Here is a 72,089-nt window from a genome sequence, read left to right on the forward strand (position 1 = left end):
GCAAAGTCTACAGCAATCCTGACAGTAATGTGGGCTGCCCATCTGGGACTCAGACTTAAACCAGTGCAAACCAAGAACAGGGCAATGGGAAGAGACCTCATTGGGTTACAGGAAGAAATGTGAAGGCCATGTGTCACCAAGATTAAAGACAATGACAAGGATTAATTTGCCATTTGCACGCGGTAATTATCACTGAAAGGTGCTTCCCAACTTGGAGGTCACATGACCAAAAAATGTCATTTATCACAGGACCAAAACTTGTTCAAAGTGCTACATAGCATCCATTCTATCACTGGGACAGGAAATATTATGATATCAATTGTCTGTCACCATTTCTAGACTGCAGCTTCAAAAAGAGCAGCAAAGCATACTTGTTAATCATTCAGTTTCTAAAAAGTGCTGGACTTCCCTGAATACTTGTGCATAGACAGAGCAATGAACAGTTCAATTGCATGAGGTGGTTGGCTTGTTGGGAGTGTAAATTAGTAAGGTGGTAGGGGAAAGCAAACAGGTATGAAATTAGCAAATGGAATGAGATGTTGTTAAGCTGACACAGCTGCTTGTCCCTACCAGATGTTGCTGGGTCTGGAGGTTGCTCTTCTTCTCCTGTTCATCCTTATCGTTCTTGTGCAAGTCAATCAAATATTTCTGTACCAGCGGTGTACACTCCAGATGTTCTGCTTTGCTCGCCTTCTTGAATGGGAATAACTTCTTCTGCACACATATCTTGTCCATATGGATCCGGCTGGGCAGGTAGCTGGAAACACACTCTGCATAGTTAGATCCTGCAGCTTCTTCCTCCCATTTCTACTCCCAAGTCCCACAAACTTGCCCTGGACCCAGATACCAGTGAAAACTTCATATAGTACCTCTCTATGCACACAAGGCTGCTGCACAAACATCAAGCAGCCAATTCAGGGAAGAATAAATTGTTTCTGTGACCCAAGTACCAATAAGTACCCAAGTACCATGTCTCTCCAAAACAACAGGGGAACTACTTCTATCCATGGAAAGAAAATGCATGGGGGCAACATTAATAAATAGTGGGCAAATACACTCAAAGGAGGTCAGTAGAATTAAGGGAAGGTCATGTTATCCAGTTGGTCCACACATTGAGTTTTGTTAAACCTGGTGTGACCGCAAAGGCCCAGTTCAGCCTATTAGCCATTTGGTGAGCTGAATCAGTACTGGTCTACCTAGAGCCTTCTGAAGATGTGTAGACACGCTGGGTATGAGTAACAGTCTCCTGTGGACCTAAAAACTGAGTCCAAAAGACCCAGGGCACAGTGATGTTTAAAGAGCACAAGACATGAAACAGAGCTGCAGAACTCAAATCAGAACAAAGGAAGGCAGGTGTGGGCAAAGCACAGTAATGGCCTTTCTGACCAGTGCTCACCGATAGAAGTTAATCTCCTTCTGGAGCTCCTGAAATTTCTCACAATGCTCGATGTTCCTCATCTCTAAGTTGTGCAGTAATGACATGACCTCCCTCTCCTTTATCTTCAATTTTTCATAAAATGGATTTGAACTGATGTAGTGGCTGGCCCTAGGAGAGTAAAACCCAATGAACATCTGCGTTTAAGAATATATGAAAGCAGGCTGGGTCTTCTACTACCCCAGCCCTGGGAGGACAATTTCTGAGTTCTACATATTGGGAGCTTCTTCAGCTTCAGAAACCTGTTATTCTGGGCCCAGGACCCCATAAGCTCGGCATCGAGATAAAGGGTTCCCAGGTTCCCTTTCTACACTCAGAAGGGCTGTATCTGCAGTCAAGCTAGTTATGCTAACAAGGGCCTAGGCCACAGCTCTCCCACATCCAAGACCTAGAAAACTGTGATTTCAATTTTCCTGTTTTGACAACAGGAATTCTACATCCTGAATAATTAATATTGTAGAGACACACAATTCACACAATTATGGCGTTGAGACCATAAATCGCCACAAAATTATAATCTGCCCAAATGGCACAAATATACAGACAAATGTGACCACATTGGCAAAGAAGTGTGCAGTTGAAAGAGGGACTCACAAAACAAAGCACTCACGTCACCATGAAATTGTTATACATGAATATACTCAGGAAAAAACATAGACCCCTAGATTCCAAGTGTGGGGGGAAATATAAACATATAAAAATTGCGCATGTGCATGTAGGTGTGTACACACAGAGACACAGAAACTGGGACACACACACAGGAAAAGAAAAGTAAACAGTAAGAGAATGAAAAAGGGAGCGAAATATGCAAACGGAGAACACAATCAGAATCAGAAAAAATGCATGCCACATTATTGGCTCAGAGGTAAACAAAAAAGAAGGAAAAGCCCTGTGTCTCTGGCCATCTAGTCAAACATTGAGATAAACAATTTGGGATCTGTCACCTTAGGTACTGCAACAAGAGTCCAGCACTAAGTCACCTTCCTAGCACACACCCAAACTCACAGCACCTAGAACCTTGCAAAGCTACCACCTGTCAAGGGCTTTCCAAATGCACACTGGGAACTCATGCTCCAGGAACGTTATCCCTGAATCCTCACTAAGGCCACAAGTTCAGATTTTCAGCTGGAGGCAGCAGATGAGACCATTTCCCATCTCACTCCTGACCAAGGGTCAGGTTCTGATCTCCTCTATATCAGAAATGAGGTTTAGGACGAGTATTTTGGGAGGCACAGCTTTCTAGACCCCAACACCTTAATAGAATACGATGGAGGTGACATTGCAGGTCCATGAGTGACACAAGGCAGTTTGGAGCAATGCATACCTGTTGTTCCTGTATCTCTCTGTCACGTAAGTCAGGAGATCTCTTAGCTCATTTCTCTCCTCAGTAGCTGACTGCAGCTGTCTAATCAGTCTCTGCTCTTCTGTGTTCTCCGTGTTGGTCTCCTTGTTGATTACCACAGGGCCAGGGGATGATGTCAGTCTCCCATCCTCTGTAGGTAGGAGAACACAAGTGAACATTTTTGGGGAAACTGATGAGTGTGCATAGACCATGGTGAGCCCCAAACAGGAGGAGAGCATGTGTACAACACAGTGTCACCACAAAGAGTTTGTTGTTGCCTAAGAGACCTCCTCAGTGGAAGTCAACTCTCCCAGCACTATATAGAGACCAAGAGATGTCAGATGCCGGGTGTTCCCTATGCCTGCTGACCCATGCTCCATGTACCACAGAGATGGCTTCTACGGGATTGTTATCAAGTTAACAGGGTACAACTGACTTTCAGGACCCTCACCGCTGTACTTTCAGAAGTCAGATGATAAATTCAACCTCCAAAAGATTTGAGTGATTGGAGATACTCAGATGTCCTGCACTGATACTCTAGGCCACACCATTTGGATTTAAAAAGCATTGCGGGGGATGTCATGGTCAACGGACTTATCAATTTCCCTAAGTTAAACACCAAATGCCACAGAAGTGCCAATTGGTTACAGGCTGAATCTTGGTCTACCTGCTACAAATAGTTTTAGTACTGTAAAAAAATGTTTGTAACACACAAACTCTAATTTATAATACTAAGGATGTCCCATCTCTGCCAATTAGAAAAAGTCAGAGGAGTTCTAAGAACATAAGGCCAGAAGCATAATTCTCTCCCTGATACTAAAGACAGAGATCTACTTTATTTAAAGAAGCAATGAGAGTGAAATAGATTGATGCCCTGTCTAAATTCAATAAAGTTGGACACTCAGTGTCTCCTGATCGTGTTATTATATCAATGTAATGTAACATATGCACGTTAAATGTGAAGGCCAGAAGTTCACAGAATAATAGCATTGACCTTTCCAAATCTTCCCTTTGGGGATGGGCAAACTAATGTTCTCAAATCCTTGACTTTCAGGAATTGTGATCTTCATGGAATCCTTTGCTGATACTCCAGTTGTTGTGGCCTATTGCTAGACAGGTCAGGCTAAGTCCATTCTCCCTCTGAAAGAAAGCTCAGCATACAATTCACAGTACTTACTCCGCATTCCCCAGGCCAGCTTCCTTTGTCTATCATTTGTTTTTGATGAAAGGCAAGATTCCCTCACTCCATTCTGTCCAAAATCGACGTTCACTCTCCCAAAATGCTTGCGAAGAGGGGAATACATGTCTTCCAATGTATCTGCAAGCAGGGACTGAGAAAAAGTAGGGCACTGGTGGTTACTACAACACTGGTGACATCACAGAGGATGCCAAGAACTCTCTAGGACACAATAGAATGTTCAAGAAGGGTCAGCTGATGTCATGGTGAACAGACTTTGCCTCTCTGCTAATAATCTCCCTGTATAGTGCATAAGCTGAGGTGCCCTTTCCAGGATACCTTCCCAGGGCATAGCCCCTGAGTATCTCCTGCTTCCAAGGCCAAATTTTCCTCAAGGCTTGATTATAAAAACCTTATTAATTCCTATGCATTTTAATGAATGTTTCCCTCCAAATCCTGCCCAAAAATGTCTCATCTTAAGTCAAATTATCCTTATTCATCAATATTAGCCATTAAAAATTCCTGAGAAATAATACCAGTTTGAATATGCAGTCAAAAGTTTCTCCTGTGTCCTTATGTACATGTGCTTGAAATCACATCAAGAAATAGACTGCAAGATAGGTTGCAACATGGGTGTGTGTTATGGGAACTCTCATGAAGCCTTGTACTTAGCATTCGACAGTTGCCCCAAAATCCCTTAGGAGAAAGAGTTGAAATCATTATGGTGCTAGGAACAGTGTGGAGTCCAATTGACAGAGGAAAATGAAATGCTGGAGCCACCAATGAAGGCACCCGCATGGTGCTTGTGGGGTTCTCCTCTTTGTACCAACGTCACCAAAGGAGCATTGCTCACAGGCCTATGTAAGCTCTATCATGAGATTCTGTCTGACAGTTTGTATCTTGGGCCTCTCACTGAGCACGTGCTATCTTCTCTATATTTAACCCCAGTCTTCTAGTTTGGAGACCCAACGGGTGATTATCTCTTTAGAAGTACGCACTGTTTTGGTCCATATCTCTTCCCTACCATGTCTATTCTGAATCTCCAGCTTCAGCTTGCCTCACCCTATGTTCCTCTGTATGTCTGGAGTTCTGCACACATACTTTCTGCTGCAGCTCTGGGCCATCAGATCTTTATTTCGTTCAATCGAAATCAGGTGAGACAACAGCTGATAGATCTCTTACCTTAGGTTGAGCTGGTAAGAAGGTCAAACATCTACAAAAAAGCAAACCTCATGCTGGGCCATAGAAATGACAAGAAAAAGTTCTGCCAGCTCTTAGCTCTCTGCCAGTAAAGAACTAAAAATTGAAAGCTGACACACCTTAGTACAGAGGGAGGTCACCTCATCATTACCCATGTTACACCAAAAAATACCTTTATCTTTAACACTGATCAGCTAGATAAAATCAGAAAATTTATGGGATGCATCAGATAAGAATGACTGTCACAATATTCAGTCCATTTGTATTTGGCAAAATTGGAGAAGGTACGTCACGAACTAAATTATATTAGTGTAAAATTTTGTACCGGAATCATTTTCTCTCACTTTTTAAGCTTTTCTATTCTCTATTTATCATAGTTTGCACTTATTAGCCATAATAACTCTCCTGAAATGAAAAGTAATTTTGTTTATTTTAAATAATTTAAGGGTCTATGTCCTTCATCTTTATAATTTTACACCTCTTTGTGGACATATTGCCATTTTTTTCTTTTTCTTTTTTCAACTTCCACAAGTAGATTATTTTTCTCTGATATGGAGAAGGATGCAAGGGTGGACTTCAGATATGAGGTGATGGTGGATATCAATGGAGTTGAACTGCATGATGTGAAATTCACAGAACAAAAAAGGAGTTTAAAAAATTAAAATGAGCACATTGGGGATGAAGAAGTGAATGCTTATTATGAAGAGGTTTGGCAGTGGACTCGGGATTTGTGGCGTGGGCTGGGTGTGGGTGGGGTTCTCGATTAGTCAGAATGTTATCTATTCTGGTCCTCCAAGGAAACTCCTCCCTCTTCTCTCGTCCCTCCTCTGCCTCCAGCTCCACCTCTAACTTCCATAACTGCCTCCTACTACAGCAGCAGCTTCTGGGCATCTGCCTTTCTCCTCACACTTGTATGTGCTCCGGGGTGATACAAGCTTTGAAAAGTCCCGGGCTGCAGTCAGGCCATGCACACTCTGTTGTCATCCCCGTCAGGGCTCAGGATTTATGGTGCCAGAGCGGTTGTGGCGGGCATTTTGATGCTGCAGTGGGTTGTCTGTGGAGCCACTCATTCTGGACCTCCCATGTCCCCCCTGGTCTTGTTCAGGTTCCTAGTTGTCACAGTCCTGTGTGATGGTGAACAAATTTTCTTTTCTGAGTCTCACAACAAGAAAATTTAAGAGTAAATTATCTAGTCTTCAACTCCATCTGAGATCAGAGAAGGAGAAATGTTGCCTGAAGAAACAGGAAATTCAGAGCAAATAGCTTCCAATTCTAAAGAAATGACAGAAATTGCTGGCTACCGTGTCAGACAGTCAGCAAATATTCTTGTGTCATTGTGGTATACCCTGTCAATAGAATAGGCCAGGGGCTCTGACAACCATCCTTTGAAGTAGGTCCTTTGATGGACTATCTTCTTTTTCCCTCCTAAGCCTGGGACAATAGACTTCCCATGATCCCCTTCTCCACAGTCTGGACAGCTTTCTGGCAGCAGTGGAGGTAAGTGTGTGGTATTTCACTCGATGGCCACTTTGCCACATTTGAAGGACACTCCAGTTAGGGTTCTTTAGTGCCCATCATTTTCTTCAGAATAGATTGGGGACACTGAAAGAGATGAGGTCTCTCCCACTGTGAAAAGCCTTTAACTATTAGGACATCTGAAATGGGAGATTCTTCAGATCTCTACAGGATTTGAGAATCACCTTTTGAAGTAAAGTCTATCTCAGTGGAAAAAAGTGGCTTTTTTCCAAGGGATTTACTTTCTGTTTAACTTTGAAATCATACAAGAAGATTCATAAAGCTGCACTAACTAAACTGTACCTGATTTCCCCAGAAGACTGAATATTTATAGTTGGACAGTACTAGCTTGCATTCCTTAATTATCCATGGCAGTGTACAGTGGTAATTTTATACAATAAGAATTTATACCAAAGTGTGAATAAGCTTCATATACTTATATCTTAAACAAGAGTTTAATTATTTATGCAAGTACAATTTTAAATTCTATCATCATTCAAAATCCATGCCATCCTAAAATATTTGAGACTTGAAGTTGCTTTCTAGTATAAAAAGAGATTGAATAATCTATGCTTTTTATTATTTTAGCCCCTTTCTCCTGCTTCCAAAACCATAGATAGCAGAGAAAAAGGTTTGAGGACAGAACGAGCAAGTAAGAAAGATATCCCTGATTCTAATCTCCTTTACTGTTTCCTCACTGACCATGACCAGTAAAAATTGCAACCAACCCCCTGAATGACAATGAACATCTATAACCCACTGCTGACAAATAAGCAGCCACCCATCCTTCCTTTGAGAGTTTGGGTGTCATGTCCATTAAAGTTGTATCCATATGTTTGTGGGGTGACAACAAGTTTGGGGACCTTACAATAATTGGGATATTTTCCAAATCCTGTGAGATCTTGCACTTTCAAATGCTTCCAGGTACTGAATGTGGAGGGATTAACTGAAGTCCTGGCTACATTAACAATTGAAAATATGAACACACATTCACACATTTTGAGGAAGGTCACACATTATCTACCTTTGAATTTGCACAACACTATTGGTCCGTTACTTTTTTATTTAGATTCAGGTATCTTGTTAGTATACAGGCCGAAAGGATATAGATTGTTTGCCAAAATATTGCTAATTGCCTCTAAGCCAGTCACCAATAGAATTCCTCCATCCTTTCAAGTCTCATCAGAGAGGCTCTATTTTGCACACTACTCACAATACTTATGTCACCCATGTGGCAAACTAATAGGGAGTGTTATGATCTGCTTAAATATTTCAAAATTCTCCCTATCCAAAGTCTTACACCGTCCTCCAAAAAAAAAAAAAAAGAGAGAGAGAGAGAGATTCCTCACAAGAACAAGTCTACTAGTGCTGGTACCAGTTTACATATCAGTCACATTTCTGTTACTGCAAAAAAATACCTTGACCAAAAGCATCTCAAGGAATACAGTTTTTCACCTTATGGTAACCAACCCCCAACTACAAAATTATATCGTTGCTAAGTCATAAAGTTAGGTTACTACTCTTTTGAATGGTGATGTAAATATCCTGTATAAAGTATGTCTCTATGTGATTGCCCCAGGAAGTAGTTGGAACCAACGGGTTGAAAACTGCACCTTGTGTGTGGAGGTGGTGGTGGTGGTGGTGGGTTTTTTGTTTTGTTTTGTTTTGTTTTGTTTCTTAGTTTGGCCTCTTTTTCAAAACCCAGAGGCTGATAAGTACATACACCAATATCTGGGTATTTTATATAATTCCTATAGACTTTGTGTCTGTTCTCATTGGTTTCTTTTGTACTATTCCCCAAAATGAACTTGAAATTATTAAAGGTGATGCGTTCTGCAGTGATGTACTGTATACTATGTAGTAGTATTTGACTGCCCTGCTCATTTGTGCTTTCATTGGTTGAGATCTTTTTTTCATTCTCTGAAGCCCTTAATCAGAATTAGGACGGGATGGATTTAAGCATGTAGATGATTCTGGTAGGATTTGATATAACAATATTAATCCTACTGATGCATGAAAATGAGAAGTGTTTTCATTTTCTGGTTTGTTCAATTTTTTGTTATTTTTTTTAATATTTTCATTGTAACATGTCTTCACTTTCTTAGATTTATTACAAGATTCTTAAAGCTATTCTGAATGTGTTTGTTTTCTTGGTATGTTTGTTGATATTTATTGTTGGTATACATGAATTTTATTGATTTTAATGTGATTTCAGTGAGTGGGTCCATGGTCTATAAGAATTTTCTAGTGGAACCGTAGTGTTCTTTACATATGGATCATATCACCTGCAAATGAGAATACTCTGACTGCTTCCCGTCATATGGATATGCCTTTACATATTTCTGTTTTCATATTGTTTGGAGAAGACTTCACATACTACTTGGATTAGATGAAAAGATTGAACATCTGTGACATATTCCTTATCTTAGGGAAATGCATTAAGATTTTCTCCAGTTAGGATGCTGTTGGCCTTGTATATTGTCTTTATAATGTTAAGGTATATCTTCTCCATATCCCAGATTCTCCAGGACTATTTCGTGTATCACTGTGAGAATTGGCCAAAGAAATTGTCTGCCTCTAGTGCAATGATCATGTGTTTCCTGTTCTTGATTTCATGTTGAGTATTGTTTATTCATTTGTATTTGTTGAAACATTCTTGCTCTCTGGAGGGAAGCCAACTTGATCATGCTACCATGTCTGAATTTTATTTGCCAGGATCTTATTGAGAAATTTTTCACTTAAGTGTTCCTTCCAATCTCTGTTTTCTAGGCTTCGAAGAGACACCATGAGCAAGGGAACTTTTCGAAGAAAGAGTTTATTGGGGCTTATTGTTTCAAGGATCATGAGTCTGTGATCAGTATGTGGGGGTACATGGCAGCAGGTAGGCCACCATGTTTCTAGAGAACTAGCTGAGATCTTACATCTTATCTGCAAGTTGGACACAGAGAAAGTGAGAGTTAAGTATAAATGGTATGGAATTTGGGAACCTCAAAGCCCAATCCCATAAAATCTTACAAAAAAAAAACCAAACTTATCTTCTACTTCTTCCCGCACATTTCCTCTAATCAGCAACAAACATTCATACATGTGAGTTTATGGGAGCCACTATCATTCAAAAGACCACATTTTACTCCCAATTGTCCATAGGATCTTAAACATATCGTAATGAAAAATGCACTTAGCTCGCTTTCCAAAAGCCCTAAAGTCTTTCACAGTCCACACAGTTTATCCAAAGAGCTTCATAAAACTGTAGGCAGTCCCTTAATTATTCCCTCTATGAAATCAAATGGCCAATTACACACATCCAATGTGTAATGCCAAATCATATATGTTATCATTGCAAAGGGAAGTTGGGAATGTGGCAAGCCAATTCAAGGCATAATCCCAATAGCGCACACTCCATATTCTCTACCTCTGACAGAAGACGAAGAGATTATATGGGTTCACTCCTTTGACTTTGGTGATTGTAACATAATTCATAAACTTTTATTGTATCATATAGATCTGTGGATGGTGGTTGTGTTTTCAATGTCACTCATTTCTAGGAAGTTTAATATTTCCTTATTTTTTTCTCACCTGATCCTTCAGTAGTGTATTGTATATGTTACTTACTTTCCATGAGTATTTGTATTTTCTGTACTTTTAATTGTGTGATACCAGTTTGATTCCTTTGGGCTCAGATAGAATGCACATCATTCCTTCAACTTTCTTATATTTTCTGAGGCTTATTTTTTTCCTAATCTGTGGTCAATTTTGGAGTAATGTCCACAGGCTGATAGAAAATATATGTATAGTTCACTGTAGTTTGTTAGTTCCATTTGCCTGATCATGTCACTTAATTCTGCTTCTCCTATTTTGTTTATTTGCATATGATCTCTTAAGTTGTCAGAATGGAGAAGTAAAACAAATCACAACCACTATTATAACTAATCTGTAGTTTCACTATTATAACTAACTGTAGCTATCTGATAACATATATTTTTAAATTTGGGAAGCCTTTGTTAATATGTATATATTTAGAATTGTAGTATGTTTTAGTAATTGCAAAGTATGAAGTGAAGATCCTTATGTCTTCTGGACAGGATGAGTTTGAAATCTATTCTGTCAACTAGATAGAGAAACTGCATAGGATTGCTAAAGGGACATGGTTCTTTGTTCTGTTTCCCTAGTATACCCTCTATATCTCTCATGATGGCAATCCTGTTTCAGGCGAAATATAAGATTGTTTACTAGGGAATTGAGGTTATTGATATGTAAATATTATTTAAACTTCTGTGTTAACTATTGTCATTTTGTTAATTTTTAAGATTTTGTAGGCTACTTTTGATTGAATGTCCTATGGTGTAAATTTTTTTACTGTGTCCTCTGGTATTTTATCCTTCCCTGCAAATAAAGTATTCCTATTAGGATCCTCTATAGAGCTGGCTACTGGTTATACATAGTTTTAATTTATTTATAATATCACATAATCAGCACAGTATCTGGGTAGCTGCATGTTTTGCATGGAATTATGTCTAATTTCCAAATAATGACTCTGAACTCTTTCTTACAATGCAGCATCTTGGCTGCTCTTTGTGCCACTTGGACAGCCCTCAGGACCAGGCTTTCCTCTGTCTTAACTCATGGCTGCTGTCCTCCTTCCTCCCTCCTCACCATCACATCCATACTTCCTTTCTTCTTTGGCAGCTTCTTCTTCCTTCTTCCCTCCAAGTGATCCTCTCTAGCAAAGCCCTCAAAAACTCACCTCCACCATCTCTCTGCTGTGTTTCTTTATAATCACAATTAACTGGGAGCAGAGTCACTTTTTTGGGAGGTTTAACCAGTCTTAACATTCTACCAATTAGCTTTAAAATACAAGGAGAATTAGGTCAGTCCCCTACAGGGTTTTCTTTTCTTTTCTTTTTTTTTTTTTTTTTGGTTGGTTTAATTTTTCCTTTACCTTTTTACTTTTTATTTGATTTTTGGCTATCCCTTATTAATTGTTTATTTTATTTATTTACATTTCCAATGTTGTTCCTCTCTCCAAAATCCCCTAATGAAGCCTATCATCACATTTCTGCTCAGCTTTCCCTATATAACAGTGCTCCCCAACTCACACATATCCATTCCCACCTCACACCTCTAGGATCTCCATTTGGTGGGGCAACAGGCCTAGCATAGTCAAGGTCCTACAACCACATTGATACAAAATAAATCAATCCTCTCATACACAGTACCTAGGACAATAGACCCATACTTGTATACATGTTGGCTGGCAGTTAAATCCCTAGGAGCTGTGGGTTTGGTCACAGAGGGTCTGGTTAGATATTAAAGACCAATGATTGCTGCTTTCTCTTCTTTTTCTGGTATAGAGGAAATTATGTTTGTGTGCGTCTCTTTCTTGAAATTATTGTGAGATGATTAATTTCTTGGATTTTCTTGGGTAAAATTTAGTTCGTTGTCTTGTAGTTTAACTCCTATTATCCTATGTTGTGCTTTCTTAGAGAAAAATATTGATTAAATTTGGTTTTGTCATGTAATATCTTGGTTTCTTCATTTATGGTGATTGTGAATTACACAGTGTATAGGAGCTTGGGTCTGCATTACATCTGCCCAAGATTTTCTGGCTATTAGAGTCTCTATTGAGAACTCTGGTGTAATTCAAATAGGTCTGAATTCATTTGGTACTGGATATTTGTACTACCCCCTTTAATGTTCTTTCTTGGATCTGTGAATTTAGTGTTTTAATTTTTATGTGAAGGGAGGAATTTTTCTGGTACAATTAATTTGGCGTTCTGTAGGCTTTTTGTATTTTTTTGGCCATTGTAATTCGCTCCTATATCTATTATCCTTAGGTTTGGCCTTAAATTGTGTCCTGAAATTCATGGATATTTTGGATTCAATACACCATACATTTTCATCTGAGATGGATTCTTTTGCTTTGTGTGGTGACCTCCTTGACCCCAATTCTTCCATTTATTATCCCGCTGGATAATGAGACATGGTCAGGAATGATGACCTCTTACCATAAACTATATGAAAATAGGGAGGTGAATTAGTGTGTCAAGTATCAGTAGTCTCCTGGATAGGTTTCCTTCCTGGTTGGCCATATACAACAGTTTCAAAAGCCCATGATTTGTGTTCCCTGGGATTCCTACGATGATGCAATCAGACATAACAGAGAAAGACCAGAATACACATGAGGGAACTTGATTTATATAATAGAGACAACATTTGAAAGTTAGGTTACAAAATATCTGATCACACTGTGATCTCAAAGAATGTATTATTTAATGAAAAACTATTTTGTGTTATAGCATCGCCAGGGCACAGACATTTATGCAAGAGCGATTAGTTTCCTGTAAACATGGACTTTATTACTGTATGGCTCACCTATCACACACCTTTCTTGCAAAGGTAAAAAGTGCACTTAGGTCCAGAGCAGATCAAGGCAGGACTTGAAAGGAAATGAAGGTAGCTAAGGCAATGGAAAGTCTTTGAGTTGAAGGATTTTTAGGAAAGTGTTCAGAGGGAACAAGAATACCCTTCTTCTGGGAGGTCAGTGAATTAGGAAGGACAGTTGGGAGCTTTACTTGACGTCAGCATCTGAGTCCAGGAACTTCATTGGTAAAATTAATGTCTGGAATTTTGTGTTCTAAAACACCACATTGGCTCTGCAGCGTTTGGCAAGGTCCATGGACAGAGAGATCACACCAGCTGGGAACAATCTGACAAGAAATCAGGTTTCCTTTAGTCACCTGAGAGGTCCTCAAGGAGAGAGGAATGGATGGGTAGCACTTTAATAGAAGGCTTTATGATCTCATTTAGTGCTACTCTAGATGTCTTCAGTATAGATGCAGAAAAAGAAAAGCTAAATGACATCACAGGAATTAGCTCAATTCTGAACATGATTATTTCACATTGGCAGTTTTTACTTGATTCGTCTTTTTAAATTTAAACAAGTGCATAGGGTGTAAATTCGAGGTAGCATTACAGTCACAGTACATTTATGCCATCTTTAAGGTGCCCAGCATTGAACCCCACGTGGCTGAAGATTCTACTTTTAAATGCATCACCAGAGAAAATTTCCAATTAACCATGCCAGGGAGGCCCTGATCAGTGTGTATGCTCTGTCCATCTCCACAACAACCCAATTCAGCAGAAACACCTCCATTTTTCAGGTGAAGAAACCACAGCTCAGAGCCAATGGTCATCAGATCCCTCAGTCTCACTGGCTGTCAGTTAGACCCACATCCTTCTCTGTGAAGGGAAGCATTGGGCCTGATGTGGGCAGTGCAAGCTGACTCTCCTGAGAAGATCAATGCTATTCTTGAACCTGGGAGAACTGAAGACAAGATGAGCACACAGACTCCTGGGATAGATTCTGCCTCTGGGTCCTAGGATGGGACACAGTATCCCTTGCCATGTGCCTCTCCTCATCTGAGGAGTCTGTTCCCATGTGTCAGCTTCTATGGCAGTGGGTCTCAACACTCCTAGTGCTGCAACTCTGTAATACAGCTCTTCATGCTGTGGTGACCCCAACCATAAAATTGTTTCATTGCTACTTCATAATAAATATTGCTGTTCTTATACGTCATAATATGCAATGTATCTATTATCAAGGTATCTGATATGCAATCTATGTGAGAGGTTGTGCCTCACAGGTTGATAAACATTGCTTTATACAATTTATTTTTAAAAGAAAGGCCTTCATATAAGGAGGACCTGAGGCAGTCCTAAGTGCAGAGACACCGTGAAGTAGTGACAAGTTTTAGCAGGCTCAAGGCTGCTTGCATTATCGACATCAGAGCTTTCTGGCTAAAGGCACAATGTGAAATCACGGTCCCCATTACTTTTCTTACCTCAATTTTCTCCGTTACGTCTGTCTGCTTGGACATGTTTGTCCAGGAAGCTAGTCCCTGTAGTCTCTGATAAAGGCAGAATGCTAAAGACAGGAATGGTTTCCCTCTTTCAGCCCACAGTCACTTGTATAGAAATAAGTTCAAATCCCCCGTGGGTAAATGTGTGTCTCTCACATAGTGGATGAAAATTGAAATATCACCTGTTTGAGTTGACAAAAACCAACTCCCACTTCAGATTTAGAGCTGACCAACAATTACTTCCAGGAGAATGAAGAAGCTGGCCAGGCCTGGATACTCAGATCCCCTCCCTGCTGGGATAATCCCACCTACAGTAGACTTCAGCTTCACCTAGCAGGTGTTACAGAAAAGTCTGTCCTTAAGATCCCGAAATCCACAATATGCACAAACCCTATATTTGTTAGGTGGCCGATTTGGGGGATTTCTCCAGGTTATAATAATTCTGCCCTCTTCCCTCCCCTTGGACGCACTCTGTTCTCTCTTGTCTGTTGGTCCTAGAAGGACCTGGGTCAACTCATGGGCTTCTAGGGGAGGAAGTTTTGTTGTAGGAGTGAACATGGATCAAGAATGCAACCCCATTCTGACTGGGCAACTAAGCTCCAGAAAATTTCCCCAGGCAAAGACTTGGGTCCTGTGATAGACTACACTGTTTAACAGGGAGATCTGGTTGCTTTCTCCAGGAAGAAGCACTTGGGGGTTGAGTATCACTTCTCAACCTTCTGTTTTAAGTCACTTCTCAGAAGAGACACTTTGTTCTAACTCCTCCATGGGACCTACCCTTCAGTGTGGCTGGAGGATCCTATGGTGTTAGAGCTCTGAGCTGGGAGTAGGAGCACTCAGACTGACTTGGAGAAGCCTATTTTCAAGTTTATCTAGATGTGAGGAACAGGTGCTTTTAAAGAAGCATGTGAAAGTTTTTCCTGCAGGAAAGCCCACTCTCCAGGCAAAGTCAGGGAGGACAGGGAAAAGCGAGTTCATTTGCTGCCATCACAACCTACCAGACTTTCTATGGGGTGAAGTATTCCCTCACCTTGGTAACAAGAGCATGTAATAAATGAAGTTTTGCCACTCTCTGTAGTGGAGCCGATGTCAAAATCTCACTGAGAATCATGCATAGCCTGGATTTAGGCTGTATTAATGTAGGCAACAATTTCAGTGTTATCTGCAAGGTACCATGGGAGAGTAGTAACCCAAGTCTGCATGTACCTTGACAGTTTTCACTGTAGCCTTCTAATTCATTTTATAAAATTTTATAGTGAGTTCATGGAAGAACAGGCTCAAACATAGACATGAACAATCACAGACACCCACATACACACACACACACACACACACACACACACACACGCCCATACTTTACTGACATGGTGCATAATTTTTGCACACCACAAATATGGTGAGCATTAATGAAAATACCACTTATTATTAAATCAATGGAGGAAGCTGTGGTGAAGCTGGGGCTTAGAGTTACTTAAAAGGTCGGTCCTATGAAGGCTCTTCTTTTGCTGGAGGCTAAACTTCAATGCAATTGGGGTTCCCTATTTTCTTTTTGCATAGCACATAGGACTAGGGTGGAAACCAGGGTTTTCAGCATGTTTGTCAAGTACTGTAACATTGAATTAAATCCTTAGGCTGGAACAGTATTGGTGTTACACAAAATTACAGGGCAAGCTGGATGAAGACACCGAGCTGACAGTGTGGACATCTTAAGATTTGTACTGGACAGTGACAGACTTTTCTGAAGACTGGAAATGTTTACAATGTCAGAGAGAATGGAAGGCCCCTCAGATTACAATTTACTCTAAGAACAGTTTATTCAAGTAAGGGATAACTTGAACTATTGTCTCCTGTCACAGATGTCAGTAGAAATTATGCAAGGTATTGTATGCCAGTGGTAGCATTTGCAAGACAAAGCACACCTTGTCTTGAAGGCTAATAAATTAGGAATATGTATAGCAAGATGCAAGCTCTTCCAGGTCCTTTCATAGTAACTGAGAACCTCAAATACAGTGGCAATGTGAAAGTGTGGTGGATATCTAGTTACCACTAGCTTCTGTTTTGATACAGACGACCCTTTCTGTGGCATGGTCAGCTTCTAATGAATGACTAGAGGACCTATGCTTGAGAATAAACAAACAATACATTGCTTCTCTAGATGCTGAGCTCTTAAAAGCCTTGGTGTCACAGCAACTGTTTGTGGACATTCTGGATCATTCCTTCTGAACTTTAACTTTCTGAGTAACTCAGACTCTGAGTAAGTCAGTTCAATTCCATAAATTGGAAATCAGTCACCTGGAAAAAAATGCTTTTACAACAGGAACCCAGATTTGCCATGGAAAAAGGGCAGCTTGAACTGGCCCACCTAGGTTCTGGGTTTGCACAGGCTTGCTATCCAAAGGAAATATGTGTTCCCAGCTGTAGGCTGCATTCACTATGGTTTCTCTTCAGGTTCCGTCCTAAACTGCTTAGATTAAGATAGTTTTCGTAATATCTATCAAAATAATTCATTATGTGCAGCAGGCCTACAGGAAGATAGTTTCCATTCTGTATTTTATAAATGTGCATAGTAGATATGGTCATCATTGATACTAGGTGAAGGATCTGCTCTAATATGGAAACTAAGTGATGCTGGAGGAACATCCTGAATCCTCAATGAGCAGTGGGGCCACCTGAGCCCTCTATGGATGCCTGGTAGCCTAACACATTGAGCCTGCACAGCTCAGTAAGAATACACATTTCCTGAGATCTCTCTGTTTAATTTGAGGTACCCTGTCTACCTAAGGGAGCACATGCCCTGGAAAGACAAAAGCCACCTGCAGGATCTGTGGTGATGCCTCACAGGTTAGAACCTGCAGGATATGTGGTGATGACTCACAGGTTAGAACCTCTGCTGCTCTCTCAGAAGAAGCACATGGTTCCCAACAATCATCTACAACAGGGAATGTGATTCCTTCTGTTGGACTATGAGGGAAATTCACCCAGGACAGGCCACAGACATACAGTAGAGAAAAAGACCCATTGACATAAATGATCATTCTACACCTAATCTGCAACAATAACAACACAGCATATGTATGGTCTAGTACAACAGCATTTATCAAAACCTTTTTCTCAACATGACTTTGGAGGTCATTATCTGTGGGGGTATATTGACAGTGTATTGCAAGAAAGACTGAAGTATATGGTTCTCCATTAGGATTACTTCCATATACCTTTGGAAATGTCAATTTTTCTACACCTCTACAAATAAGAGTGTATATTAGTCAAAGGTGCTACACAGGATCAATAATGAACGTGTGTTGTAGACTGTTTTATTAAGATTAGCAGAAAACATGACCGCATGGATAAAGTATGGCAGTGATCACATCATAAAATGTGCATCCAAGAAAAGAACACATTATCCACACAAAACACACTATCACTCTAGGTAACCATTGGTGGCTTTGAATTTACTATTAACCCAGGAACTCTGGACCATGCAGAATCCATCGTTAGCTGTCAGTTCTAAGAGCACAAGAGGGGACAGGACACTTGAATAAGCAAGATGGTCTCAAGAGTCAAGAGTTACAAATCAAGTTTTATTCATAAGGAATACAATTTAAAACAAAAATGATTAAAATGAATATTAATATAAATATCTAAAAGTATTTTCAGATGTGAAAAATATTAACAAGAACATATAACTATGAAATAACAAAACAAAAACTTCATTTAAGATCATAACAAAAATATTTCTAAACAGCATATTCTTAGTGAACATTTAGAAGCACAGTTATATTGCTGTTTCTCCTCTAGCAGGCAAAATGGCAATGCAGTTCCCAAGTAGTCTCTCAAGTGGTGTTATCCTAAACAGAAAGAGAATAAGATATCAATCAGTCAGACTGGCTTAGTGAAAGATAAATTTAGTGTTTCTTAGCAAAAAATGAATTAAACTATGAGGGAGAGTATTCATCCAAAAAAGGTTGGTATTATTCAGGATGGCGGTCAGCAGGGGAATCCTGAGAAAGCAACCTATTCTTCAGGAGGCTCTCTTCCTGCTGTGTGTCCCATTCCAGCTCTTTTGCAATTTCTGAGACCAGGGAGAGGAAGGCAGTTATTCAGAAACTGATGTGTTGGGGACTTGCATGCCAGCTGTCAGGTTGCTGCCTTCTACCCACTCAGCTCTATTTTAGGTCACCATTGATGTGTTAACTGATAACATTGCTGGTGTGTCTGTGGGCAGGGCAAAGTCTACAGCAACCATGACAGTAATGTGGGCTGCCCATCTGGGCCTCAGACTTTAACCAGTGCAAACCAAAAACAGGGCAATGGGAAGAGACCTCATTGGGTTGCAGGATGAAAGGAGAAATCAACCTGTCACCAAGATTAAAGCCAATGACAAAGAATAATTTGCCATTTGCACTCGGTTCTTATCCCTGACAGGTGCTTCCCAACTTGGAGGTCACATGACCACAGAATATCATTTATCACAGGAACAAAACTTGTTCAAAGCGCTATATCGCATCCATTCTATCACAGGGACATGCAGTAATATGATAGGTTATTCATTTGTCACCATTTCCAGACTTCAGCTTCAAAAATAGCACCAAAGCATAGTTGTTCATAAGTCAGTTCCTGAAAAGTGGTTGTCTTCCCAGAATACTCGTGCACAGACAGAGGAATGAACATTCCATTGCATGAGGTGGTTGTATTGTTGGAGTGTATATTATTAAGGTGGTAGGGAAAGCAAACATGTATCAAATTGGCAAATGGAATCAGATAATTTTAGGCTGACACAGCTGCTTGTCCCTACCAGATGTTGCTTGGTCTGGAGGTTGCTGGTTTTCTCCTGTTCGTCTTTATCTTTCTTGTTCAAATCAAACAAAAATTTCTGTAGCAGCGGTGCAGAATCAAGCTGTTCTGCTTTGCTCTCCTTTCTGAATGGGAACAAGTTCTTCTGCATACATATCTTGTCCATATGGATCCGGCTGGGCAGGTTGCTGGAAACACACACTGCATAGTTAGATCCTGCACACTCTTCCTCCCATTCCTACTCCCAAGTCCCACAAACTCGCTCTGGACCCAGATACCAGTGAAAACTTCATAGAATACATCTTGATAAACACAAGGCTGCTGCACAAATATCAAACAGCCAATACAGGGAAGACTAAATTGTTTCTGTGACCCAAGTACCACAAAGCGTTCATTTCTCTCCAAAACAACAGGGGATGTACATCTATCCATGGAAGCAAAAGGCATGGGGGCAACATTAATAAATAGTGGGCAAATACCCTCAAAGGAGGTCAGTAGAATTAAGGGAAGTTCATGTTATCATGTGGTCCACACACTGAGTTTTGTTAAACCTGGTGTGACCGCAGAGGCCCAGTTCAGCCTATTAGCCATTTGGTGAGCTGAATAAGTACTGGTCTACCTAGAGCCTTCTGAAGATGCCTAGACACTCTGGGTATGAGTAACAGTCTCCTGTGAACCTAAAAACTGAGTCCAGAAGGCCCAGGACACAGTGATGTTTAAAGAGCACAAAACATGGAGCCAGAGCTGCTAGACCTCCAATCAGAACAAAGGATGGCACCTGTGGGCAAAGCAGAGTTAATGGCCTCTCTGACCAGTGCTCACCGATAGAAGTTAATTTCCTTCTGGAGCTCCTGAAATTTCTCACAATGCTCGATGTTCCTCATCTCTAAGTTGTGCAGTAATGACATGACCTCCCTCTCCTTTATCTTCAATTTTTCATAAAATGGATTTGACCTGACATAGCGGCAGGCCCTAGGAGAGTAAAACCCAATGAATATCTGTGTTTAGGAATATATGAACTCAGGCTGGGTCTTCTAGTACCCCAGCCCTGGGAGGACAATTTCTGAGTTCTACATATTGGGAGCTTCTTCAGCTTCAGAAACTTGTTATTCTGGTCCCAGGACCCCATAAGCTCGGCATCGATATAAAGGGTTCCCAGGTTCCCTTTCTTCACTCAGAAGGGCTGGATCTGCAGTCAAGCTAGTTATGCTAACAAGGGCCTAGGCCACAGCTCTCCCACATCCAAGACCTAGAAAACTGTGATTTCAATTTTCCTGTTTTGACAACAGGAATTCTACATCCTGAATAATTAATATTGTAGAGACACACAATTCACACAATTATGGAGTTGAGACCATAAATCGCCACAAAATTATAATCTGAACAAATGGCACAAATATACAGACAAATGTGACCACATTGGCAAAGAAGTGTGTAGTTGAAAGAGAGGCTCCCAAAAAAATGCACTCACATCACCATGAAATTGTTAAACATGAATATACTCAGGAAAAAACATAGACCCCCAGATTCCAAGAGGGGGAAATATAAACATATAAAAATTGTGCATATGCATGTAGGTGTGTACACACAGAGACACAGAAACTGGGACACACACACAGGAAAAGAAAAGTAAACAGTAAGAGAATGAAAAAGGGAGCGAAATATGCAAACGGAGAACACAATCAGAATCAGAAAAAATGCATGCCACATTATTGGCTCAGAGGTAAACAAAAAAGAAGGAAAAGCCCTGTGTCTCTGGCCATCTAGTCAAACATTGAGATGAACAATTTGGGATCTGTCACCTCAGGCTACTGCAACAAGAGTCCTCACTCAGTCACCTTCCTAGCACACACCCAAACTCACAGCACCTAGAACCTTGCAAAGCTACCACCTGTCAAGGGCTTTCCAAATGCACACTGGGAACTCATGCTCCAGGAACGTTATCCCTGAATCCTCACTAAGGCCACAAGTTCAGATTTTCAGCTGGAGGCAGCAGATGAGACCATTTCCCATCTCACTCCTGACCAAGGGTCAGGTTCTGATCTCCTCTATATCAGAAATGAGGTTTAGGACGAGTATTTTGGGAGGCACAGCTTTCTAGACCCAACACCTTAATAGAATACGATGGAGGTGACATTGCAGGTCCATGAGTGACACAAGGCAGTTTGGAGCAATGCATACCTGTTGTTCCTGTATCTCTCTGTCACGTAAGTCAGGAGATCTCTTAGCTCATTTCTCTCCTCAGTAGCTGACTGCAGCTGTCTAATCAGTCTCTGCTCTTCTGTGTTCTCCGTGTTGGCCTCCTTGTTGATTACCACAGGGCTAGGGGATGCTGTCAGTCTCCCATCCTCTGTAGGTAGAAGAACACAAGTGAACATTTTTGGGGAAACTGATGAGTGTGCATAGACCATGGCAAGCCCCAAACAGGAGGAGAGCATGTGTAGAACACAGTGTCACCACAAAGAGTTTGTTGTTGCCTAAGAGACCTCCTCAGTGGAAGTCAACTCTCCCAGCCCTCTATAGAGACCAAGAGATGTCAGATGCCGGGTGTTCCCTATGCCTGCTGACCCATGCTCCATGTACCGCAGAGATGGCTTCTCCGGGATTGTTATTGAGTTAACAGGGTACAACTTTCTTTCAGGACCCTCACCACTGTACTTTCAGAAGTCAGATGATAAATTCAACCTCCAAAAGATTTGAGTGATTTGAGATACTCAGATGTCCTGCACTGATACTCTAGGCCACACCATTTGGAATTTAAAAGCATTGTGGGGGATCTCATGGTCAACCGACTTATCAATTCCCCTAACTGAAACACCAAATGCCACAGAAGTGCCAATTGGTTACAGGCTGAATCTTGGTCTACCTGCTACAAATAGTTTAATACTGTAAAAAAAATGTTTGTAACACACAAACTCTAATTGATAATGCTAAGGATGTCCCATCTCTGCCAATTAGAAAAAGTCAGAGGAGTTCTAAGAACATAAGGCCAGAAGCATAATTCTCTCCCTGATACTAAAGACAGAGATCTACTTTACTTAAAGAAGCAATGAGAGTGAAGTAGATTGATACCCTGTCTAAATTCAGTAAAGTTGGACACTCAGTGTCTCCTGATGGTGTTATTATATCAATGTAACGTATCATATGCACGTTAAAAGGGAAGGCCAGAAGTTCACAGAATAATAGCATTGGCCTTACCATATCCTCCCTTTGGGGATGGGCAAACTAATGTTCTGAAATCCTTGACTTTTAGGAATTGTGATCTTCATGGAAATTCAATTCCTTTGCAGATACTCCAGTTGTTCTGGCCTATTGCTAGACAGGTCAGCATAAGCCTATTCTCCCTCTGACAGAAAGCTCAGCATACAATTCACAGAACTTACTCAGCATTCCCCAGGCCAGCTTTCGTTGTCCACCATTTATTTTTGATGAAAGGCGAGATTCCCTCACTCCAGTCTGTCCAAAATCGGCGTTCACTCTCCCAAAATTCTTGCCAAGCCGGGAAAACATGTCTTCCTGTGTATCTGCCAGGCAGGGACTGAGAAAAAGTAGGACACTGGTGGTTACTACAACACTGATGACATCACAGAGGATGCCAAGAACTCTCTAGGACACAATAGAATGTCCAAGAAGGGACCGCTGATGTCATGGTGAACAGACTTTGCCTCCCTGCTAATAATCTCCCTGTACAGTGCATAAGCTGAGGTGCCCTTTCCTGGAGACCTTCCCAGGGCATAGCCACTGAGCAACTCCTGCTTGCAAGACCAAATTTTCGTCAAGGCTTGATTATAAAAACCTGAGTAATTCCTATGCATTTTAATGAATTTTTCCCTCTAAATCCTGCTCAAAAATATCTCATTAAGTCAAATTATCCTTACTCATCAATATCAGCCATTAAAAATTCCTGAGAAATAATACCAGTTTGAATAAGCAGTCAGAAGGTTCTCCTGTCTCCTTATGTACACGTCCTTGAAATCACATCAAGAAATAGCCTGTAGGTTAGGTTGCGACATGGGTGTGTGTTATGGGAACACTCATGAAGCCTTGTCCTTAGCTTAGCATTTGACAGTTGCCACAAAATCCCTTAGGAGATAGAGTTGAAATCATTATGTTGTTCGGAACAGTGTGGAGTCCAAGTGCCAAAGGAAAGTGAAATGTAGGAGCCACCAATGGAGGCACCCACATGCTGCTTGGGGGTTCTCCTCTTTTTACTAATGTCACCAAAGGAGCATTGCTCACAGGCCTCTGTAAGCTCTACCATGAGATTCTGACTGACAGTTTGTGTCTTAGGCCTTTCACAGGGCATGCACTATCTTCTCTAAATTTAACCCCATTCTTCTAGTTTTGAGACCCAACTGGTGATTATCTCTTAACCCCTATGCCCTGTTTTGGTCCATATCACTTCCCTACCATGTCTATTCTGAAGCTCCAGCTTCAGCTTTCCTCACGCTATGTTCCTCTGTAAGCCTGGAGTTCTGCCCACATACTTTCTGCAGCATATCTTGGCCTTCAGATCTTTATTATGTCCAATCGGCAGTTAGACAACACCTAAGAGATCTCTCAGTTTGTGTTGAGCTGGTGAGAAGGACAAACATCTACAAAATAGCAAACTTGATGATGGACCGTAGAAATGACAAGACAGTAATCCTGCCAGCACTTAGCTCTCTGCCAGTAAAGAACTAACAATTGAAAGTTGACATACCTTAGTACAAAGGGAGCTCACCTCATCATTTCCCCTTTTACACCACAAAAAATAACTGTCTTTAACACTGATCAGCTACATAAAATGAGAAAATTTATAGGATGCATCAGATAAGAATGACGGTCACAACATTTAGTCCATTTGTATTTCGTAAAATTGGAGAAGGTACTTCATGAACTAAATTATATTAGTGTAAAATTTTGTACCTGAATCATTTTCTCTCACTTTTTAAGCTTTTTTCTTCTCTATTTATCATAGTTTGCACTTATTAACCATAACAACTCTCCTGAAATGAAAAACAATTTTGTTAATTTTAAATAATTTAAGGGTTTATGTGCTTCATCTTTATAATTTTCCACCTCTTTTGTGGACATATTGCCATTTTTTTTCTTTTTTCAACTTCGACATGTAGATTATTTTTTCTCTGATATGGAGAAGGATGCAAGGGTGGACTTCAAATATGAGGTGATGGTGGATATCAACGGAGTTGAGCTGCATGATATGAAATTCACAGAGAACAAAAAAGGAGTTTAAAAAAACTAAAATGAGCACAGTGGGGAATGAAGAAATGAATGCTTAGCATGGAAATGTTCGTCAGTAGACTCTGCATTTGTGGCGTGAGCTGGGTTTGGGTGGGGTTCTGGAGTAGTCAGAATGTTGTCTGTTCTGGTCCTTCCAGGGAAACTCCTCCCTCATCTCTCATCCCTCCTCTGCCTCCACCTCCACCTCCAACTGCCATAACTGCCTCCTACTACAGCAGCAGCTTCTGGGCATCTGCCTTTCTGCTCAAGCAGAAGTGCTCAGGGGTGATACAAGATTTGAAAAGTCCAGGGGAGCAGTCAGGCCATGCACACTCTGTTGTCAAACCCGTAGGGGCTCAGGATTTATGGTGCCAGAGCGGTTGTGGCGGGCATTTTGATGCTCTAGTGGGTTGTCTGTCGAGCCCCTCATTCTGGACCTCCCATGTCCCCCCTGGTCCTGTCAGGTTCCTAGTTGTCACATTCCTGTGTAATTGTGAACTCGTTTCCTTTTCTGAGTCTCATAACAAGAAAATTTAAGAGTAAACTATCTAATCATCTCCATCTGAGACCTGAGAAGGAGAAATGTTGCCTGAGTAAACAGGAAATTCAGAGCAAATAGCTTCCAATTCTAAAGAAATGACAGAAATTGTTGGCTACCAGACAGACAAATTTTTCCATGTCATTGTGTCATCCACTCTCAGTTGAACGGGTCATGGGCTCTGACAACAATCCTTTGAAGTAGGTCACTTGAAGGACTATCCTCTTTTTGTTCTCCAAAGCCTGGGACAATAGACTTCCCCATCATCCACTTCTCCACAGTCTGGACAACTTTCTGGCAGCAGTGGAGGTAAGTGGGTGGTATTTCACCCCATGGCAACCTTGCCACATTTGAAGGGAACTCCAGTTAGTGTTCTTTAGTTCCCATCATCTTCTTCAGTCAGACTGGGGACATGGCCAGGAGTTGAGGTCTCTCCCACTGTGAAAAGCCTTTAACTATTTGGACATCTGAAACAGCAGATTCTTCAGGTCTCTAAAGGATTTGAGAACCACCTTTTTATGTAAAGTATATCTCACTGGACAAACGTGGCTTTTTTCCAAGGGATTCACTTTCTCTGTACCTTTGAATACATATAAAAGAAGCTAAATAAAGCTCATTTCTGTACCAACTGAACTAGTACCTAACATCACTAGAACACTGATTATTTATAGTTGGATAGTACTATTTGCATTCCTTAATTATCCATGGCAGTGTACAGTAGTAATTTTATACAATTAGAATTATACACCACATTGTGAATAAAATGCATATACTTATATCTGAAACAAGATTTCAATCATTTATGTAAATACAATTTTAAATTCGAAATCCATGACATCCTGAAATATTTGAGACTTGGTGTTGCTTTCTAGTACAAAAAGAGATTGAATAATCTATGTTTTTTTTTATCATTTTAGCCCCTTACTCCTCCTTCCCAAAACTTCTAGATAGGAGAGGAAAGGGTTGAGGAGGGAAAGAGAAAATAAGTAAGACATCCCTGATTCCAATCTCCTTTACACTTTCCTCACTGACGATGACCAGTAAAAACTTGCAACCAACCCACTAAAGGACAATAAAAATCTATGACCCACTGCAGACGAATAATCAGCTACCCATCCTTCTTTTGAGAATGAGGGTGTCATGTTCTCTAAAGATGTATCCCTATGAGTGTGGGGTGACAACAAGTTTTGGGGACCTTACAATACTTGGGATATTTTCCAAATCCTGTGAGATCCTGCAGTTTCATATGCTTCCAAGTCCTGAATGTGGAGGGATTAACTGATTTCCTGGCTACATTAACAATTGAAAATACAAACACACATTCATACAATTTGAGGAAGGTCACACAATATCTACCTCTTGACGTTTGCTCAAAACAATTGTTCAGTGACTTTTTTATTTAGCTTCAGGTATCTTCTTAGTATACAGGCAGAAATGAGACAGATTGCTGAAATAATGTTAATAGCTTCTAAGCCAGTCACGAATAGAGTTCCTGCAATCCTTTGAAGTCTCATTAGAGAGGCTCTATTTTGCACACTACTCACAATTCTTATGTCTCCTGTGTAGCAAACTAAAATGGACTGTTAAGATCTGCTTACATATTTCAAAAGTTTTCCCAACACAAAGTATTCCACCCTCCTCCAAAAAACAAGAGATTCCTCACAAAAACAAGTCCACTCCCTCTGGTACCAGTTTATATATCAGTCACATTTCTGTTACTTCAAAAAAATACCGTGACCAAAAGCATGTCAAGGAATACAGTGTTTCACGTTGTGGTAGCCAACCCCCAACTACAAAATTATTTCATTGTTAAGTCATAAATGTAAGGTTACTACTCTTTTGAATGGTAATGTAAATATCCTGTATAAAGTATGTCTCCTATGTGATTGCCCCAGGAAGTAGTTGCAACCAACTGGTTGAAAACTGTACCTTATGTGCGGAGGTGGTGGTTGTGGGATTTTGTTTTCTTTTGTTTGTTACTTTGGCCTCTTTGTCAAAACCGAGATGCTGATGAGAACATACACCAATATCTGCATCCTTTATTATCTTCCTTTAGACATTGTGTTTGTTCTCATTGTATCAACAGGCTGGGTTTTTTTTTTTTACTATTCCCCAAAATGAACTTGAAATTATTAAAGATGATGCGTCCTGCAGTGTTTTACTGTCTTACTATTTGGCAGTGTCTGACTGCCCTTCATTTTTGCTTTCATTGGTTGAGATCTTTTTTTCATTCCCATGAAGCCCTGCATAACAATTAGGACTGGATGGATTGTAGACGTTTCTGGTAGGAATTCGATAAAAAATATGTCATATTGATACATGAAAACGAGAGGTGTCTTCATTTTCTGCTTTCTTCAGTTTTTTCTTATTTTTCTTAATGTGTTATTCGTAGCAAGTCTTCAGTTCCTTAGATTTATTACAAAATTTTTAAGGCTAGTCTGAATGGGTTTCTTTTCTTGGTATGTTTGTTGATATTTATTGTTGGTATACAGGAATTTTATTGACTTTAATGTGATTTTAGTGAGTGGGTCTATGAGCTGTAGGAGTTTTCTGGTGGAAACATCGTGCTGTTTATATATGGATCATATCACCTGCAAATCAGAAAATTCTGACTGCTTTCCTTCATATGGACATGGCCTTTCCATCTTTCTATTTTCTGTTTTGGATAAGACTTCACATACTACTTGGATTAGATGAAAAGATTGAACACCTGTGACTTATTACTGATCTTAGGGAAATGCATTAAGATATTCTCCAGTTAGGATGCTGTTGGCCTTGTATATTTTCTTCATAATGTTAATGTATATCTTCTCCATATCCCAGATTCTCCAGGACTATTTCATGTATCACTGTGAGATTTTGCCAAAGAAATTGTCTGCCTCTAGTCAATGATCATGTGTTTCTTGTTCTTGCTTTCATGTGGTGTATTGTTTATTCATTTGTATTTGTTGAAATATTCTTTCCCCTCTGTAGTCAAGCCATCTTGATCATGGTACCTGATATGTTTGGTATATGTCTGAATTTTATTTGCCTGTATTTTATTGAGAAATTTTTCACTTAAGTATTCCTTCCAATCTTTGTTTTATAGGCTGTGAAGAGACACCATGACCAAGGGAACTTATAGAAGAAAGAGTATATTGTTGCTTACAGTTTCAAGGATTCTGAGTTATGACTACAATGCTGAGGTACATGGCAGCAGGTAGGTCACCATGTTTCTAGAGAACTAGCTGAGAGCTTACATCTTATCTGCAAGTTGGAGACAGAGAAAGTGAGCGTTAAGTATAAATGGTATTTAATTTGGAAACCTCAAAGCCCAATCCCATAATACTCCTCCAACCAATACATATCTTATAATTCTTCCTGCACATTTCCTCTCACAAGAAACAAACATTCATACATGTGAGTTTATGTGGGCCATTATCATTCAATTCACCATATCCTACTCACAATTATCCATAGGATTTTAAACATATCAAAATAAAAATGCATTTCCCACATCCTTCAAAAATCCTTGTAGCGTTTCACAGTCTACACAGTTCAGCCAAAGAACTTCATAAAACTCCAGGCAGTCCCATAATTATTTCCCTCCTATGAAATCAAAAGGCAAATTACACACTTCCAATGTGTAATGCCGAATCATATATCTTATCATTGCCAAGGGAAATTGGGAATGTGGTGAGCCAATTCAAGGCATAATCCCAAGAGCACACACTCCAAATTCTCTCCTTCTCATAGTAGACAAAGAGATTAGACCTATTTTAAATTTTCCTTATTTATTTCTCCCCTGACCCTTTCAGTTGTTGTATTGTTTATGTTACTTACTTTCCATGAGTGTGTGTATTTTCTGTACTTTTAATTGTGTGATACCACTTTGATTCCTTTGTGCTCAGATAGAATGCATGACATTACTTCAACTTTATTATATTTCCTGAGGGTTGTTTTGCATCCCAATATGTGGTCAATTTTGGAGAAAGATCCACAGGCTGATAGAAAGTATATGTATAGTTCAATGTAGTTTGTTAGGTTCATTTGCCTGACGATGTACCTTAATTCTGCTCCTCCTGTTTTGTTTATTTGCATGTGATCTGTTAGGTGGTCTGAATAGACAATTTAAACGAATCACAACCACTATTATAACTAATCTGTTGTTTCATATCTATCTGATAATGTATATTTTAAATTTGAGAAGCTTGTGTTTAATATGTGTATATTTAGAATTGTAGTATCTTTTTGTCATTGCAAAGTATGAAATGAATTTCCTTACATCTTGTGGACAGGATGAGTTTGAAACTATTTTGTCAGCTACATAGACAAACTGAATAGGGACATGGTTCTTAGTTAGGTTTCACTAGTATACCTTCTATATCTCTCAGGATGGTAATCCTGTTTCTGGCTTAATATATGTCTGTTTACTGGGGAATTGAGTTTAGTGCTATGTAAATATTTTTCAAACCTCTGTGTTAATTTTGTCATTTTTTTTAAATTTTTGACTTTTTCATCGATTTCATTTGATTGACTGTCCTAGTGGTGTTAATTTATTTCCTGTGACCTCTGGTATTTTATCCTTCCCTGCAAACTATAGTATTCCTATTAGGATCCTCTATAGAGCTGGCTTACTGGTTATACATAGTTTTTAATTTATTTATAATATCCCTTAATCAGCACAGTAGCTGGGCAGCTGCCTGTCGTGCATGGAATTAGGTCTCATTTCCAAACAATGACTCTGAACTCCTACTTACTATGCAGCATCTTGGCTGCTCTTTGTTCCACCTGGACAGCCCTCAGGATCAGGCTTTCCTCTGTCTTAACCCATGGCTGCTGTCCTCCTTCCTCTCTCCTCTCCATCACATCCATTCTTCCTTTCTTCTTGGCAGCTTCTTCCTTCTTCCCCCCTCATGATCCTCTCTAGCAAAGCCCTCAAAAACTCACCTCCACCATCTTTCTGCTGTGCTTCTTTATAATCACAATTAATGGGAGCAGGGTCACTTTTCTGCGGGTTAAACAGTCTTACATTCTACAAATTAGCATTAAAATACAAGCTGAATTTTATCAATACACCACAGGGTTTTCTTTCATTTTGTTTTGGTTTAATTTTTCTTTTAACTTTTTACTTTTTATTTCATTTTTGGCTATCTTTTATTAATTGGTTATTTTATTAATTTACATTTCAAATGTTATCCCGCTTTCCAGACTCCCCTCATCAAGCCTCATCATCATATTTCTTCTCAGCATTTTCTATATAACAGCCTTCCCCGAACTACACATATCCATTCCCACCTCACACATCTAGGATCTCCATTTGGTGGGGCCACATTCCTAGAGAGTCAAGGTGCTACCACCACATTGATACCAGATAAGTCAATCCTCTTCTACCCAGTACCTAGGACAATAGACACATACTTGTATACACATTGCCTAGTTATTTACACCCTAGGACCAAGGAAGATTGGTGAGAGAGGGTCTGGTTAGATATTTAAAACCAATGATTGCTGCTTTCTCTTCTTTTTTTGGTTATAGGTAAAATTATGTTTGTATGCTTCCCTTTTTTGTCATTATTGTGAGATGATTAATTTCTTGGATTTTCTTGGATAATATTTAGTTCATTGTCTTGGAGTTTTCTTCCTATTATCCTCTGGTGTGCTTTATAGAGAAAAATATAGTTTAAATTTGATTTTGTCATGTAATATCCTGGTTTCTCCATTTATGGCGATTGGGAATTACTCAGTGTATAGGAGCTTGGGTCTGCATTACATCGGCCCAAGATTTTCTGGCTTTTAGAGTCTCTCTTGAGAAGTCTGGTGTAATTCAAATTGGTCTGAATTAATTTGGTACTGGATATTTGTACCTTACCCCTTTTAATGTACTTTCTTGTATCTGTGCATTTAGTGTTTAATTTTTATGTGAAGGGAGGAATTTTTCTGGTATAATTAATTTGGCGTTCTGTAGGCTTGTTGAATGTTTTGGCCTTTTCTTTCTTCAGCTTACGAAAGTATTCTGTGATGATGAAGATATTTACTGAACCTATGAGCTGGAACTCTTAATTCTCTTCAATATCTATTTTCCTTAGCTTTGGACTTACATTGAGTCCTGAAACTCATGGATATTTTGGATTCAACAAACCGTACATGTTTATCTGAGATGAATTTTTTGTGCTTTGTGGGGTGACCTGCTTGACCCCTACGCTTCCATTTATTATCTTGTTGGATAATGAGACATGGTCAGGAATGGTGACCTCTTGCCATAAACTATATGAAAATAGTGAGGTCAATTTATGTGTGTCAAGTATCAGTAGTCTCCTGGGTGGTTTTGGATCCTGGTTGGACATATGCAACTGTTTCAAAAGCCCAGGATTGATGTTCCTTGGGATTCCCATGATGATGCAATCAGACATGACAGAAAAAGACCAGAATACACATGAGAGAATGTGATTTGTATAATAGAGAGAACATTATTAATGTTCTAACTTATTAAGTTAGGATACAGAATATCTGATCACACTGTGATCTCCAAGAATGTATTATTTAACGAAAAACTATGGTTTGGTATAGCATTGCAAGGGCAAGGACATTTACGCAAGATCTGTTTGTTTCCTGTAAACATGGACTTTATTACTGTATGGTTCACCTACCACACACCTTTATTGCAAAGGTAAAAAGTGCACTTAGGTCCAGAGCAGATCGAGGCACGACTTGACAGAAAATGAAGATAACTAAGGCAATGGAAAGTCTTAGAGTTGAAGGATTATTAAGAAAGTGTTCAGAGGGAACAAGAATCCCCTTCTCTGGGAGGTCAGTGAATTAGGAAGGACAGTTGGGAGCTTTACTTGACGTCAGCATCTGAGTCTGGAAACGTCATTGGTAAAATTAATGTCTGGAATTTTGTGTTGTGAAACAGCACATTGGCTCTGCAGCGTTTGGCAAGGTCCATGGACAGAGAAATCACACCAGCTGGGAACAATCTGAAAAGAAATCAGGTTTCCTTTAGTCACCTGAGAGGTCCTCAAGGAGAGAGGAATGGATGGGTAGCACTTTAATAGAAGGCTTTATGATCTCAATAGTGCTACTCTAGATGTCTTCAGTATAGATGCAGAAAAAGAAAAACTAAATGACTTCACAGGAATTAGAACAATTCTGACCATGATTATTTCACATTGGCAGTTTATACTTGATTCGTCTTTTTAAATTTAAAACAAGAGCCTAGGGTGTAAATTCGAGGTAGCATTAGAATCACAGTATGTTTACACCACCTTTAAGGTGCCCAGCATCTAACACTCCGTGGCTAGAGATTCTACTTTTAACTGGATCACCAGAGAAAATCTACAATCAACCATGCTAGGGAGGCCCTGATCAGTGTGTATGCTCTGTCCATCTCCACAACAACCCACTTCAGCAGAAACACCTCCAGTTTACAGGTGAAGAAATCACAGCTCAGAGCCAATTATCATCAGATCCCTCAGTCTCACTGGCTGTCAGTTACACCCACATCCTTCTCTGTGAAGGGAAGCTTTGGGCCTGATGTGGGCTGTGCAAGCTGACTCTCCTGAGATGATCAGTGCTCTTCTTGAACCTGGGAGAACTGAAGACAAGATGAGCACACAGACTCCTGGGATAGATCCTGTCTCTGGGTTCTAGGGTGGGACACAGTATCCCTTGCCATGTGCCTCTCCTCATCTGAGGAGTCTGTTCCCATGTGTCAGCTTCTATGGCAGTGGGTCTCAACACTCCTAGTGCTGCAACTCTGCAATACAGCTCTTCATGCTGTGGTGACCCCAAGTATAAAATTGTTTCATTGCTACTTCCTAATGAAGTTTGCAGTACTTATAAGTCATAATATGCAAGGTATCTGATATGCAATCTGTGTGTGAAGTTGTTTCTCACAGTCTGAGAAACATTGCTTTATATAATTTTTTTAAAAGAAAGGCCTTCATATAAGGAGGACCCGGAGCAGACATAAAGGCAGAGACACCGTGAAGTAGTGACAAGTTTTAACAGGCCCAAGGCTGCTTGCCTTAGTGCCACCAGAGATTTTCTGGCTAAAGGTACAATCTGAAATCACTGGCCCCATGACATTTCTTACCTCAATTTTCCCCCTTACAATGTCTGTCTGCTTGGACATGTCTATCCAGGAAGCTAGTCCCTGTAGTCTCTGATAAAGACAGAATGCTAAAGGCAGGTATGGTTTCCCTCTTTTAGCCCACAGTCACTTGTATAGAAGTAAGTGCAAATCCCCCGTGGGTAACTGTGTGTCTCTCACATAGTGTATGAGAATTGAAATATCTGTTTGACTTGAGAAAACCCAACTACAACTTCAGATTTACAGCTGACCAACAATTACTTTCAGGAGAATGAAGAAGCTGGCCAGGCCTGAAGACCCAAATCCCCTCCCTGCCTGGGATAATCCCACCTACAGTAGAGTTCAGCTTCACCTAGCAGGTGTTATCAGAAAAATCTGACCTTAAGTTTCTGAAATCCACCATATGCACAAACCCTAGAGTTGTTAGGTGGCCGATTTGGGGGATTTCTCCAGGTTATAATCATCTGGCCTCTTCTCTTCCCTTGGATGCACTCTGTTCTCTCTTGTCTGTTGGTCCTAAAAGGACTTGGGTCAACTCAAGGACTTCTAGGGGAGGAGCTTTTGTTGTGGGAGTGAGCATGGATCAAGAATGTAACCCCATTCTGACTGGGCAACTAATCTCCAGAAAAATCTTCTGCAGGCAAAGAACTGGGTCCTGTGATAGACTACACTGTTTAACAGGGAGATCTGGTTGCTTTCTCCAGGAAGAAGCACTTGGGTGTTGACTCTCACTTCTCAACCTTCTGTTCTAAGTCACTTCTGAGAAGGGGCACTTTCGTCTAACTCCTCAATGGGACCTACCCTTCAGTGTGGCTGGAGGATCCTATGGTGTTGCAACTCTGAGGTGGGAGTGGGAGCACTCAGACTGACTTGGAGAAGCCTCTTTTCACAGCTGATCTAGATGTGAGGAACAGGTGCTTTTAAAGAAGCATGTGAAAGTATTTCCTGCAGGAGAGACCTCTGCAGGCAAAGACACACAGGACAGGGAAAAGCGAGTTTATGTACTGCCATCACATCCTACCAGTCGCTATATGGGGCAAGGCTTTGCCTCACCTTAGTAACAACAGCATGTAATAAATGAAACTTTTGCTGATTTCTGTCGTGGTTCCGACATCAAAATGTCAATGAGCACCATGCAGAGCCCGGATTTAGGCTGTATTAAAGTAGGCCACAGTATCAGTGTTATCTGCAAGGTACCATGGGACAGTAGTAAAGCATGTTTGCATGAACCTGGACAGTTTTCACTACAGTCTTCTAAGTCATTTTATAAAATTTTATAGTGAGTTCACGGAAGAACATGCTCAAACATAGACAGGAACATACACACACACACACACACACACACACACACACACACACACACCCATACTTTACTGACATGGTGCATATTCTTTGTACACCAAAAATAAGGTGAGCATTAATGAAAATATACTAATAATTGAATAAGTGGAGGAAGCTGTGTAGAGACTGTGGCTTATAGTTACTTAAAAGGTCCTTTGCAGGCTCTCCTTTTGTTGGTGGGTAAACTTCAAGTGCAACTGGGGTTCGTTATTTTCTTTCTCCATAGCACGCCGGACTAGGGTGGAAGCTAGGGTTTTCAGCATGTTTGGTAAGTACTGTAACATTGAATGAAATCCTAAGGCTGGAACACTATTAATGTTCTACAAAATTACAGGGCAAGCTAAAGTCAGATATCTACTGTATTTAAAGAAGCAATGAGAGCGGGGTAGATTGATGCCCTGTCTAAATTCAGAAATGTTGGAGCCTGAATGTCTCCTGATGGTGTTATTTTTCAATGTAACATAACATATGTAATATATGCTCTTTAAAAGTAAAGGCCAGAAGTTCACAGAATAATAGCATTAGCCTTACCATATCCTCCCTTTGGGGATGGGAAAACTAATTTTCTGAAATCATTGACTCTCAGGAATTGTGATGTTCATGGAAATTCAATTCCGTTGTAGATGCTCCAGTTGTTGTGGCCCATTGTTAGAAATATCAGCCTGAACCTATACTCCCACTGACAGAAAGCTCAGAATACAATTCACAGAACTTACTCCACATTCCCCAGACTTGTTTCTTTTGTCCATTTTTTTTTTTTTGATGAAAGGCCAGATTGCCTCACACTACTCTGTCGAAAATCGCCATTCACTCTCCCAAAATTCTTGGGAAGATGGGAAAACATGTCTTCTTATGTATCTGCCAGGCAGGGACTGAGAAAAAGTAGGGCACTGGTTGTTACTACAACCCTGGTGACATCACAGAGGATGCCAAGAACTCTCTAGGAAACCATAGAATTTCCAAGAAGGGACATCTGATATCATAGTGAACAGAATTTGCCTCCCTGCTAATAACCTCCCTGTATAGTGCATAAGCTGAGGTGCCCTTTCCAGGAGACTTTCCTAGGGCATAGACACTGAGCAACTCCTGATTCCAAGGCCAAATATTCCTCAAGGCTTGATTATGAAAAACTTAGTAATTCCTATGCATTTTAATGAACATTTCCCTGCTATGCCGGCCCCAAAATGTCTCATCTTAACTCAAATTATCCTCATTCAGCAATATTAGACATTAAAAATTCCTGAAAAAAAACACCAGTTTGAATATGTAGTCAAAAGATTCTCTTGTCTCGTTATGTACATGTGCTTGAGATCACATCAAGAAATAGCCTGCAGGGTAGGTTGCGACATGGGTGTGTGTTATGGGAACTCTCATGAAGCCTTTTACTTAGCATTCCACAGTCGCCACAAAATCCCTTAGGAGAAAGAGTTGAAATCATTATTGTGCTAGGAACAGTTTGGATTCCAATTGACAGAGGAAAAGTGAAATGTTGGAGCCACCAATGAAGGCACCCTCATGCTGCTTGTGAGGTTCTCCTCCTTGCACCAATTTCACCAAAGCACCATTGCTCACAGGCCTCTGTAAGCTATACCATGAGATTCTATCTGACAGTTTTTACCTTAGGCCTTTCACTTGGCATGCCCTCACCTTCTGTAAATTTAACCCCATTCTTCCAGTTTTAAGACCAAACTGGTGAATATCTCTTTACAAGTACATACTGTTTTGCTCCATATCGCTTCCCTGTCATGTCTATTCTGAATCTCCAGCTTCAGCTTGCCTCACCCTATGTTCCTCTGTATGTCTGGTGTTCTGCCCACATACTTTCTGAGGTAGCTCTTGGCCATAAGGTCTTCATTACGTACAATCGGCAGTGAGACAAGACCTGATAGATCTCTCAGCTTGTGGTGAGCTGGTGAGAAGGACAAACATCTACAAAATAGCAAACCTGATGTTGGGCCATAGAAATGACAAGACAGAAATCCTGCCAGCATTTAGCTCTCTGCCAGTAAAGAACTAAGAATTGAAGTTGACACACCTTAGTACAAAGAGATGTCACCTCAGCATTTCCTCTTTTACAAGAAGAAATACCCTTATCTTTACATTGATAAGCTAGATAAAGTAAGATAAATTTTGAGATGCATCACATAAGAATGACTGTCACAATATTCAGTCCATTTCTATTTGGCAAAATTGGAGAAGGAACTTCATTAACTAAATTATATTAGTGTAAAATTTTTTACCTGAATCACTTTCTCTCAGTTCTTAAACTTTTTTATCCTCCGTCTATCATAACTTTCATTTATTAACCATAATAACTTCCCTGAATCGAAAAGTACTTTTTTTCATTGTAAACAATTAAAGGGTCTATGGCCTTCATCTTTTTAATTTTACACCTCTTTTGTGGAAATATTGCCATTTTTTATCTTTTTCTATTTTCATCTTCCACAAGTAGATTATTTTTCTTTGATATGGAGAAGGATTCAAGGGTGGACTTCAGATATGAGGGGGTGGTGGATATCAATGGAGTTGAACTGCATGATGTGAAATTCACAGAGAACAAATGAGAAGTTTAAAAAAATTAAAATGTGCACATTGGGGATAAAGAAGTGAAAGCTTAGCATGGAGAGGTTTGGCAGTGGACTGGGTTTTTGTGGGGGTGGGGTGTATTTGGGTGGGGTTCTCACATGGTAAGAACAGTGTCTGTTCTGGTCCTTCCAGGGAAACTCCTTCTCCCATCCCACCTCTGCCTCTATCTCCACCTCCAACAGCTGAAACTGCCTCCTACTACAGCAGCAGCTTCTGGGCATCTCCCTCACTGCTCAAGCTCTTCTAAGTGCTCGGGGGTGATACAAGCTTTGAAAAGTCCCGGGCTGCAGTCAGGCCATGCACACTCTGTTGTCATCCCCGTCGGGGTTCAGGATTTATGGTGCCAGAGCGGTTGTGGCGGCATTTTGATGCTGCAGTGGGTTGTCTGTCAAGCCCCTCATTCTGGACCTCCCATGTCCACCCTGGTCCTGTCAGGTACCTAGTTGTCACATTCCTGTGTGACGGTGAACTCGTTTTCTTTTCTGAGTCTCATGACAAGAAAATTTAACAGTAAACTATCTAGTCTTCAACTCCATTTGAGACCTGAGAAGGAGAAATGTTGCATGAAGAAACAGGAAATTCAGAGCAAATAGCTTCCAATTCTAAAGAAATGACAGAAATTGTTGGCTACCGTGACAGACAGTCAGCAAATATTCTTGTGTCATTGTGGCATCCAGTGTCAACTGAATGGGCCAGGGGCTCTGACAACCATCCTTTGAAGTAGGTCATTTGAAGGACTATCCTCATTTTCACTCCAAAGCCTGGGACAATAGACTTCCCCATGATCCCCTTCTCCACAGTCTGGACAGCTTTCTGGCAGCAGTGGAGGTAAGTGGGTCGTATTTCACCCCATGGCCACTTTGCCACATTTGAAGGACACTCCAGTTAGGGTTCTTTAGTTCCCATCATCTTCTTCAGAATAGCATGAGGACACTGCCTGGACTTGAGGTCTCTCCCATTGTGAATAGCCTTTGACTACTAGGACATCTGAAATGGCAGATTCTTCAGATCTCTAAAGAATTAGAGAACCATCTTTTTATGTAAAGTCTATCTAGTGCACAAATGTGGAATTTTTTCAAAGGTTTTACTGTTTAATTTGAATACATATACAAGAAGCTAAATAAAGCTTATTTCTGTACCTAACTAAACAAGTACCTAACATCACTAGAACACTGATTATTTATAGTTGGATAGTACTATTTGCATTCCTTAATTATCCATGGCAGTGTACAGTAGTAATTTTATACAATTAGAATTTTACACCGTATTGTGAATAAGATGCATATACTTATATCTTAAACAAGAGTTTAATCATTTATTCAAGTATAATATGAAATTCTATCATCATTCAAATTCCATGTCATCCTAAAATATTTGACACTTGGTGTTGCTTCCTAGTATAAAAAAAGATTGAATAATCTATGCTTTTTGTCATGTTAGCCCCTTTCTCCTGCTTCACAAAACCCTAGATAGGAGAGATAAATGTTTGAGGAGAGAAAGAGAAAGTAAGTAAGATGTCCCTGATTCTATTCTCCTTTACTGTTTCCTCACTGACCATGACCAGTAAAAATTGCAACCAACCCCCTGAATGACAATGAACATCTATAACCCACTGCTGACAAATAAGCAGCCACCCATCCTTCCTTTGAGAGTTTGGGTGTCATGTTCATTAAACTTGTATCCATATCTTTGGGGGTGACAACAATTTTGGGGACCTTACAATAATTGGGGTATTTTCCAAATCCTGTGAGATCTTGCACTTTCAAATGCTTCCAGGTACTGAATGTGGAGGGATTAACTAAAGTCCTGGCTACATTAACAATTGAAAATATGAACACACATTCACACCTTTTGAGGAAGGTCACACATTATCTACCTTTGAATTTGCTCAAAACTATTGGTCTGTTACTTTTTTATTTAGATTCAGGTATCTTGTTAGTATACAGGCCGAAAGGATATAGATTATTTGCCAAAATATTGCTAATTGCCTCTAAGCCAGTCACCAATAGAATTCCTCCATCCTTTCAAGTCTCATCAGAGAGGCTCTATTTTGCACACTACTCACAATACTTATGTCACCCATGTGGCAAACTAATAGGGAGTGTTATGATCTGCTTAAATATTTCAAAATTCTCCCTATCCAAAGTCTTACACCGTCCACCAAAAAAAAAAAAAAAAAAAAAGAGATTCCTCACAAAACAAGTCCACTAATGCTGTTACCAGTTTACATAGTTTACATATCAGTCACATTTCTGTTACTGCAAAAAAATACCATGACCAAAAGCATCTCAAGGAATACAGTTTTTCACCTTATGGTAACCAACCCCCAACTACAAAATTATATCGTTGCTAAGTCAGAAAGTTAGGTTACTACTCTTTTGAATGGTGATGTAAATATCCTGTATAAAGTATGTCTCTATGTGATTGCCCCAGGAAGTAGTTGGACCCAACGGGTTGAAAATTGCACTTTGTGTGTGGAGGTGGTGGTGGTGGTGGTGGGTTTTTTGTTTTGTTTTGTTTCTTAGTTTGGCCTCTTTTTCAAAACCCGGAGGCTGATAAGTACATACACCAATATCTGGGTATTTTATATAATTCCTATAGACTTTGTGTCTGTTCTCATGATATTAACAGGCTTGGTTCTTTTTTACTATTCCCCAAAATGAACTTGAAATTATTAAAGGTGATGCGTTCTGCAGTGATGTACTGTATACTATGTAGTAGTATCTGACTGCCCTGCTCATTTGTGCTTTCATTGGTTGAGATCTTTATTTCATTCCCTGAAGCCCTACATCAGAATTAGGACGGGATGGATTTAAGCATGTAGATGATTCTGGTAGGATTTGATATAACAATATTAATCCTACTGATGCATGAAAATGAGAAGTGTTTTCATTTTCTGGTTTGTTCAGTTTTTTGTTATTTTTTCTTAATGTTTTCATTGTAACATGTCTTCACTTTCTTAGATTTATTACAAGATTTTTAAGGCTATTCTGAATGTGTTTGTTTTCTTGGTATGTTTGTTGATATTTATTGTTGGTATACAGGAATTTTATTGATTTTAATGTGATTTCAGTGAGTGGGTCCATGAGCTGTAAGAATTTTCTAGTGGAACCGTAGTGTTCTTTACATATGGATCATATCACCTGCAAAGGAGAATACTCTGACTGTTTTCCTTCATATGGACATGCCTTTACATATTTCTGTTTTCATATTGTTTGGAGAAGACTTCACATACTAGTTGGATTAGATGAAAAGATTGAACATCTGTGACATATTCCTTATTTTAGTGGAAATGCATTAAGATTTTCTCCAGTTAGGATGCTGTTGGCCTTCTAAATTGTCTTTATAATGTTAAGGTATATCTTCTCCATATCCCAGATTCTCCAGGTCTATTTCCTGTATCACTGTGAGAATTGGCCAAAGAAATTGTCTGCCTCTAGTGCAATGATCATGTGTTTCCTGTTCTTGATTTCATGTGGTGTATTGTTTATTCATTTGTATTTGTTGAAACATTCTTGCTCTCTGGAGGCAAGCCAACTTGATCATGCTACCTGATGTGTCTGAATTTTATTTGCCAGGATTTTATTGAGAAATTTTTCACTTAAGTGTTCCTTCCAATCTTTGTTTTCTAGGCTTCGAAGAGACACCATGAGCAAGGGAACTTTTTGAAGAAAGAGTTTATTGGGGCTTACTGTTTCAAGGATCATGAGTCTGTGATCAGTATGTGGGGGTACATGGCAGCAGGTAGGCCACCATGTTTCTAGAGAACTCGCTGAGATCTTACATCTTATCTGCAAGTTGGACACAGAGAAAGTGAGAGTTAAGTATAAATGGAATGGAATTTGGGAACCTCAAAACCCAATCCCATAACAATCCTACAAAAAAAAAAAAAACATATCTTCTACTTCTTCCCGCACATTTCCTCTAATCAGCAACAAACATTCATACATGTGAGTTTATGGGAGCCACTATCCTTCAAAATACCACATTCTACTCCCAATTGTCCATAGGATCTTAAACATATCGTAATGGAAACTGCACTTAGCTCGCTTTCCAAAAGCCCTATAGTCTTTCACAGTCTACACAGTTTGTCCAAAGAGCTTCATAAAACTGCAGGCAGTCCCTTAATTATTCCCTCTATGAAATCAAATGGCCAATTACACACATCCAATGTGTAATGCCAAATCACATATGTTATCATTGCAAAGGGAAATTGGGAAGGTGGCAAGCCCATTCAAGGCATAATCCCAATAGCACACACTCCACATTCTCTACCTCTGACAGAAGACGAAGAGATTATATGGGTTCACTCCTTTGACTTTGGTGATTGTAACATAATTCATAAACTTTTATTGTATCATATAGATCTGTGGATGGTGGTTGTGTTTTCAATGTCACTCATTTCTAGGAATCTTAATATTTCCTTATTTTTTTCTCACCTGATCCTTCAGTAGTGTATTGTATATGTTACTTACTTTCCATGAGTGTGTGTATTTTCTGTACTTTTAATTGTGTGATACCAGTTTGATTCCTTTGGGCTCAGATAGAATGCACAACATTCCTTCAACTTTCTTATATTTTCTGAGGCTTATTTTTTTCCTACTCTCTGGTCAATTTTGGAGTAATGTCCACAGGCTGATAGAAAATATATGTATAGTTCACTGTAGTTTTTTAGTTCCATTTGCCTGATCATGTCACTTAATTCTGCTTCTCCTATTTTGTTTATTTGCATATGATCTCTTAAGTTGTCAGAATGGAGAAGTAATAAACAAATCACAACCACTATTATAACTAATCTGTAGTTTCACTATTATAACTATCTGTAGCTATCTGATAACATATATTTTTAAATTTGGGTAGCCTTTGTTAATATGTATATATTTAGAATTGTAGTATGCTTTAGTAATTGCAAAGTATGAAGTGAATATCCTTATGTCTTCTGGACAGGATGAGTTTGAAATCTATTCTGTCAACTAGATAGAGAAACTGCATAGGATTGCTAAAGGGACATGGTTCTTTGTTCTGTTTCCCTAGTATACCCTCTATATCTCTCATGATGGCAGTCCTGTTTCAGACGAAATATATGATTGTTTACTAGGGAATTGAGGTTATTGATATGTAAATATTATTTAAACTTCTGTGTTAACTATTGTCAGTTTGTTAATTTTTAAGACTTTTGTAGGCTACTTTTGATTGACTGTCCTAGTGGTGTAAATTTTTTTGCTGTGTCCTCTGGTATTTTATCCTTCCCTGCAAATAAAGTATTCCTATTAGGATCCTCTACAGAGCTGGCTTACTGGTTATACATAGTTTTTAATTTATTTATAATATCCCTTAATCTGCACAGTAGCTGGGCAGCTGCCTGTCCTGCATGGAATTAGGTCTAATTTCCAAACAATGTCTCTGAACTCCTACTTACTATGCAGCATCTTGGCTGCTCTTTGTTCCACTTGGACAGTCCTCAGGACCAGGCTTTCCTCTGTCTTAACTAATGGCTGCTGTCCTGCTTCCTCCCTCCTCTCCATCACATCCATTCTTCTTTTCTTCTTTGGCAGCTTCTTCTTCCTTCTTCCCTCCTAGTGATCCTCTCTAGCAAAGCCCTCAAAAACTCACCTCCACCATCTCTCTGCTGTGCTTCTTTATAATCACAATTAACTGGGAGCAGAGTCACTTTTTTGGGAGTTTTAACCAGTCTTACATTCTACCAATTAGCTTTAAAATACAAGCAGAATTAGGACAGTCCCCTACAGGGTTTTCTTTTCTTTTTTTTTTTTTTTTTTTTTTGGTTGGTTTAATTTTTCCTTTACCTCTTTACTTTTTATTTGATTTTTGGCTATTTCTTATTAATTGTTTATTTTATTTATTTACATTTCCAATGTTGTTCCTCTCTCCAAAATCCCCTAATGAAGCCTATCATCACATTTCTGCTCAGCTTTCCCTATAGAACAGTGCTCCCCAACTCACACATATTCATTCCCGCCTCACACCTCTAGGATCTCCATTTGGTGGGGCAACAGGCCTAGCAGAGTAAGGTCCTACAACCACATTGATACAAAGTAAATCAATCGTCTCATACACAGTACCTAGGACCATAGACCCATACTTGTATACAAGTTGGCTGGCAGTTAAATCCCTAGGAGCTGTGGGTTTGGTCACAGAGGGTCTGGTTAGATATTAAAGACCAATGATTGCTGCTTTCTCTTCTTTTTCTGGTTATAGAGGAAATTATGTTTGTGTGCTTCTCTTTCTTGAAATTATTGTGAGATGATTAATTTCTTGGATTTTCTTGGGTAAAATTTAGTTTGTTGTCTTGTAGTTTACCTCCTATTATCTTATGTTGTGCTTTCTTAGAGAAAAATATTGTTTAAATTTGGTTTTGTCATGTAATACCTTGGTTTCTTCATTTATGGTGATTGTGAATTACACAGTGTATAGGAGCTTGGGTCTGCATTACATCTGCCCAAGATTTTCTGGCTATTAGAGTCTCTGTTGAGATATGTGGTGTAATTCAAATAGGTCTGAATTCATTTGGTAATGGATATTTGTACTACTCCCTTTAATGTTCTTTCTTGGATCTGTGAATTTAGTGTTTTAATTTTTATGTGAAGGGAGGAATTTTTCTGGTAAAATTAATTTGGCGTTCTGTAGGCTTTTTGTATTTTTTTGGCCATTGCAATTCGCTTCTATATCTATTGTCCTTAGGTTTGGCCTTAAATTGTGTCCTGAAATTCATGGATATTTTGGATTCAATACACCATACATTTTCATCTGAGATGGATTCTTTTGCTTTGTGTGGTGACCTCCTTGATCACTATTCTTCCATTTATTATCCCGCTGGATAATGAGACATAATCAGGAATGATGACCTCTTACCATAAACTATATGAAAATAGGGAGGTGAATTTATGTGTCAAGTATCAGTAGTCTCCTGGATAGGTTTCCTTCCTGGTTGGCCATATACAACAGTTTCAAAAGCCCATGATTTGTGTTCCCTGGGATTCCTACGATGATGCAATCAGACATAACAGAGAAAGACCGGAATACACATGAGGGAACTTGATTTATATAATTGAGAGAACATTTGAAAGTTAGGTTACAAAATATCTGATCACACTGTGATCACCTAGAATGTATTATTTAATGAAAAACTATTTTGTTTTATGGCATCGCCAGGGCACAGACATTTATGCAAGAGCCATTAGTTTCCTGTAAACATGGACTTTATTACTGTATGGCTCACCTACCACACACCTTTCTTGCAAAGGTAAAAGGTGCACTTAGGTCCAGAGCAGATCAAGGCAGGACTTGAAAGCAAATGAAGGTAGCTAAGGCAATGATAAGTCTTTGAGTTGAAGGATATTTAGGAAAGTGTTCAGAGGGACCAAGAATGCCCTTCTTCTTGGACGTCAGTGAATTAGGAAGGACACTTGGGAGCTTTACTTGACATCAGCATCTGAGTCCGGGAACTTCATTGGTAAAATTAATGTCTGGATTTTGTGTTGTGAAACAGCACATTGGCTCTGCAGCGTTTGGCAAGGTCCATGGACAGAGAGATCACACCAGCTGGGAACAATCTGACAAGAAATCAGGTTTCCTTTAGTCACCTGAGAGGTCCTCAGGGAGAGAGGAATGGATGGGTAGCACTTTAATAGAAGGCTTTATGATCTCAATAGTGCTACTCTAGATGTCTTCAGTATAGATGCAGAAAAAGAAAAACTAAATGACTTCAAAGGAATTAGCTCAATTCTGCACATGATTATTTCACATTGGCAGTTTATACTTGATTCGTCTTTTTAAATTTAAACAAGAGCATAGGGTGTAAATTCGAGGTAGCATCACAGTCACAGTACGTTTATACCATCTTTAAGGTGCCCAGCATCTAACCCCACGTGGCTGGAGATTCTACTTTTAAATGCATCACCAGAGAAAATTTCCAATTAACCATGCCAGGGAAGCCCTGATCAGTGTGTATGCTCTGTCCATCTCCACAACAACCCAATTCAGCAGAAATGCCTCCTTTTTACAGGTGAAGAAATCACAGTTCAGAGCAAATGATCATCAGGTCCCTCAGTCTCACTGGCTGTCACTTACACCCACATCCTTCTCTGTGAAGGGAAGCATTGGGCCTGATGTGGGCTGTGCAAGCTGACTCTCCTGAGATGATCAATGCTCTTCTTGAACCTGGGAGAACTGAAGACAAGATGAGCACACAGACTCCTGGGATAGATTGTGCCTCTGGGTGCTAGGGTGGGACACAGTATCCCTTGCCATGTGCCTCTCCTCATCTGAGGAGTCTGCTCCCATGTGTCAGCTTCTATGGCAGTGGGTCTCAACACTCCTAGTGCTGCAACTCTTTAATACAGCTCTTCATGCTGTGGTGACCCCAACCATAAAATTGTTTCATTGCTACTTCATAATAAATATTGCTGTTCTTATAAGTCATAATATGCAAGGTATCTGTTATCAAGGTATCTGATATCAAGGTATCTGATATGCAATCTGTGTGAGAGGTTGTGCCTCACAGGTTGATAAACATTGCTTTATACAATTTATTTTTAAAAGAAAGGCCTTCATATAAGGAGGACCTGAGGCAGTCCTAAGTGCAGAGACACCGTGAAGTAGTGACAAGTTTTAGCAGGCTCAAGGCTGCTTGCATTATCGACATCAGAGATTTCTGGCTAAAGGCACAATGTGGAATCACGGTCCCCATTACTTTTCTTACCTCAATTTCCTCCGTTACGTCTGTCTGCTTGGACATATTTTCCAGGAAGCTAGTCTCTGTAGTCTCCGATAAAGGCAGAATGCTAAAGGCAGGAATGGTTTCCCTCTTTCAGCCCACAGTCACTTTTATAGAAGTAAGTTCAAATCCCCCGTGGGTAACTGTGTGTCTCTCACATAGTGGATGAGAATTGAAATATCACCTGTTTGAGTTGAGAAAAACCAACTCCCACTTCAGATTTAGAGCTGACCAACAATTACTTCCAGGAGAATGAAGAAGCTGGCCAGGCCTGGATACTCAGATCCCCTCCCTGCCGGGATAATCCCACCCACAGTAGACTTCAGCTTCACCTAGCAGGTGTTACAGAAAAGTCTGTCCTTAAGATTCCGAAATCCACAATATGCACAAACCCTATAGTTGTTAGGTGGCCGATTTGGGGGATTTCTCCAGGTTATAATAATTCTGCCCTCTTCTCTCCCCTTGGATGCACTCTGTTCTCTCTTGTCTGTTGGTCCTAGAAGGACCTGGGTCAACTCATGGGCTTCTAGGGGAGGAACTTTTGTTGTAGGAGTGAACATGGATCAAGAATGCAACCCCATTCTGACTGGGCAACTAAGCTCCAGAAAATTTCCCCAGGCAAAGACTTGGGTCATGTGGGAGCTACACTGTTTAACAGGGAGATCTGGTTGCTTTCTCCAGGAAGAAGCACTTGGGGGTTGAGTATCACTTCTCAACCTTCTGTTTTAAGTCACTTCTCAGAAGAGACACTTTGTTCTACTCCTCCATGGGACCTACCCTTCAGTGTGGCTGGAGGATCCTATGGTGTTACAGCTCTGAGCTGGGAGTAGGAGCACTCAGACTGACTTGGAGAAGCCTATTTTCAAGTTTATCTAGATGTGAGGAACAGGTGCTTTTAAAGAAGCATGTGAAAGTTTTTCCTGCAGGAATGCCCACTCTGCTGACAAAGTCAGGCAGGACAGGGAAAAGCGAGTTCATTTGCTGCCATCACAACCTACCAGACTCTCTGTGGGGTGAAGTATTCCCTCACCTTGGTAACAAGAGCATGTAATAAATGAAGTTTTGTCGCTCTCTGTAGTGGAGCCGATGTCCAAATCTCACTGAGAATCATGCATAGCCTGGATTTAGGCTGTATTAATGTAGGCAAACAATTTCAGTGTTATCTGCAAGGTACCATGGGAGAGTAGTAACCCAAGTCTGCATGCACCTCGACAGTTTTCACTGTATACTTCTAATTCATTTTATAAAATTTTATAGTGAGTTCATGGAAGAACAGGCTCAAACATAGACATGAACAATCACAGACACCCACATACACACACACACACACACAGACACACACACACTCACACACACACACACGCGCCCATACTTTACTGACATGGTGCATATTTTTTGCACACCACCAATATGGTGAGCATTAATGAAAATACACTAATTATTAAATCAATGGAGGAAGCTGTGGTGAAGCTGGGGTGTAGAGTTACTTAAAAGGTCCTATGAAGGCTCTTCTTTTGCTGGAGGCTAATCTTCAAATGCAATTGGGGTTCCCTATTTTCTTTTTGCATAGCACATAGGACTAGGGTGGAAACCAAGGTTTTCAGCATGTTTGGCAAGTACTGTAACATTGAATTAAATCCTTAGGCTGGAACACAATTAATGTTACACAAAATTACAGGGCAAGCTGGATGAAGACACCTAGCTGACAGTGTGGACATCTTAAGATTTGTACTGGACAGTGACAGACTTTTCTGAAGACTGGAAATGTTTACAATGTCAGAGAGAATGGAAGGCCACTTAGACTACAATTTACTCTAAGAACAGTTTATTCAAGTAAGGGATAACTTGAACTATTGTCTCCTGTCACAGATGTCAGTAGAAATTATGCAAGGTATTGTATGCCAGTGGTAGCATTAGCAAGACAAAGCACACATTGTCTTGAAGGCTAATAAATTAGGAATATGTATAGCAAGACACAAGCTCTTCCAGGTCCTTTTATATTAACTGAGAACCTCAAATACAGTGGCAATGTGAAAGTGTGCTGGATATCTAGGTACCACTAGCTTCTGTTTTGATACAGACGACCCTTTCTGTGGCATGGTCAGCTTCTAATGAATGACTAGAGGACCTATGCTTGAGAATAAACAAACAATACATTGCTTCTCTAGATGCTGAGCTCTTAAAAGCCTTGGTGTCACAGCAACTGTTTGTGGACATTCTGGATCATTCCTTCTGAATTTTAACTTTCTGAGTAACTCAGACTCTGAGTAAGTCAGTTCAATTCCATAAATTGGAAATCAGTCACCTGGAAAAAAATACATTTACAACAGGAACCCAGATTTGCCACGGAAAAAGGGCAGCTTGAACTGGCCCACCTAGGTTCTGGGTTTGCACAGGCTTGCTATCCAAAAGAAACATGTGCTCACAGCTGTAGGCTGCATTCACTATGGTTGCTCTTGAGGTTCCTCCCTAAACTGCTTAGATTAAGATAAATTTCTTAATATCTATCAAAAGAATTCATTATGTGCAGCAGGCCTACAGGAAGATAGTTTCCATTCTGTATTTTATAAATGTGCATAGTAGATATGGTCATCATTGATACTAGGTGAAGGATCTGCTCTAATATGGAAACTAAGTGATGCTGTAGGAACATCCTGAATCCTCAATGAGCAGTGGGGCCACCTGAGCCCTCTATGGATGCCTGGGTGCCTAACACATTGAGCCTGCACAGCTCAGTAAGAATACACATTTCCTGAGATCTCTCTGTTTAATTTGAGGTACCATGTCCACCTAAGGGAGCACATGCCCTGGAAAGACAAAAGCCACCTGCAGGATCTGTGGTGATGCCTCACAGGTTAGAACCTGCAGGATCTGTGGTGATGACTCACAGGTTAGAACCTCTGCTGCTCTCTCAGAAGAAGCACATGGTTCCCAACAATGATCTACAACAGGGAATGTGATTCCTTTTTTTGGACTATGAGGGAAATTCACCCAGGACAGGCCACAGACATACAGTAGAGAAAAAGACCCACTGACATAAATGATCATTCTACACCTAATCCACAACAATAAAAACACAGCATATGTATGGTCTAGGACAACAGCATTTATCAAAACCTTTTTCCCAACATGACTTTGGAGGTCATTATCTGTGGGGGCATATTGAGAGTGTATTGCAAGAAAGACTGAAGCATATGGTTCTCCATTAGGATTACTTCCATATACCTTTGGAAATGTCAATTTTTCTACAGCTCTACAAATATGAATGTATATTAGTCAAAATGTGCTACACAGGATCAATAATGAACGTGTGTTGTAGACTGTTTTATTAAGATTAGCAGAAAACGCCCGGCCCGCAGCAGCTCTCTGCTCCCAAACCCAGTGGGAGAGAGACCTCACCGCCTGGTCAGGTGGGCACTCCTGAGGCTGCAGAGCGGAGGAGACCACCAACACTGCCCACCCCTGCCCACATCCCTGGCCCAGGAGGAAACTGTATAAGGCCTCTGAGTTCCCGTAGGGGAGGGCCCAGGAGCTGCAGGACCCCTGCGCCTGAGACACCGCCGGACCTGAAGGAAACAGACCGAATAAACAGTTCTCTGCACCCAAATCCCGTGGGAGGGAGAGCTAAACCTACAGAGAGGCAGACATGCCTGGGAAACCAGAAGAGACTGCACTCTGCGCACATCCAGACGCCAGAGGAAAACACCAAACGCCATCTGGAACCCTGGTGCATGGAGGATCCCGGAAAGAGCGGCCCAGATCTTCTCTGTTGCTGCCGCCGCGGAGAGGACTTAGGCAGTACCCCACGAGCACACTTGAGCCTCGGAACCTCAGGTAGGACCAACATTTCCCCTGCAAGAAACCTGCCTGGTGAACTCAAGACACAGGCCCACAGGAACAGCTGAAGACCTGTAGAGAGGAAAAACTACACGCCCGAAAGCAGAACACTCTGTCCCCATAACTGGCTGAAAGAAAACAGGAAAACAGGTCTACAGCACTCCTGACGCACAGGCTTATAGGACAGTCTAGCCACTGTCAGAAATAGCAGAACAAAGCAACACTAGAGATAATATGATGGCGAGAGGCAAGCGCAGGAACCCAAGCAACAGAAACCAAGACTACATGGCATCATCGGAGCCCAATTCTCCCACCAAAAAAAACATGGAATATCCAAACACACCAGAAAAGCAAGATCTAGTTTCAAAATCATATTTGATCATGATTCTGGAGGACTTCAAGAAAGACGTGAAGAACTCCCTTAGAGAACAAGTAGAAGCCTACAGAGAGGAATCGCGAAAATGCCTGAAAGAATTCCAGGAAAACATAAATAAACAAGTAGAAACCCATAGAGAGGAGACACAAAAATCCCTGAAAGAATTCCAGGAAAACACAATCAAACAGTTGAAGGAATTAAAAATGGAAATAGAAGCAATCAAGAAAGAACACATGGAAACAACCCTGGATATAGAAAATCAAAAGAAGAGACAAGGAGCTGTAGATAGAAGCTTCACCAACAGAATACAAGAGATGGAAGAGAGAATCTCGGGAGCAGAAGATTCCCTAGAAATCATTGACTCAACTGTCAAAGATAATGTAAAGCAGAAAAAGCTACTGGTCCAAAACATACAGGAAATCCAGGACTCAATGAGAAGATCAAACCTAAGGATAATAGGTATAGAAGAGAGTGAAGACTCCCAGCTCAAAGGACCAGTAAATATCTTCAACAAAATCATAGAAGAAAACGTCCCTAACCTAAAAAAAGAGATACCCATAGGCATACAAGAAGCCTACAGAACTCCAAATAGATTGGACCAGAAAAGAAACACCTCCCGTCACATAATAGTCAAAACACCAAATGCACAAAATATAGAAAGAATATTAAAAGCAGTAAGGGAAAAAGGTCAAGTAACATATAATGGCAGACCTATGAGAATCACACCAGACTTTTTGCCAGAAACTATGAAGGCAGAAGATCCTGGACAGATGTCATACAGACCCTAAGATAACAAAAGTGCCAGCCCAGGTTACTGTATCCTGCAAAACTCTCAATTAACATAGATGGAGAAACCAAGATATTCCATGACAAAACCAAATTTACACAATATCTTTCTACAAATCCAGCACTACAAAGGATAATAAAGGGTAGAGCCCAACATAAGGAGGCAAGCTATACCCTAGAAGAAGCAAGAAACTAATCGTCTTGGCAACAAAACAAAGAGAAGAAAAGCACACAAACGTAACCTCACATCCAAATATGAATATAACAGGAAGCAATAATCACTATTTCTTGATATCTCTCAACACCAATGGCCTCAACTCCCCAATAAAAAGACATAGATTAACAAACTGGATACGCAACGAGGACCCTGCATTCTGCTGCCTACAGGAAACACACCTCAGAGACAAAGACAGACACTACCTCAGAGTGAAAGGCTAGAAAACAACTTTCCAAGCAAATGGTCAGAAGAAGCAAGCTGGAGTAGCCATTCTAATACACGTGCTCCACTATGTTCATAGCAGCCTTATTTATAATAGCCAGAAGCTGGAAAGAACCCAGATACCCTTCAAAAGAGGAATGGATACAGAAAATGTGGTACATCTACACAATGGGATATTACTCAGCTATCAAAAACAACGGCTTTATGAAATTCGTAGGCAAATGTTTGGAACTGGAAAATATCATCCTGAGTGATCTAACCCAATCACAGAAAGACATACATGGTATGCACTCACTGATAAGTGGCTTTTAGCCCAAATGCTTGAATTACCCTAGATGCCTAGAACAAATGAAACTCAAGATGGATGATCAAAATGTGAATGCTTCACTCCTTCTCTAAAAGGGGAACAAGAATACCCTTGGCAGGGAAGAGAGAGGCAAAGATTAAAACAGAGACTGAAGGAACACCCATTCAGAGCCTGCCCCACATGTGGCCCATACATATACAGCCACCCAATTAGACAAGATGGATGAAGCAAAGAAGTGCAGACCGACAGGAGCCAGAAGTAGATCGCTCCTGAGAGACACAGCCAGAATGGGGCAAATACAGAGGCGAATGCCAGCAGCAAACCACTGAACTGAGAATAGGACCCCCATTGAAGGAATCAGAGAAAGAACTGGAAGAGCTCGAAGGGGCTCGAGACCCCATATGTACAACAATGCCAAGCAACCAGAGCTTCCAGGGACTAAGCCACTACCTAAAGACTATACATGGACTGACCCTGGACTCTGACCTCATAGGTAGCAATGAATATCCTAGTAAGAGCACCAGTGGAAGGGGAAGCCCTGGGTCCTGCTAAGAGTGAACCCCCAGTGAACTAGATTGTTGGGAGGAGGACGGCAATGGGGGAAGGGTTGGGAGGGGAACACCCATAAGGAAGGGGAGGGGGGAGGGGGATGTTTGCCCGGAAACCAAAAAATTATTATTAATTATTAAATAAATTAAAAAAATTTTTCAAAAAAAAAGATTAGCAGAAAACATGACCGCATGGATAAAGTAAATAAGCATAAGCCTATTCTCCCTCTGACAAAAAGCTCAGCATACAATTCACAGAACTTACTCAGCATTCCCCAGGCCAGCTTTCGTTGTCTATCATTTATTTTTGATGAAAGGTGAGATTCCCTCATTCCAGTCTGTCCAAAATCGATGTTCACTCTCCCAAAATTCTTGCGAAGCCGGGAAAACATGTCTTCCTGTGTATCTGCCAGGCAGGGACTGAGAAAAAGTAGGGCACTGGTGGTTACTACAACACTGGTGACATCACAGAGGATGCTAAGAACTCTCTAGGACACAATAGAATGTCCAAGAAGGGACCGCTGATGTCATGGTGAACAGACATTGCCTCCCTGCTAATAATCTCCCTGTACAGTCCATAAGCTGAGGTGCCCTTTCCTGGAGACCTTCCCAGGGCATAGCCACTGAGCAAGTCCTGCTCGCAAGACCAAATTTTCGTCAAGGCTTGATTATAAAAACCTGAGTAATTCCTATGCATTTTAATCCTAAATCCTGCCCAAAAATATCTCATCTTAAGTCAAATTATCCTTACTCATCAATATCAGCCATTAAAAATTCCTGAGAAAGAATACCAGTTTGAATAAGCAGTCAGAAGGTTCTCCTGTCTCCTTATGTACACGTGCTTGAAATCACATCAAGAAATAGCCTGTAGGTTAGGTTGCGACATGGGTGTGTGTTATGGGAACACTCATGAAGCCTTGTTAGTTAGCTTAGCATTCGACAGTTGCCACAAAATTCCTTAGGAGAAAGAGTTGAAATCATTATGTTGTTAGGAACAGTGTGGAGTCCAATTGCCAAAGGAAAGTGAAATGTAGGAGCCACCAATGGAGGCACCCTCATGCTGCTTGGGGGTTCTCCTCTTTTTACTAATGTCACCAAAGGAGCATTGCTCACAGGCCTCTGTAAGCTCTACCATGAGATTCTGTCTGACAGTTTGTGTCTTAGGCCTTTCACAGGGCATGCATATCTTCTCTAAATTTAACCCCATTCTTCTAGTTTTGAGACCCAACCGGTGATTATCTCTTAGCCCCTATGCCCTGTTTTCGTCCATATCACTTCCCTCCCATGTCTATTCTGAAGCTCCAGCTTCAGCTTTCCTCAACCTATATTCCTCTGTAAGCCTGGAGTTCTGCCACATACTTTCTGCAGCATATCTTGGCCTTCAGATCTTTATTTTGTCCAATCGGCAGTTAGACAACACCTAAGAGATCTCTCAGCTTGTGTTGAGCTGGTGAGAAGGACAAACATCTACAAAATAGCAAACTTGATGATGGACTGTAGAAATGACAAGACAGTAATCCTGCCAGCACTTAGCTCTCTGCCAGTAAAGAAGTAAAAATTGAAAGTTGACACACCTTAGTACAAAGGGAGGTCACCTCAGCATTTCCCCTTTTACACCAAAAAATACCTCTATCTTTACCACTGATCAGCTAGATAAAATTAGAAAATTAATTGGATGCATCAGATAAGAATGACTGTCACAATATTCAGTCCATTTGTAATTGGCAAAATTGGAGAAGGTACTTCATTAACTAAATTATTTTAGTGTAAAATTTTGTAACGGAATCATTTTCTCTCACTTTTTAAGCTTTTTTATTCTCTATTTATCGCAGCTTGCACTTATTAGCCATAACAACTCTCCTGAAATGAAAAACAATTTTCTTAATTTTAAATAATTTAAGGGTTTATGTCCTTCATCTTTATAATTTTACACCTCTTTTGTGGACATATTGCCATTTTTTTTTCTTTTTTCAACTTCCACAAGTAGATTATTTTTTCTCTGATATGGAGAAGGATGCAAGGGTGGACTTCAGATATGAGGTGATGGTGGATATCAACGGAGTTGAGCTGCATGATGCGAAATTCACAGAGAACAAAAAAGGCGTTTAAAAAAACTAAAATGAGCACAGTGAGGACGAAGAAGTGAATGCTTAGCATGGAGAGGTTTGTCAGTAGACTCTGCATTTATGGCGTGGGCTGGGTTTGGGTGGGGTTCTGGAGTAGTCAGAATGTTGTCTGTTCTGGTCCTTCCAGGGAAACTCCTCCCTCTTCTCTCATCCTTCCTCTGCCTCCACCTCAACCTCCAACTTCCATAACTGCCTCCTACTACAGCAGCAGCTTCTGGGCATCTGCCTTTCTGCTCAAGCAGAAGTGCTCGGGGGTGATACAATCTTTGAAAAGTCCAGGGGAGCAGTCAGGCCATGCACACTCTGTTGTCAAACCCGTAGGGGCTCAGGATTTATGGTGCCAGAGCGGTTGTGGCGGGCATTTTGATGCTGCAGTGGGTTGTCTGTCGAGCCCCTCATTCTGGACCTCCCATGTCCCCCCTGGTCCTGTCAGGTTCCTAGTTGTCACATTCCTGTGTGATGGTGAACTCGTTTTCTTTTTTGAGTCTCATGACAAGAAAAGGTTAAGAGTAAACTATCTAATCATCTCCATCTGAGACCTGAGAAGGAGAAATGTTGCCTGAAGAAACAGGAAATTCAGAGAAAATAGCTTCCAATTCTAAAGAAATGACAGAAATTGTTGGCTACCAGACAGACAGTCAGCAAATTTTTCATGTCATTTTGTCATCCACCCTCAGATGAACGGGTCAGGGTCTCTGACATCAATCCTTTGAAGTAGGTCACTTGAAGGACTATCCTCTTTTTGTTCTCCAAAGCCTGGGACAATAGACTTCCCCATCATCCACTTCTCCACAGTCTGCACAACTTTCTGGCAGCAGTAGAAGTAAGTGGGTGGTATTTCACCCCATGGCCACTTTGCCACATTTGAAGGGAACTCTAGTTAGGGTTCTGTAGTTCCCATCATCTTCTTCAGAGAGACTGGGGACACTGCCAAGAGTTGAGGTCACTCCCACTGTGAAAAGCCTTTAACTATTTGGACATCAGAAACGGCAGATTCTTCAGATCTCTAAAGGATTTGAGAACCACCTTTTTATGTAAAGTCTATCTCAGTGGACAAACGTGGCTTTTTTTCAAGGGATTTATTTTCTCTATACCTTTGAATACATATAAAAGAAGCTAAATAAAGCTCATTTCTGTACCAAAGGAACTAGTACCTAACATCACTAGAACACTGATTATTTATAGTTGGATAGTACTATTTGCATTCCTTAATTATCCATGGGAGTGTACAGTAGTAATTTTATACAATTAGAATTATACACCACATTGTGAATAAGATGCATATACTTATATCTGAAACAAGATTTCAATCATTTATGCAAATACAATTTTAAATTCGAAATCCATGACATCCTGAAATATTTGAGACTTGGTGTTGCTTTCTAGTACAAAAAGAGATTGAATAATCTATGCTTTTTTTTTATCATTTTAGCCCCATTCTCCTCCTTCCCAAAACTTCTAGATAGGAGAGAAAAGGGTTGAGGAGGGAAAGAGAAAATAAGTAAGACATCCCTGATTCTAATCTCCTTTACTCTTTCCTCACTGACCATGACCAGTAAAAACTTGCAACCAACCCACTCAATGACAATAAAAATTTATGACCCACTGCAGACAAATAATCAGCTACCCATCCTTCTTTTGAGAATGAGGGTGCCATGTTCTCTAAAGTTGTATCCCTATGAGTGTGGGGTGACAACAAGTTTTGGGGACCTTACAATAATTGGGATATTTTCCAAATCCTGTGAGATCCTGCAGTTTCATATGCTTCCAAGTCCTGAATGTGGAGGGAGTAACTGAAGTCCTGGCTACATTAACAATTGAAAATACAAACACACATTCATACAATTTGAGGAAGGTCACACAATATCTACCTCTTGACGTTTGCTCAAAACAATTGTTCAGTGACTTTTTTATTTAGCTTCAGGTATCTTCTTAGTTACAGGCAGAAACGAGACAGATTGCTGAAATAATGTTAATAGCTTCTAAGCCAGTCACGAATAGAGTTCCTGCAATCCTTTGAAGTCTCATTAGAGAGGCTCTATTTTGCACACTACTCACAATTCTTATGTCTCCCGTGTAGCAAACTAAAATGGACTGTTACGATCTGCTTACATATTTCAAAAATTTTCCCAATCCAAAGTATTCCACCCTCCTCCAAAAAACAAGAGATTCCTCACAAAAACAAGTCCATTCCCTCTGGTACCAGTTTATATATCAGTCACATTTCTGTTACTTCAAAAAAATACCATGACCAAAAGCATGTCAAGGAATCCAGTGTTTCACGTTGTGGTAGCCAACCCCCAACTACAAAATTATTTCATTGTTAAGTCATAAATGTAAGGTTACTACTCTTTTGAATGGTAATGTAAATATCCTGTATAAAGTATGTCTCCTATGTGATTGCCCCAGGAAGTAGTTGCAACCAACTGGTTGAAAACTGCACCTTATGTGTGGAGGTGGTGGTTGTGGGTTTTTTGTTTTCTTTTGTTTGTTACTTTGGCCTCTTTGTCAAAACCGAGATGCTGATGAGAACATACACCAATATCTGCGTCCTTTATTATCTTCCTTTAGACATTGTGTTTGTTCTAATTGTATCAACAGGCTGGGTTTTTTTTTTACTATTCCCCAAAATGAACTTGAAATTATTAAAGATGATGCGTCCTGCAGTGTTTTACTGTCTTACTATTTGCCAGTGTCTGACTGCCCTTCATTTATGCTTTCATTGGTTGAGATCTTTTTTTCATTCCCATGAAGCCCTGCATCACAATTAGGACGGGATGGATTTAAACTTGTAGACGATTCTTGTAGGAATTCGATAAAAAATATCAGTCATATTGATACATGAAAACGAGAGGTGTCTTCATTTTCTGCTTTCTTCTGTTTTTTTTATTTTTCTTAATGTGTTCTTCGTAGCAAGTCTTCAGTTCCTTAGATTTATTACAAAATTTTTAAGGCTAGTCTGAATGGGTTTCTTTTCTTGGTATGTTTGTTGATATTTATTGTTGGTATACAGGAACCTTAATACATTGACCTTAATGTGATTTTAGTGAGTGGGTCTATGAGCTGTAGGAGTTATCTAGTGGAAACACCGTGTTGTTTATATATGGATCATATCACCTGCAAATCAGAAAATTCTGACTGCTTTCCTTTATATGGACATGGCCTTTCCATCTTTCTATTTTCTGTTTTGGATAAGAATTCACATACTACTTGCATTAGATGAAAAGATTGAACACCTGTGACTTATTACTGATCTTAGGGAAATGCATTAAGATATTCTCCAGTTAGGATGCTGTTGGCCTTGTATATTTTCTTCATAATGTTAATGTATATCTTCTCCATATCCCAGATTCTCCAGGACTATTTCATGTATCACTGTGAGATTTTGCCAAAGAAATTGTCTGCCTCTAGTCAATGATCATGTGATTCTTGTTCTTGCTTTCATGTGGTGTATTGTTTATTCATTTGTATTTGTTGAAATATTCTTGCCCCTCTGTAGTCAAGCCATCTTGATCATGGTACCTGATATGTTTGGTATACATCTGAATTTTATTTGCCTGTATTTTATTGAGAAATTTTTCACTTAAGTATTCCTTCCAATCTTTGTTTTATAGGCTGTGAAGAGACACCATGACCAAGGGAACTTATAGAAGAAAGAGTATATTGTTGCTTACAGTTTCAAGGATTCTGAGCTATGACTATTATGCTGAGGTACATGGCAGCAGGTAGGTCACCATGTGTCTAGAGAACTAGCTGAGAGCTTACATCTTATCTGCAAGTTGGAGACAGAGAAAGTGAGCGTTAAGTATAAATGGTATTTAATTTGGAAACCTCAAAGCCCAATCCCATAATACTCCTCCAACCAATACATATCTTATAATTCTTCCTGCACATTTCCTCTCACAAGAAACAAACCTTCATACATGTGAGTTTATGTGGGCCATTATCATTCAATTCACCATATCCTACTCACAATTATCCATAGGATTTTAAACATATCAAAAAAAATGCATTTCCCACATCCTTCAAAAATCCTTGTAGTGTTTCACAATCTACACAGTTCAGCCAAAGAACTTCATAAAACTCCAGGCAGTCCCATAATTATTTCCCCCCTATGAAATCAAAAGGCAAATTACACACTCCCAATGTGTAATGCCGAATCATATATCTTATCATTGCCAAGGGAAATTGGGAATGTGGTGAGCCAATTCAAGGCATAATCCCAAGAGCACACACTCCAAATTCTCTCCTTCTCATAGTAGACAAAGAGATTAGACCTATTTTAAATTTTCCTTATTTATTTCTCCCCTGACCCTTTCAGTTGTTGTATTGTTTATGTTACTTACTTTCCATGAGTGTGTGTATTTTCTGTACTTTTAATTGTGTGATACCACTTTGATTCCTTTGTGCTCAGATAGAATCCATGACATTACTTCAACTTTATTATATTTCCTGAGGGTTGTTTTGCATCCCAATATGTGGTCAATTTTGAGAAAGGTCCACAGGCTGATAGAAAGTATATGTATAGTTCAATGTAGTTTGTTAGGTTCATTTGCCTGACGATGTACCTTAATTCTGCTCCTCCTGTTTTGTTTATTTGCATGTGATCTGTTAGGTGGTCTGAATAGACAATTTAAACAAATCACAACCACTATTATAACTAATCTGTTGTTTCATATGTATCTGATAATGTATATTTTTAAATTTGAGAAGCTTGTGTTTAATATGTGTATATTTAGAATTGTAGTATCTTTTTGTCATTGCAAAGTATGAAATGAATTTCCTTACATCTTCTGGACAGGATGAGTTTGAAACTATTCTGTCAGCTACATAGACAAACTGAATAGGGAGATGGTTCTTAGTTCATTTTCACTAGTATACCTTCTATATCTCTCAGGATGGTAATTCTGTTTCTGGCTTAATATATGTCTGTTTACTGGGGAATTGAGTTTAGTGATATGTAAATATTTTTTAAACCTCTGTGTTAATTTTGTCATTTTTTAAAATTTTTGACTTTTTCATCCATTTCATTTGATTGACTGTCCTAGTGGTGTTAATTTATTTCCTGTGTCTTCTGGTATTTTATCCTTCCCTGCAAACTATAGTATTCCTATTAGGATCCTCTACAGAGCTGGCTTACTGATTATACATAGTTTTTAATTTATTTATAATATCCCTTAATCTGCACAGTAGCTGGGCAGCTAGCCACCTGTCCTGCATGGAATTAGGTCTAATTTCCAAACAATGTCTCTGAACTCCTACTTACTATGCAGCATCTTGGCTGCTCTTTGTTCCACTTGGTCAGCCCTCAGGACCAGGCTTTCCTCTGTCTTAACCCATGGCTGCTGTCCTCCTTCCTCTCTCCTCTCTATCACATCCATTCTTCCTTTCTTCTTGGCAGCTTTTTCCTTCTTCCCCCATCATGATCCTCTCTAGCAAAGCCCTCAAAAACTCACCTCCACCATCTGTCTGCTGTGCTTCTTTATAATCACAATTAATGGGAGCAGGGTCACATTTCTGGGGGTTAAACAGTCTTACATTCTACAAATTAGCTTTAAAATACAAGCTGAATTTTATCAATACACCACAGGGTTTTCTTTCATTTTGTTTTGGTTTAATTTTTCTTTTAACTTTTTACTTTTTATTTTAATTTTGGCTATCTTTTATTAATTGGTTATTTTATTAATTTACATTTCAAATGTTATCCCGCTTTCCAGACTCCCCTCATCAAGCCTCATCATCATATTTCTTCTCAGCATTTTCTATATAACAGCCTTCCCCGAACTACACATATCCATTCCCACCTCACACATCTAGGATCTCCATTTGGTGGGGCCTCATTCCTACCCGAGTCAAGGTGCTACCACCACACTGATACCAGATAAGTCAATCCTCTTCTACCCAGTACCTAGGACAATAGACCCATACTTGTATACACATTGCCTAGTTATTTACTCCCTAGGACCAAGGAAGATTGGTGAGAGAGGGTCTGGTTAGATATTTAAAACCAATGATTGCTGCTTTCTCTTCTTTTTTTTGGTTATAGGTAAAATTATGTTTGTATACTTCCCTTTTTTGTAATTATTGTCAGATGATTAATTTCTTGGATTTTCTTGGATAATATTTAGTTCATTGTCTTGGAGTTTTCTTCCTATTATCCTCTGGTGTGCTTTATAGAGAAAAATATAGTTTAAATTTGATTTTGTCATGTAATATCCTGGTTTCTCCATTTATGGCGATTGGGAATTACTCAGTGTATAGGAGCTTGGGTCTGCATTAAATCGGCCCAAGATTTTCTGGCTTTTAGAGTCTCTCTTGAGAAGTCTGGTGTAATTCAAATTGGTCTGAATTAATTTGGTACTGGGTATTTGTACCTTACCCCTTTTAATGTACTTTCTTGTATCTGTGCATTTAGTGTTTAATTTTAATGTGAAGGGAGGAATTTTTCTGGTATAATTAATTTGGCGTTCTGTAGGCTTGTTGTATGTTTTATCCTTTCCTTTCTTCAGCTTACGGAAGTATTCTGCGATGATTTGTTGAAGATATTTACTGAACCTATGAACTGGAACTCTTAATTCTCTTCAATATCTATTATCCTTAGGTTTGGACTTACATTGAGTCCTGAAATTCATGGATATTTTGGATTCAACAAACCGTACATGTTTATCTGAGATAGATTTTTTGTGCTTTGTGGGGTGACCTGCTTGACCCCTATGCTTCCATTTATTATCTTGTTGGATAATGAGACATGGTCAGGAATGGTGACCTCTTGCCATAAACTATATGAAAATAGTGAGGTCAATTTATGTGTGTCAAGTATCAGTAGTCTCCTGGGTGGTTTTGGATCCTGGTTGGACATATCCAACTGTTTCAAAAGCCCAGGATTGATGTTCCTTGGGATTCCCATGATGATGCAATCAGACATGACGGAAAAAGACCAGAATACACATGAGAGAATGTGATTTGTATAATAGAGAGAACATTATTAATGTTCTAACTTATTAAGTTAGGATACCGAATATCTGATCACACTGTGATCTCCAAGAATGTATTATTTAACGAAAAACTATGGTTTGGTATAGCATTGCAAGGGCAAGGACATTTACGCAAGATCTGTTTGTTTCCTGTAAACATGGACTTTATTACTGTATGGCTCACCTACCACACACCTTTATTTCAAAGGTAAAAAGTGCACTTAGGTCCAGAGCAGATCAAGGCAGGACTTGAAAGCAAATGAAGATAACTAAGGCAATGGAAATTCTTAGAGTTGAAGGATTATTAAGAAAGTGTTCAGAGGGAACAAGAATGCCCTTCTCTGGGAGGTCAGTGAATTAGGAAGGACACTTGGGAGCTTTACTTGACGTCAGCATCTGAGTCTGGAAACGTCATTGGTAAAATTAATGTCTGGAATTTTGTGTTGTGAAACAGCACATTGGCTCTGCAGCGTTTGGCAAGGTCCATGGACAGAGAGATCACACCAGCTGGGAACAATCTGACAAGAAATCAGGTTTCCTTTAGTCACCTGAGAGGTCCTCAAGGAGAGAGGAATGGACGGGTAACACCTTAATAGAAGGCTTTAGGATCTCAATAGTGCTACTCTAGATGCCTTCAAGATAGATGCAGAAAAAGAAAAACTAAATAACTTCACAGGAATTAGAACAATTCTGACCATGATTATTTCACATTGGCAGTTTATACTTGATTCGTCTTTTTAAATTTAAAACAAGAGCCTAGGGTGTAAATTCGAGGTAGCATTAGAATCACAGTATATTTACACCACCTTTAAGGTGCCCAGAATCTAACACTCCGTGGCTAGAGATTCTACTTTTAACTGGATCACCAGAGAAAATCTACAATCAACCATGCTAGGGAGGCCCTGATCAGTGTGTATGTTCTGTCCATGTCCACGACAACCCACTTTAGCAGAAACACCTCCAGTTTACAGGTGAAGAAACCACAGCTCAGAGCCAATTATCATCAGATCCCTCAGTCTCACTGGCTGTCACTTACACCCACATCCTTCTCTGTGAAGGGAAGCATTGGGCCTGATGTGGGCTGTGCAAGCTGACTCTCCTGAGATGATCAATGCTCTTCTTGAACCTGGGAGAACTGAAGACAAGATGAGCACACAGACTCCTGGCATAGATCCTGCCTCTGGGTGCTAGGGTGGGACACAGTATCCCTTGTCATGTGCCTCTCCTCATCTGAGGAATCTGTTCCCATGTGTCAGCTTCTATGGCAGTGGGTCTCAACACTCCTAGTGCTGCAACTCTGTAATACAGCTCTTCATGCTGTGGTGACCCCAACCATAAAATTGTTTCATTGCTACTTCCTAATGAAGTTTGCAGTACTTATAAGTCATAATATGCAAGGTATCTGATATGCAATCTGTGTGTGAAGTTGTTCCTCACAGTCTGAGAAACATTGCTTTATATAATTTTTTTAAAAGAAAGGCCTTCATATAAGGAGGACCCGGAGCAGACATAAAGGCAGAGACACCGTGAAGTAGTGACAAGTTTTAACAGGCCCAAGGCTGCTTGCCTTAGTGTCACCAGAGATTTTCTGGCTAAAGGTACAATCTGAAATCACTGGCCCCATGACATTTCTTACCTCAATTTTCCCCCTTACAATGTCTGTCTGCTTGGACATGTCTCTCCAGGAAGCTAGTCCCTGTAGTCTCTGATAAAGACAGAATGCTAAAGGCAGGTATGGTTTCCCTCTTTTAGCCCACAGTCACTTGTATAGAAGTAAGTGCAAATCCCCCGTGGGTAACTGTGTGTCTCTCACATAGTGTATGAGAATTGAAATATCTGTTTGAGTTGAGAAAACCCAACTACCACTTCAGATTTACAGCTGACCAACAATTACTTTCAGGAGAATGAAGAAGCTGGCCAGGCCTGAAGACCCAAATCCCCTCCCTGCCTGGGATAATCCCACCTACAGTAGAGTTCAGCTTCACCTAGCAGGTGTTATCAGAAAAATCTGACCTTAAGGTTCTGAAATCCACCATATGCACAAACCCTAGAGTTATTAGGTGGCTGATTTGGGGGATTTCTCCAGGTTATAATCATTCTGGCCTCTTCTCTTCCCTTGGATGCACTCTGTTCTCTCTTGTCTGTTGGTCCTAAAAGGACTTGGGTCAACTCAAGGACTTCTAGGGGAGGAGCTTTTGTTGTGGGAGTGAGCATGGATCAAGAATGTAACCCCATTCTGACTGGGCAACTAATCTCCAGAAAAATCTTCTGCAGGCAAAGAACTGGGTCCTGTGATAGACTACACTGTTTAACAGGGAGATCTGGTTGCTTTCTCCAGGAAGAAGCACTTGGGTGTTGACTCTCACTTCTCAACCTTCTGTTCTAAGTCACTTCTGAGAAGGGGCACTTTCGTCTAACTCCTCAATGGGACCTACCCTTCAGTGTGGCTGGAGGATCCTATGGTGTTGCAACTCTGAGGTGGGAGTGGGAGCACTCAGACTGACTTGGAGAAGCCTCTTTTCACAGCTGATCTAGATGTGAGGAACAGGTGCTTTTAAAGAAGCATGTGAAAGTATTTCCTGCAGGAGAGACCTCTGCAGGCAAAGACACACAGGACAGGGAAAAGCGAGTTTATGTACTGCCATCACATCCTACCAGTCGCTATATGGGGCAAGGCTTTGCCTCACCTTAGTAACAACAGCATGTAATAAATGAAACTTTTGCTGATTTCTGTCGTGGTTCCGACATCAAAATGTCAATGAGCACCATGCAGAGCCCGGATTTAGGCTGTATTAAAGTAGGCCACAGTATCAGTGTTATCTGCAAGGTACCATGGGACAGTAGTAAAGCATGTTTGCATGAACCTGGACAGTTTTCACTACAGTCTTCTAAGTCATTTTATAAAATTTTATAGTGAGTTCATGGAAGAACAGGCTCAAACATGGACAGGAACATACACACACACACACACACACACACACACACACACACACACCCATACTTTACTGACATGGTGCATATTCTTTGTACACCAAAAATAAGGTGAGCATTAATTAAAATATACTAATAATTGAATAAATGGAGGAAGCTGTGTAGAGACTGTGGCTTATAGTTACTTAAAAGGTCCTTTGCAGGCTCTCCTTTTGTTGGTGGGTAAACTTCAAGTGCAATTGGGGTTCGATATTTTCTTTCTCCATAGCACACCGGACTAGGGTGGAAAGTAGGGTTTTCAGCAGGTTTGCAAGTACTGTAACACTGAATGAAATCCTAAGGCTGGAACACTATTAATGTTCTACAAAATTACAGGGCAAGCTAAAGTCAGATATCTACTGTATTTAAAGAAGCAATGAGAGCGAGGTAGATTGATGCCATGTCTAAATTCAGAAATGTTGGAGCCTGAATGTCTCCTGATGGTGTTATTATATCAATGTAACATAACATATGTAACATATGCACTTTACAAGTAAAGGCCAGAAGTTCACAGAATAATAGCATTAGCCTTACCATATCCTCCCTTTGGGGATGGGAAAACTAATGTTCTGAAATCTTTGACTCTCAGGAATTGTGATCTTCATGGAAATTCAATTCTGTTGCAGAATCTCCAGTTGTTGTGGCCCATTGCCAGAAGGGACACCCTAAGCCTATACTCCATCTGACAGAAAGCTCAGAATACAATTCACAGAACTTAACTCCACATTCCCCAGACTTGTTTCTTTTGTCCATTTTTTGTTGATGAAAGGCCAGATTGCCTCACACTACTCTGTCGAAAATCGCCATTCACTCTCCCAAAATTCTTGGGAAGATGGGAAAACATGTCTTCCTATGTATCTGCCAGGCAGGGACTGAGAAAAAGTAGGGCATTGGTTGTTACTACAACCCTCGTGACATCACAGAGGATGCCAAGAACTCTCTAGGACACAATAGAATTTCCAAGAAGGGACATCTGATATCATGGTGAACAGAATTTGCCTCCCTGCTAATAACCTCCCTGTATAGTGCATAAGCTGAGGTGCCCTTTCCAGGAGACTTTCCTAGGGCATAGACACTGAGCAACTCCTGATTCTAAGGCCAAGTATTCCTCAAGGCTTGATTATGAAAAACCTTAGTAATTCCTATGCATTTTAGTGAATATTTCCCTGCTATGCCAGCCCCAAAATGTCTCATCTTAACTCAAATTATCCTCATTCAGCAATATTAGACATTAAAAATTCCTGAAAAAAACACCAGTTTGAATATGTAGTCAAAAGATTCTCTTGTCTCGTTATGTACATGTGCTTGAGATCACATCAAGAAATAGCCTGCAGGGTAGGTTGCGACATGGGTGTGTGTTATGGGAACTCTCATGAAGCCTTTTACTTAGCATTCCACAGTCGCCACAAAATCCCTTAGGAGAAAGAGTTGAAATCATTATTGTGCTAGGAACAGTTTGGATTCCAATTGACAGAGGAAAAGTGAAATGTTGGAGCCACCAATGAAGGCACCCTCATGCTGCTTGTGGGGTTCTCCTCCTTGCACCAATTTCACCAAAGGACCATTGCTCACAGGCCTCTGTAAGCTATACCATGAGATTCTATCTGATAGTTTTTACCTTAGGCCTTTCACTTGGCATGCCCTCACCTTCTGTAAATTTAACCCCATTCTTCTAGTTTTAAGACCAAACTGGTGAATATCTCTTTACAAGTACGTACTGTTTTGCTCCATATCGCTTCCCTGTCATGTCTATTCTGAATCTCCAGCTTCAGCTTGCCTCACCCTATGTTCCTCTGTATGTCTGGTGTTCTGCCCACATACTTTCTGAGGTAGCTCTTGGCCATAAGGTCTTCATTACGTACAATCGGAAGTGAGACAAGACCTGATAGATCTCTCAGCTTGTGGTGAGCTGGTGAGAAGGACAAACATCTACAAAATAGCAAACCTTATGTTGGGCCATAGAAATGACAAGACAGAAATCCTGCCAGCATTTAGCTCTCTGCCAGTAAAGAACTAAGAATTGAAGTTGACACACCTTAGTACAAAGAGATGTCACCTCAGCATTTCCTCTTTTACAAGAAGAAATACCCTTATCTTTATATTGATAAGCTAGATAAAGTAAGATAAATTTTGGATGCATCACATAAGAATGACAGTCCCAATATTCAGTCCATTTCTATTTGGCAAAATTGGAGAAGGAACTTCATTAACTAAATTATATTAGTGTAAAATTTTTTACCTGAATCACTTTCTCTCAGTTCTTAAACTTTTTTATCCTCCGTCTATCATAACTTTCATTTATTAACCATAATAACTTCCCTGAATCGAAAAGTACTTTTTTTCATTGTAAACAATTTAAGGGTCTATGGCCTTCATCTTTTTAATTTTACACCTCTTTTGTGGAAATATTGCCATTTTTTATCTTTTTCTATTTTCATCTTCCACAAGTAGATTATTTTTCTTTGATATGGAGAAGGATTCAAGGGTGGACTTCAGATATGAGGGTGTGGTGGATATCAATGGAGTTGAACTGCATGATGTGAAATTCACAGAGAACAAATGAGAAGTTTAAAAAAATTAAAATGTGCACATTGGGGATAAAGAAGTGAAAGCTTAGCATGGAGAGGTTTGGCAGTGGACTGGGTATTTGTGGGGGTGGGGTGTATTTGGGTGGGGTTCTCGCATGGTAAGAATAGTGTCTGTTCTGGTCCTTCCAGGGAAACTCCTTCTCCCATCCCACCTCTGCCTCTATCTCCACCTCCAACAGCTGAAACTGCCTCCTACTACAGCAGCAGCTTCTGGGCATCTCCCTCTCTGCTCAAGCTCTTCTAAGTGCTCGGGGGTGATACAAGCTTTGAAAAGTCCCGGGCTGCAGTCAGGCCATGCACACTCTGTTGTCATCCCCGTCGGGGTTCAGGATTTATGGTGCCAGAGCGGTTGTGGCGGCATTTTGATGCTGCAGTGGGTTGTCTGTCAAGCCCCTCATTCTGGACCTCCCATGTCCACCCTGGTCCTGTCAGGTACCTAGTTGTCACATTCCTGTGTGACGGTGAACTCGTTTTCTTTTCTGAGTCTCATGACAAGAAAATTTAACAGTAAACTATCTAGTCTTCAACTCCATTTGAGACCTGAGAAGGAGAAATGTTGCATGAAGAAACAGGAAATTCAGAGCAAATAGCTTCCAATTCTAAAGAAATGACAGAAATTGTTGGCTACCGTGACAGACAGTCAGCAAATATTCTTGTGTCATTGTGGCATCCAGTGTCAACTGAATGGGCCAGGGGCTCTGACAACCATCCTTTGAAGTAGGTCATTTGAAGGACTATCCTCATTTTCACTCCAAAGCCTGGGACAATAGACTTCCCCATGATCCCCTTCTCCACAGTCTGGACAGCTTTCTGGCAGCAGTGGAGGTAAGTGGGTCGTATTTCACCCCATGGCCACTTTGCCACATTTGAAGGACACTCCAGTTAGGGTTCTTTAGTTCCCATCATCTTCTTCAGAATAGCATGAGGACACTGCCTGGACTTGAGGTCTCTCCCATTGTGAATAGCCTTTGACTACTAGGACATCTGAAATGGCAGATTCTTCAGATCTCTAAAGAATTAGAGAACCATCTTTTTATGTAAAGTCTATCTAGTGCACAAATGTGGAATTTTTTCAAAGGTTTTACTGTTTAATTTGAATACATATACAAGAAGCTAAATAAAGCTTATTTCTGTACCTAACTAAACAAGTACCTAACATCACTAGAACACTGATTATTTATAGTTGGATAGTACTATTTGCATTCCTTAATTATCCATGGCAGTGTACAGTAGTAATTTTATACAATTAGAATTTTACACCGTATTGTGAATAAGATGCATATACTTATATCTTAAACAAGAGTTTAATCATTTATTCAAGTATAATATGAAATTCTATCATCATTCAAATTCCATGTCATCCTAAAATATTTGACACTTGGTGTTGCTTCCTAGTATAAAAAAAGATTGAATAATCTATGCTTTTTGTCATGTTAGCCCCTTTCTCCTGCTTCACAAAACCCTAGATAGGAGAGATAAATGTTTGAGGAGAGAAAGAGAAAGTAAGTAAGATGTCCCTGATTCTATTCTCCTTTACTGTTTCCTCACTGACCATGACCAGTAAAAATTGCAACCAACCCCCTGAATGACAATGAACATCTATAACCCACTGCTGACAAATAAGCAGCCACCCATCCTTCCTTTGAGAGTTTGGGTGTCATGTTCATTAAACTTGTATCCATATCTTTGGGGGTGACAACAATTTTGGGGACCTTACAATAATTGGGGTATTTTCCAAATCCTGTGAGATCTTGCACTTTCAAATGCTTCCAGGTACTGAATGTGGAGGGATTAACTAAAGTCCTGGCTACATTAACAATTGAAAATATGAACACACATTCACACCTTTTGAGGAAGGTCACACATTATCTACCTTTGAATTTGCTCAAAACTATTGGTCTGTTACTTTTTTATTTAGATTCAGGTATCTTGTTAGTATACAGGCCGAAAGGATATAGATTATTTGCCAAAATATTGCTAATTGCCTCTAAGCCAGTCACCAATAGAATTCCTCCATCCTTTCAAGTCTCATCAGAGAGGCTCTATTTTGCACACTACTCACAATACTTATGTCACCCATGTGGCAAACTAATAGGGAGTGTTATGATCTGCTTAAATATTTCAAAATTCTCCCTATCCAAAGTCTTACACCGTCCACCAAAAAAAAAAAAAAAAAAAGAGATTCCTCACAAAACAAGTCCACTAATGCTGTTACCAGTTTACATAGTTTACATATCAGTCACATTTCTGTTACTGCAAAAAAATACCATGACCAAAAGCATCTCAAGGAATACAGTTTTTCACCTTATGGTAACCAACCCCCAACTACAAAATTATATCGTTGCTAAGTCATAAAGTTAGGTTACTACTCTTTTGAATGGTGATGTAAATATCCTGTATAAAGTATGTCTCTATGTGATTGCCCCAGGAAGTAGTTGGACCCAATGGGTTGAAAATTGCACCTTGTGTGTGGAGGTGGTGGTGGTGGTGGTGGTGGGTTTTTTGTTTTGTTTTGTTTCTTAGTTTGGCCTCTTTTTCAAAACCCAGAGGCTGATAAGTACATACACCAATATCTGGGTATTTTATATAATTCCTATAGAATTTGTGTCTGTTCTCATGATATTAACAGGCTTGGTTCTTTTTTACTATTCCCCAAAATGAACTTGAAATTATTAAAGGTGATGCGTTCTGCAGTGATGTACTGTATACTATGTAGTAGTATCTGACTGCCCTGCTCATTTGTGCTTTCATTGGTTGAGATCTTTATTTCATTCCCTGAAGCCCTACATCAGAATTAGGACGGGATGGATTTAAGCATGTAGATGATTCTGGTAGGATTTGATATAACAATATTAATCCTACTGATGCATGAAAATGAGAAGTGTTTTCATTTTCTGGTTTGTTCAGTTTTGTGTTATTTTACTTAATGTTTTCATTGTAACATGTCTTCACATTCTTAGATTTATTACAAGATTTTTAAGGCTATTCTGAATGTGTTTGTTTTCTTGGTATGTTTGTTGATATTTATTGTTGGTATACAGGAATTTTATTGATTTTAATGTGATTTCAGTGAGTGGGTCCATGAGCTGTAAGAATTTTCTAGTGGAACCGTAGTGTTCTTTACATATGGATCATATCACCTGCAAAGGAGAATACTCTGACTGTTTTCTTTCATATGGACATGCCTTTACATATTTCTGTTTTCATATTGTTTGGAGAAGACTTCACATACTAGTTGGATTAGATGAAAAGATTGAACATCTGTGACATATTCCTTATTTTAGTGGAAATGCATTAAGATTTTCTCCAGTTAGGATGCTGTTGGCCGTGTATATTGTCTTTATAATGTTAAGGTATATCTTCTCCATATCCCAGATTCTCCAGGTCTATTTCCTGTATCACTGTGAGAATTGGCCAAAGAAATTGTCTGCCTCTAGTGCAAGGATCATGTGTTTCCTGTTCTTGATTTCATGTTGTGTATTGTTTATTCATTTGTATTTGTTGAAACATTCTTGCTCTCTGGAGGCAAGCCAACTTGATCATGCTACCTGATGTGTCTGAATTTTATTTGCCAGGATTTTATTGAGAAATTTTTCACTTAAGTGTTCCTTCCAATCTTTGTTTTCTAGGCTTCGAAGAGACACCATGAGCAAGGGAACTTTTTGAAGAAAGAGTTTATTGGGGCTTACTGTTTCAAGGATCATGAGTCTGTGATCAGTATGTGGGGGTACATGGCAGCAGGTAGGCCACCATGTTTCTAGAGAACTAGCTGAGATCTTACATCTTATCTGCAAGTTGGACACAGAGAAAGTGAGAGTTAAGTATAAATGGTATGGAATTTGGGAACCTCAAAACCCAATCCCATAACAATCCTACAAAAAAAAAAAAACATATCTTCTACTTCTTCCCGCACATTTCCTCTAATCAGCAACAAACATTCATACATGTGATTTTATGGGAGCCACTATCATTCAAAAGACCACATTCTACTCCCAATTGTCCATAGGATCTTAAACATATCGTAATGAAAAATGCACTTAGCTCGCTTTCCAAAAGCCCTATAGTCTTTCACAGTCTACACAGTTTGTCCAAAGAGCTTCATAAAACTTCAGGCAGTCCCTTAATTATTCCCTCTATGAAATCAAATGGCCAATTACACACATCCAATGTGTAATGCCAAATCACATATGTTATCATTACAAAGGGAAATTGGGAAGGTGGCAAGCCCATTCAAGGCATAATCCCAATAGCACACACTCCACATTCTCTACCTCTGACAGAAGACGAAGAGATTATATGGGTTCACTCCTTTGACTTTGGTGATTGTAACATAATTCATAAACTTTTATTGTATCATATAGATCTGTGGATGGTGGTTGTGTTTTCAATGTCACTCATTTCTAGGAATCTTAATATTTCCTTATTTTTTTCTCACCTGATCCTTCAGTAGTGTATTGTATATGTTACTTACTTTCCATGAGTGTGTGTATTTTCTGTACTTTTAATTGTGTGATACCAGTTTGATTCCTTTGGGCTCAGATAGAATGCACAACATTCCTTCAACTTTCTTATATTTTCTGAGGCTTATTTTTTTCCTAATCTGTGGTCAATTTTGGAGTAATGTCCACAGGCTGATAGAAAATATATGTATAGTTCACTGTAGTTTTTTAGTTCCATTTGCCTGATCATGTCACTTAATTCTGCTTCTCCTATTTTGTTTATTTGCATATGATCTCTTAAGTTGTCAGAATGGAGAAGTAATAAACAAATCACAACCACTATTATAACTAATCTGTAGTTTCACTATTATAACTATCTGTAGCTATCTGATAACATATATTTTTAAATTTGCGTAGCCTTTGTTAATATGTATATATTTAGAATTGTAGTATGTTTTAGTAATTGCAAAGTATGAAGTGAATATCCTTATGTCTTCTGGACAGGATGAGTTTGAAATCTATTCTGTCAACTAGATAGAGAAACTGCATAGGATTGCTAAAGGGACATGGTTCTTTGTTCTGTTTCCCTAGTATACCCTCTATATCTCTCATGATGGCAGTCCTGTTTCAGGCGAAATATATGATTGTTTACTAGGGAATTGAGGTTATTGATATGTAAATATTATTTAAACTTCTGTGTTAACTATTGTCAGTTTGTTAATTTTTAAGACTTTTGTAGGCTACTTTTGATTGACTGTCCTAGTGGTGTAAATTTTTTTGCTGTGTCCTCTGGTATTTATCCTTCCCTGCAAATAAAGTATTCCTATTAGGATCCTCTACAGAGCTGGCTTACTGGTTATACATAGTTTTTAATTTATTTAT

At 39.8% G+C, this 72,089-nt stretch overlaps 2 protein-coding genes across 4 annotated transcripts in view; both read right to left on the reverse strand.

Moving 5' to 3' along the window:
* LOC148004073 (uncharacterized) overlaps positions 1-4,135 on the reverse strand; it is a 4,815-nt gene extending 680 nt beyond the window's left edge. Inside the window, exons 1-4 of one of the 2 annotated variants that reach the window (XM_087564055.1) lie at positions 3,955-4,112; positions 2,760-2,928; positions 1,397-1,546; positions 571-757 (exon numbers count right to left, since the gene is read on the reverse strand). In XM_087564055.1, coding sequence (XP_087420181.1) covers positions 571-757; positions 1,397-1,546; positions 2,760-2,928; positions 3,955-4,081 — 633 coding nt within the window. In that variant the 5' untranslated portion in view covers positions 4,082-4,112. Of the gene's footprint in view, positions 1-570; positions 758-1,396; positions 1,547-2,759; positions 2,929-3,954 lie in introns of both variants that reach the window. The other variant, XM_087564056.1, reaches the window with a different exon arrangement.
* Positions 4,136-18,088: 13,953 nt separating this feature from the next.
* Positions 18,089-52,523, reverse strand: LOC134480022 (disks large homolog 5-like). Of its 2 annotated transcripts, none has more exons than XM_087564059.1 (5): positions 22,703-25,663; positions 21,501-21,669; positions 20,142-20,291; positions 19,321-19,507; positions 18,089-18,373 (listed from the first exon to the last, which is right to left on the reverse strand). In XM_087564059.1, the coding sequence occupies exons 1-5, from the start codon at positions 22,827-22,829 to the stop codon at positions 18,359-18,361; spliced, it is 648 nt and encodes a 215-aa protein (XP_087420185.1). In that variant the 5' UTR covers positions 22,830-25,663; the 3' UTR covers positions 18,089-18,358. The 2 variants fall into 2 exon arrangements, with proteins under 2 accessions (XP_087420185.1, XP_087420184.1); XM_087564058.1 differs by lacking the exon at positions 22,703-25,663 and adding an exon at positions 52,376-52,523 and having other exon boundaries at positions 18,097-18,373.
* Positions 52,524-72,089: the final 19,566 nt, after the last annotated feature.

The sequence above is a fragment of the Rattus norvegicus genome, chromosome 8, assembly GCF_021556685.1.
Source record: "Rattus norvegicus strain SHRSP/BbbUtx chromosome 8, alternate assembly SHRSP_T2T, whole genome shotgun sequence".
In the NCBI taxonomy this organism is placed as follows: domain Eukaryota; kingdom Metazoa; phylum Chordata; class Mammalia; order Rodentia; family Muridae; genus Rattus; species Rattus norvegicus.

Bases quoted from the DNA above. Each gene is read 5' to 3' on its own strand.
- LOC134480022 (XM_087564059.1), bottom strand. From the start codon at position 22,829: ATGTTTTCCCGGCTTGGCAAGAATTTTGGGAGAGTGAACGCCGATTTT. The intron at 20,292-21,500 runs GTATGCATTGCT...TTACTCTCCTAG, and splicing joins GAGAGATACAGGAACAACAG to GGCCTGCCGCTATGTCAGGT. The intron at 19,508-20,141 runs GTGAGCACTGGT...GTGTGTTTCCAG, and splicing joins AAGGAAATTAACTTCTATCG to CAACCTGCCCAGCCGGATCC.